The following is a 71553-nucleotide window of genomic DNA, read 5'->3' as shown; positions in this document are numbered from 1 at the left end:
TGGGTGTGTTAGCAGCTTCTGTCCAGAGGAAGGGACACATACGGTCTGGATTATGGACAATAGGGTTCTACAAAGGTAAATACTCAGCATGGTCACCGCCAGATCCATCCACTGTTCTCAGAGTAAAGAAGAAGCTCCAGAGGATCAGAGTGACTCTGGACTGGAACAGAGGAAAGCTGTTGTTCGCTGATCTTGATACGAACACACACATACACAGCTTCACACACACTTTCACTGAGAGGATGTTTCCATACATTCTCACCTCTGATAAACTGAAGATATTACCAGTGAAAGTCTGTGTGACAGTGGTCTGAAAATGGTGATTAGTAAACAACTCTTCACTTCTTAAAAGTGAATGTGTCCATCTATTTATGTTATGTGAGCAAATAAAATCATAAAATAAGTCTAAACTTAACTGATCTGTGTGCTGCAGCAAACAGTAACAGCTACCTGGAAATAAAGAAAAGACAATCAGAATAATCAGCTGATATGAATGATATAAAACGTTTTTGTTCCGAACATGGCATTTCCTTTTGTCAATGATCCCGTTGATGAAGAAGTTGTATGACTTCTCAGGGTGTTAAACATACGTCAGGAGATGCATTTTCATTTCCAGATACTAGCCTACCTATTTGAGCGGTATCGTTTTTCTTCCCAGTCTATTAGTTCTGTAGTCTACATAACCTTATCCTTCCCCATATCACTAACGTCACCCATCTTGGACATGCTCTTACATCCCAATATATTCTTTGTGTCAAATCAGCTGTTCTGGAACCGAAAACTCAGAGTTTCCCATCTCAGGGTAAATCAACTCAGAGTTCAGGGTTAGACTCAGAATTTGTAAAATCTCCTTTCTGAAACGGGCCCCTGATCCAGCCACATATCTCATTGTGCAGAAGAAGCTCCAGAGGATCAGCGTGACTCTGGACTGGAACAGAGGAAAGCTGTCGTTCTCTGATCTTGATACTAACACACACATATATATACCTTCACACACACTTTCACTGAGAGGATGTTTCCATTGAAAGCATGGAGTCCTGTTGGAGCCCACATGCTTTACTTTGATTATTCGTAAAGTGAAAAAAGGGTACAGAGCCAAGATCGCGACACTTCCTTGTGTTTCTTTATCTGATCACATCACAAGACTGAGATTGTGAGCTGTTCCTTAACACAAAAAGGACTTCAAGGATAATAATCAGAGGATTTGAGCACAACAAGGATTATCCACCTACCCAAGTGATAGACAATTACAATTTGGATTTTTAAGTCTTTTGCTCACACTGCTAATAATGGACTAGAGACTTTGAGATCATTTCGGGGACTTTGGACAGAGTCGAGAGCTCTCTCTCTTCCAAATCAGATAGTTATTGATTAAAGTCTCAGCTCTTTAGAAATTAATTTTGGAAAAGATTTCATCTGTGAAGATTTTATGAAATGATTTTATTGAATAATTTATATTTGAGTTAAGTTGTATGCTCTTGCTGAAGCATCTTGCAATAAATATTCAAACTATAGTTAAAGTATATGTGGTGGACATTCAATTAATGAATTCATTCATCATGGTAGGCAATTGTGTGTTTGATAACGGTTCTTAAAGGTTATATACAGGGTAGGGTAAGATCAGATATTTGGACACATTTTTAATGGGAAGGTCTTGCCATTATACACAAAGTCATCTCAATGACAATGAGATGGTCTCAGAAGGCCAGTGGTAATGCAAAGTTATTGCCTGAAATCCCCTAAGTGGCAATATTGTTACATGGAGCTGTCCAATTGGATACTGCTTTCCCTTATCTCGGTTGCATTGTCCAAAAGGAGGATTGTGTGCCCACTTTGCTCACTTTGTTTTGTTTTTTTTGTTGCTCAAAATGCATCAGAAATCTGCTAAATTCGATGCAGGAGCTAAAAAAATGTCCCTTAAAACAATTGTCCCAGAGACATAAGATTTTGCACACACATTCTTTTTGGACACATATTTTCAAACCATGTCATCTAGAAAAAAAGTGTGTCTAAAGATGATAAGGGGGTTGTCGCTGACATACAAGTTTATGCACATTCATTCCTTGTGGGTTGTAAAACAGACTCCAATCATCATTTTCATCCCTGTCATCTAGAAAAAAAGTGTATATTTTTAAAAAAAACCAAGAGGATAAGGGGGTTGTTTACTATTACTAAAGACACATTTATGCAAGACAATTTTCTGTCAATCGTGACAGACAATGATGTTTTTCTTATCTCATCTTATCTTAAGTAAGAATGGCTGTATTTGGCAGATATTTGTTGTGAATAATTTTTCTAAGCCCCATAAATAAATTTGTAAATGATCTATGATCATGAATTTTTTGTATGTTACACAATTGAAGCTGCTTTACAAGACTGTGCCCTTTTCAGCTACCTAGTATCAACTTTCTGCAAAACTATGCTTGTTTTGGAGAACCGAGGTAATGCTCCCGTTGGCCTAGACTGGCCACACACCCTGTTTAAATTTCGATTAGATTGGAGATGTTTGTTAAATTTACTGAGAGACATGGAAGAAAGTGTCCCCATCGCAGTTGTGCAGTTTTAAAATATTACACCAGATCAGAGTCGTTAGCTTTTCCAACATGGCTCAATTTTAAGGTCTCTGGGACCCTTGAATTTGAATTAAATTTCAAACCAAACAAAACTGCCATTTGTCACACTTTTGAATGACCAGATGCGGGTGCCAAATGTCCAAGACAGCGTGACAGAAGGTTTCCTGTTCGTCTTTCCATTTGTAAGGATCCTTCCTCCCCTTTTTCGGGGACATTTGGGACACTTTCTTCCACGTATTAGGGTCTATCCAAGTGTCAGAAAGCTCCCCAGGTGTCCTTTTACCAAATGTCACATAAGATCCCGAACATCCCCAGACATTTGCCCCCTGGTGGCCGAGAATCATACACTAGGGAAGCCTAAACAAAAGGCCAGTTTTTTCAGGCTTTTTCAGGCGGGGAAGGTGTTGCCATTGTACACAAAGTCGTCTCAATGGAAGTGAGACGTCTCGAAAGGCCTTTGGCAATGCAAAGTTCTTCCCATTGGACACTTGTGGTGCCGACTGGACAAATCCCATACTTGGCAATGATTTTGGACTCCACTTTTCCTTATCTCACTTACACTGTTCAAAGGGAAGATTTTGTGTCACAATAAGTTGTTTGTTCAAGCAGCAGTTATAACCTATATCTATGTATAAAGTGGTGCCGCCCTCTAGTGGCTGTAGTAGTTCTGATGAGAGCAAAGCAGGAAGTAAGGTGAGGAAGTATAAGAGTGCCAAATGTCCTGGTAAGGAGGCAGGTTGGGAGGGGGTCAAACAAACACAGGGCTTTCACCCAGGAGACCAGGGTTCATGTCCTGTTTGAAAGTCCCATGGCTGTCTGACGGTAAGGTAAGTCAGTGAAAATATTCTAGGGATGGCATACACTTAAAAGGGATACTGCTGATTTTAAACCAGCTCTGTCTCATGGCAGTGTGTGTAGATGAAAGGCTTCCCTCCGTGGCTCCAGCTATCAGTTTGTTACTCTAAAGTTTTTTTCTCAGACACAGTGTGATACTGATTGTGCAGATGAATTTAAATCATAGCCATTGTATGTGGTTATTATATTACGGCTATGAACCAATCAGATTGCTTGATTTGAGCTAACTGTTTTATAATACATATTACCCCACACAATCAATATTCCACTTAACCCCTTTACCACAATTCTAATAATATTTCCTATTCACAGAATATTCCAGAGATTTTATATATTTTACCTCCTTCAGTACATTCAACCTACATTCAATCTCCTTTTGACCATGAACATATCTGTTGCATCAGCCTGCTGCACACTATCAGTCTACATATCCAGCAATGAATCAACACTTAGGACTGAGTCACACCCGTGTTACATGTGAAGCAACATTTAGCAGAGGAGGTCTGACAGAGCTCCACCCCTCGCCTGACTCACACGAGGCAAACAAGGAAACAGTTTCTTCTTCCTCCTCACTAAAGAGCGACACAGACGGAAAAACAGAGGATCAGCTTCACCTTCAGACCAAACTACCAACTTCCTCTGAGTGAGTTCAGCTACAGGAGAGAAACCTGGAAAACTACAACACTGCTGCTTCAACCTGCTGACTCTCCACACACTGAAGGTGAGTTGGACTAAAAACTGTGAAGTTAGTAGAGGAGGGAGGGGAGCCTTGACACACAGTTTGCAGTTTGCAGTTCTTTAACCCTCTGGTGTCTGAGAGTGTTTTCAGACACACTGTTGTCAATTTGAACGAATCTAAGCAGTATCATGTATCTGTTTTGTATTCAGCACTAGTTCAGCTACAATAATATATAAGTGGCATGTATTTCATGATTTTACTTTAATTAAATAACAAATAAACAAGTTGTAAAAAGTATTTTTTTGAAGTGTGCTGGAATTTGTGAAAAAACATTACCTTACCCATTTTGACGAACTGTTTAGGTCACTAGAGGTTTGATAGATTGTGTGAAGTATTAGGTATGTATAAAGCACAACTTTCATCTGCTCCATTATTTAATACAACCAATTTCCAATCTAAACATATGTATGTCCTATTGTTTTGTGACAAATGGTTAGCAGTGAGTGGTAATGGCTCTTTCCACTGTATATGCAAAACGGATGTTCAAAGGTCACTTCCCCCCACCTCCACACACCCTTTTTTGAAGGAGAATGCAAAGTGTATAGATATGTACACATATACAAAGAGTGAAGTTATTTTGTTGCATTTATTTGAAGCACCACACAATTTACAGTATATACAGACTATGACTGGACCTCCAGAATTAAATAGAAGTATAAGAATAACAGTCCTTTTGTATAAGTTTAAGAATAAGTTTGTATACACAACAAGGTATGTCGCAACTATACAGCATGTTGTTATGGCTGAATAAATCAACCAATTATACAGCAGTGGAATATGTACACTTATATTTGTAGATTTATATTTCACGTCTATTGAACAGGAAGAGTTGCACATAAGAGATAAATATAATAATGCTACATTTTATTCTACACTGTCTGTTTCAACCCGTTCTCATTCCGAACTCGTAAAATACGGATGTTTGGACAGTGGCTGTCAGCGTCTGATGCGACGTAAAAGGTGTCTTTCAGCGTGTTTGTGTAACGCACCGGGGAGAGCAGCAGTTAGATAGGATTTAGCGAGTAGTAGCCTATGTAAGGGCGAATTTCCGCATAAGAAGGTTGGGTGGTTCAAACACAGTACTTTCACCCAGGAGAGCGGAGTTTGCGTCCCGTTTGCTATAGTTGCTTTTTTCTTTCCTCCCGCGTATCACAGAACCGTACACCCACCCACGACCCTTTCCTAAACCCAACCATCCCATTCTTCCCACGTGTCACAGAACCGTACGCCCACCCACGACCCTTTCCTAAACCCAACCGTCCCGTAGTTCCCGCGTGTCACGGAACCATAAGCCCACCCACGACCTTTTCCTTAACATAACTGCGTCAAAAGGGACAGCAATAGTCCCAACCAAGTGCGTTTACTTATAGCGCTAAAGGGACGGCAATAGTCCCGACCAAGCGCGTTTACTTATAGCGCTAAAGGGACGTCAATAGTCCCGACCAAGCGCGTTTACTTATAGCGCTAAAGGGACGGCAATAGTCCCGACCAAGCGCGTTTACTTATAGCGCTAAAGGGACGACAATAGTCCCGACCAAGCGCGTTTACTTATAGCGCTAAAGGGACGACAATAGTCCCGACCAAGCACGTTTACTTATAGCTCTAAAGGGACGGCAATAGTCCCGACCAAGCGCGTTTACTTATAGCTCTAAAGGGACGGCAATAGTCCCGACCAAGCGTGTTTACTTATAGCGCTAAAGGGACGGCAATAGTCCCAACCAAGTGCGTTTACTTATAGCGCTAAAGGGACGGCAATAGTCCCGACCAAGCGCGTTTACTTATAGCGCTAAAGGGACGTCAATAGTCCCGATCAAGCGAGTTTACTTAAAGCGCTAAAGGAGACTTTTAGCGTCAATAAGAACGACAAAAGCACCTGACCAAGCGTCCATATTTCACGAGATGAGTGTGAGAACGTGTTGTCTGTTTTTACTTAGCCCAGTTGGGTTTCCTGTAATCTATATCCACGACCTTCCACTTCCGGGATTGCCCTGGTGCTGCTGGAAATTCCGCCGTATGTCGGCCGGATGTCCGTCCCCTTCCTCTGTCTTTGTGTTGGCGTTGTAAACTCCGGTGGATTTGTGAGGACTATGGTTAACTGCTCCTCAAATCTCTGCAGGGTAAATCCAGACAGGTAGCTAGACTATCTGTCCAATCTGAGTTTTCTGAGGCACAACTAAAACTACTTTTGAACATGCACATGTTCCACCAAAACAAGTTCCTTCCTGAGGCTATTTAGCAGAGGTACCATGGTTCCGTCCGGAGCTTAGCACCTTCCAAGACGATTGTGATTGGTTTAAAGAAATGCCAATAAACCAGAGTACGTTTTTCTCCCATCTAGGAATGCTGTGTGGACTATCCAGACTCTCCTCCTGTGGCCGAGGATCAACACACATTAGGCTACGACATTTCCTTAAGAAGCATGCAAAACATTTCTACCAAATTATGGCCATAAGTAATATTTACACTTACTCTAGTTGGTCTTCAGCTGGATCAAGTCATTGTTCAAAATGAGACCGCTCATCATCAATGTCACAGTCCTCAGGTTTTGATGAGCTGCTGAAAGTTTTGTCGCTGTCCAGAATCATCTGAAGCACATCCTGTATGTTATACCGATGTGCCATCTTCTTTAGAGTTGGTTTCCCCCTCCGTGCGGTTCGTTGGCAATATCACTCCGATGTGCACCAAAAGCGGACCAAACTGTGTACTGCGCGGCTCCAACTCTGCTGTGACTAAATCATGTGGAAGGTTTTATGTAAATTTTTATCTAATTCACATAATAATAATAATTTAAAAAAAAAACATTATTTGACAGTTGACACATTAGAAAGTTTAACTTATGGTTTCTGTCAATATTTCTGTCAATATTTCTTTCAAGCTTGAGTGATCAATAATCGTTAATTATTAAGCTAATAATCTAAATAAATAAATGACGCATAAGCCACATAAACCTAAGCTCCGGACGCATTTCTTTAAACCAATCACAGTCGTCTTGGGCGGGGCTAAGCTCCGGACGCAGCGATGGTGGCTCTGCAAAATAGTCTCAGGAAGGAACTGGTTCTGGTGGAACATTTGCACCCCGCAAAAGAAAACTCCTCATATAATATTAAATGAAGTTAACTGTTTATACAAGTTAATGTTTTTAATTAGCTGATAAATGGTTAAACCTCATTGGCTCTTACCAGTGTATATCTGTGTGTACTTCATCCACTGCAATCCCACCAATTGGTCCCAATATGTCCCAGTTAGAGAGGAAATGCCGTAAACATATTCTTAGTAAATCTTTACAATCATTACCAGAAAGAACAAAGCAGGCCTGCCTTGTTGCACCATCCACATCTTCTATAGCTTGCTAGCTCGAGGTTTATTCTTGTTTCCTGAAAAGAAAGGAGTTTCAGAACGGCAACACAAAGGCGAAAGATGAGGGACATCCGGCGCATCAACCATGCACCATGTACCGGATGTCAGGCAATTATCCTGGAAATGTACTTCCATTGATTTAGACTATGACTGACTGTACTTTCTGTCTGCTGTGCTTTCAGCTTCACTCAGAGACAAATGGCTTCCAGATCAGAGGAGGATCTCTGCTGTCCGATCTGTCATGAAGTCTTTAGAGATCCTGTTGTTCTGTCATGTAGCCACAGCTTCTGTAAAGACTGTCTGCAGAGCTGGTGGACAGAGAAACCAACACAGGAGTGTCCGGTGTGTAAGAAAAGATCTTTGTATGAACCACCTTGTAACCTGGTGTTGAAGAATCTGTGTGAGAGTTTCTTAATGGAGAGAGATCAGAGAGTTTCAGAGACTCTCTGCAGTCTGCACTCTGAGAAACTCAAACTCTTCTGTCTGGACCATCAGCAGCCAGTTTGTGTCATCTGCAGAGATTCAGAAAAACACTCCAACCACAGATTCAGACCCATCGATGAAGCTGCACGACAACACAAGAAGAAACTTCAGGAAACTTTGGAGCCCTTAAAGGAGAAGTTAAAGGTTTTTGTACAAGTTAAAGTGAAGTTTGCTCAAACGGCAAAACACATGAAGGTCCAGGCCCGTCGCACAGAGACGCAGATTAAGGATCAGTTTAAGAAGCTTCACCAGTTTCTAGAAGAGGAAGAGGAGGTCAGGATGGCTGCACTGAGGGAAGAAGAGGAGCAGAAGAGTCAGAGGATGAAGGAGAAGATGAAGACTCTGAGCAGAGAGATAGCAGCTCTTTCAGACACAGTCAGAGCCACAGAGGAGCAGCTGAGAGCTGAAGACGTCTCATTCCTGATCAACTACAAGGCTGCAGTGGAAAGAGTCCAGCAGCGCCCCCTGCTGGATGATCCACAGCTGCTCTCAGGAGCTCTGATAGACGAGGCCAAACACCTGGGCAACCTGAGCTTCAACATCTGGAACGAGATGAAGGACATGGTCTCCTACACTCCTCTGGTTCTGGACCCAAACACTGCTCATCCAAATCTCATCCTGTCTGAAGATCTGACCAGTGTGAGACGAGGAGGAGAGAAACAGCAGCTTCCTGATAATCCAGAGAGGATTGATAAAAACTGCACTGTCCTGGGCTCTGAGGGCTTTAACTCAGGGACTCATAGCTGGGATGTCGAGGTTGGAGACAGTGCAGGCTGGGCACTGGGTGTATTAGCAGCTTCTGTCCAGAGGAAGGGATACATACTGTCTGGATTATGGAACATAATGTTCGATGAAGGTGAATACTCAGCATGGTCACCACCAGGTCCAATCACTGATCTTAAAGTAAAGAAGAAGCTCCAGAGGATCCGAGTGACTCTGGACTGGAACAGAGGAAAGCTGTCGTTCTATGATCTTGATACTAACACACATATACACACCTTCACACACATTTTCACTGAGAGAATGTTTCCATTAATTGACACTGATGACAAAGTGAATATATTACCAGTGAAGGTCTGATAGTCTTTAGTCGGAAGATGGTGATCCGTAAACAACTCTTTACTTCCCTTAGAGTGAACATGTATCCATCTATTTATTTAGATTTCTATTCTATTCTATTTATTTAGCAAAACTGTATTGGTCCGTGTGCAGCAGCAGTAAACATTAACCGCTACCTAAAGGTAAAGAAAATAGAAGCAGAATAATCAGTCTGGGTATTGTTGCTTAGGGTTCAATGAAGGAAAATAATCAGCAGGGTCATCATTAGATACAGAAACTGTTCTCAGAGTAAAGAAGCTCCAGAGGATCAGAGTGACTCTGGACTGGAATAGAGAAAAGCTGTTGTTCTCTGATCTTGATACTAACACACACATACACACCTTCACTGAGAGGATGTTTCCATACTTTGACAATGAGGATAAAGTCTCAATGAAGATATTATCATGGAACAAGTCCAATAGTGTTTAGTCTGAAGATGGTTAGGGGTGTCACGATTCTCCAAATCCACGATTCGATTTGACTTTCGATTTAATGGCAGTGGGTACTTTTAAACAACAATTTGAGTTTCTCTGAGTTTACAAGGCACACTTGAGTTAGTTTAACAAGGTGCACAGGAATGCACCATGTAGCCCTGTCGGTGCTCTCATGCCTTACTTTCATTGTTTGTAAAAAAAGATTGCTGGACTAAACTTTAACAGATGATATCCATATGTACAGTATACATGTATGAATGTCTATATGCAAGCCTGCAGAAGTGTTAAGCTTGATGTATGCTGCGGAGTTAAATCTATGTCGTTGCTACGTACATAGGTACGTGGAGATACCGACCCTACGCCGTAGCCTGACGTGCACCTCTCGAAAAATGTACCTACACGTCACGGCGACGCACAAGTCGCTCGGCCGTGGCTAGCATTGCATTTCCCCCCGACTCATTTCCTGGTTCTCCTTCTCCATAAACAACATGAAATCAAGGAGAGGGTTAACTTTTCCTGCTACAGATTTCCCACCGTGGTCAGAAAGAACAGTGGAGACACTTTGTGGGCCCTATTTTAATGATCTAAGCGCACGGCGTGAAGCACCTGGCGCAGGTGCGTTTAGGGCGTGTCCAAATCCACTTTTGCTAGTTTAATGGCGGTTTAAGGGTTGTATTTAGTATCTTCATTAATTCATAGGTGTGTTTTGGGCGTAACATGCAATAAACCAATCAGAGTGTCATCTCCCATTCCCTTTAAAAGCCAGGCGCATTTGGACCTTGGAGTATTGCTGTTATGATGGAGGATTTGCACCGTAATATTTTTATTTGTAATCTTTTGCATGTGTGTGTGCTGCTGTGCGTCCCTGTGTGTGTGTGTGTGTGTGTGTGTGTGTGTGTGTGTGTGTGTAACAAGCATAGTGTGCCTAGGAGCATTTTACTAAATTGCTGTTAAAATAACAATGAAATGCTGCGTTATTGACTTCAGACCAGGTTTTTGTTGATCACTTCCTGCTGCCTCAAGATAGCAATACGCCCAGAATGCACCTGAACACACCTCCCTGTAAGACCAGCACGCCCATGGGCCACAGATGGGTGCAGGTGCATTTGCTATTTAAACGATGTCGGCGCTGGACGGGAAACTGATGACTGCCTCTGTCTTAAACTAGCAAAGACACTTGCGTCTGGCTTTGCGCTGCACTGCGCTGGGTGCGAGATAGGGCCCTGTTTCTCTCACTATGACTCTAGAGTCGCTACTCACTCCGAAGATAATTGCCGTCTCTCTCTCACTTTCTCCTTCACTCTATCACCCACTCCCCCCACACACACACACATGCCAGCTCGACACACACACCAACGCACAAATATAAACTTCAGGCCCCTTACGTAGGCTACAGTGAAAGCTCTGCGTGGAGCCTCCGCAGAACCATAAATCAAGCTTTAGGCTTCTCTCTGTGTCAAAGTGTAAATAAGGACACAGAGCCGAGATCATTCTGCTTTCTGCCTCTTCATCGGATCACATCACAAGACGGAGATTGTAGTTGTTCATCATCACAAAAAGGACTTCAAGGATTTCTAATCATCAGTAGCCATTTCAAACAACTGGTGTTCATCCGTAGCCATCTTGCAATGTTTACTAATGACATGGACGTTTGCAGCACTGTTGTCATCTGTTTAGCTCGCCTCTGGCCCGCCTATATCAGATACACCGATATGATTGGTGCAGCTTGGCTACAAGGGCATAGTTGAATGCCAGAGTGACTCGCTGAGCAAATTACAATGGTGCTCTCGCCAGAACTCTGGATTTCCAGGGTAGATCATGGGAGGATTTGAGCACAAAAAGGATTAACCACTTACCCAGGTGATAGACGATCACAATTTGGATTTTGCTCACACTGCTAACAATGGACTGGACACTTTGAGACATATTGCTAACCTTGGATGGGTTGTGACTTTTCCCTCTTCCAAATCAGATAGTTATTGATTAAAGTCTCAGCTCTTTAGTGGTTGATTTTGGAATAGTTTAACAGATGAAGATTTTATTGAATGATTTAAATTTGAGTTAAGTTGTATGGTCTTGCTGAAGCATCTTGCAATAAATATTTAAACTATAGTTAAAGTATATCTGGTGGACATTCAATTAATGATTTCGTTGATGGTGGTAAATGTGTGTTTGCTATCTTAATGGTTCTTAAATTATTTTAGAAAAACGATGTAAAGACAACTATCACTGGATTACTTTGATTCTGAAGAAAACATGTCTCTGGTATTATCCTGCTGCATTTTCCTAAATAAAGTTGTATTTCAGAAACATCCCAGAAACCCTGGCCAGGTGGTCTCATGGCTGTATTAAGAGAACTGGATCTAGTGTTCAGCGGGAAGCCCCGTACGGTCCAATGAGAGTGCTCAAAAGCGCATAAAGCAAACATGGAGCTTGGATCTTACGCATTGTTGGCCCATAACGTCACGATGGACACGCGCACTAGCAACAATTTGTTTGTGTTGTCTTAGCAACCGGTAGCAACATGCTCGTTCATGAACTTCTCTCTCGTGTCTCTTACAAGTGGTGAACTCATGAACTTTCCGTTTTCATTGTCTAAAATATTCACTTACGTTAAACACTGTGTTTTTGTTGTTCCCGATCGTTTACATGCTTAGCTAAATAAACGATAGATGTATTTAGCTAGACAACCAAGGAGATTTAATCATTATGTCGTGCTACTAGCTAGCTAGCTACTAACTAGTGCTAGCAGTTAGCCTGCAGTTTCGTGAACAAAGCTCATCCATGGCTTAATCCTTCATCCACGTTACAAGCTTTACAGCATACGGCCCTCGGATGTATCATAAGAGAGAACCAAGGCAACGTAATCACTATGTCTGTAGTAACGTTATGTAGGCATATAGTTAGCTATGTATAGATCTTAATACAGCCATGCTAGCTACCCCTGATGTTAGCAACTAGCTAGCTAGCCGATAGCCCCGCCAGTTTGAGAAACACTAATGACGTTACATCCACGTAACAGGCTTTACAGCATCCATCCATCCCTCGGATGTATCATAACTTCATAAGATAATACCATGGACGTATTAATAGAACACATGGTGAATTACAACCATTAGCTATATCCATTATTACAGCTAGCTACATGACCTCGGGAGAACAGTCATGTGAGCAGGCAGGGCGCAGTCCCGCGGCTCTGTTCACGTCCATTATCCACGTTCATCATGCCAAATTTAATAATTCTGGATTCGCTTCTAGTGAATGTTAAAAATGTTAAAAACGTGACGTTTTAAACAAGGACCCTTTCAGTGTTCGGACTGGTAAGTTGATATACCCCGAAACAAATGATCCGCTGAAATATAGACGTTTCTTTCGCCATACAAAGTCTCTGTGAAAAGTCTTTCTGGGCCATGGGGTGCAGTCCCACCGTTATCCGCTAAGCCCATGGTGGCTTTTAGACACGGTGTCAGTACCTGATCCGTACCGCCTGTAAAATCCGTTCTGTGCATGCGCATAATTCAGCGCATGCGCAGAAACTCAACGTGTTTTACGACACTGCCTGATCAGTTCTACACTTGCGCGAACACCGGCAAACTTCACAACTCTATGCACGCATTGGCGTAAGGATGTTTGGACATTTCTGGTTATTTCTGGTTACCAGAAGAAAACATTAGACAGTGACAGTAGACCGTTATGATGGCAGAGATGAAGTTTACAAGGTGTTTGCTGGAGTTGCCTAAAGTATCTGTTAATGATATACGGAGGGTCGTCCGGCCATCCAGTACGACACCATGTAGCAAATTAAATAAAGGCTTCAAAGGCTTTCATCATTTCTTTGCAACTTTGAAGGTAATTTGCTAACGCTAGCTAGCCTGAGCTAGAAGCCTTGCTTTGGTGTTTTAAGTCATGACTCCGTCCTGCTTCAGGTTAATCATGCTTTAAATAAAGTTTAAGCATGTGTATACCTCTCACTTCATGTATTTGCACTTCTATGAAAGTATCAGGTAAAAACAGGGCTACAAATGAGATCTCTGTGAGAGACCAGCTAACTCCTAGCAAACTATTATGTAGCTCAATGCTGGACATTTCACCCCAAATTCCGGTCACTTTACTGTATTTGTATTTGTTTAGTATTTGGTTTAGAAGGCTTTATTGGTGATTTTTTACGGTACAAAGTCCTGCTACATACGTACATATATAGCTAGCTATATATGCTCCGCTATGTTGCGTTAGCATGCAGTTACAATAGTTAGCTATGAGTATGCTAACGTTAGATTGTAGTGGAACGAAGCAGCACTTTCTAACGTCAAGAATCGCAGATAAAGGCTTCTGAACCAAACACTACACAATCGGACATGTTTCAGCAGGAACGTGACCCGGATTGGGGAGAATTTAACAACATTGCCAGCTAAGATGACATGTTTACTGCCGTTAGCATGTAGCTACTATAGGGGTATACAGCAGTGTTGGCTGGAAGAGCTGTCATCCCGTCTTCAAAAGGACACTTATGTACGTTTACACTTCATCGCATTAATAATAGACAGTCTATGGTTATTAGTCAAGACGAAGTATTAAAAGTAAAAACATTAACATAAACAACACAACAACGACGTCGCTACACTGTTTTGGATCAGTGACAGGTCTCAATTGTTTGTAGCTATGACTATAAAGATTTAATAAAAAAGTTGTGATGTTTGGTCGTAGTGTTTCAACGCATTCGTGGTACAAATCGCACAGGGACATTGTTAGTTTTCTACTACGTAATTATGTGCATGCGCAGAACGGATCTTACAGGCGGTACGGATCGGGTACTGACACACGGCGCTCTTCCTGGGGGCTTGGGTGGTCTTCAGTGCAGCAACACTGGCTGGTTGTATGTCTTGTATGTCTTAATGTTATGCCTCCATCTAGTGGCCATTCTGTCATTACAGATAACACACAAAGTAAATAGAGGTATTAACAAGTAGAAAACACTGGGAACGTTTTGAAAAAAGGAAGTGGGATTTAATATTAAAGAAAAGCAGTCAGATGATGAATAGAAGCTTGCATTAAATGATAAATTAATGAATGAAATGACTGCTGAAAGCCGAGGAGAAGTGAACGAACATTCAAGAAGCTGCACAAAAATAGAACTTTCAAATGTGGCCCATGATTGGCTGAGGATATTTCCCTGCTCGCTGATTGGCCAGTCGCAGACCCGCCTGCGGAAGGTTCCATTTCACAGGCTGAGGGGGGAATTTTCTGGACAGATAGTGACGCTTTTTACAAAGAAAACGGCTTTTATTTCCTTCTGTTCAATCATATTGAATAATAACCATTACTAGTTGATAGTTAAACGGAACAGCCGTTGAGAATGAACGGGAATATGGAATTTAAATAGTAACCGCCCCCCCCCCCGGCGGTAGTTTGCGCTGCCCGGGTTGCACTGTGTCAAACGGCCGCTGGTAACCTGCATGTGATCCGGTTTTATTGATCCGTGATCAAGTGTAACAGGCTGTCTCCCTCCGTATTATCTTCTCCTTCTTCTCACCCACCTGTCGGGGAAACATGCTGCGCTTGCGGGCTGCAGTGAGCCAATCGTGGAGGGGGTAAGTTAGGCTCCAACACCACCAGACTCCTGCTCAGCGACGACTTCTGCAAGATGTCACGCAGCTAATGCTAAGCTAACTCACTGCAGCTGTTTTATCAAGTCAGAGAGTCTCACGAGGCGCTTTCACATCATTCGGCCCTAATGACATCATGTGTAACTGTAACTGGTGATGTAATGATCTCTAACCTATAAAGTGTGAGCTATATTCAGCCAGAGGTGGAGGAAGTACTCCGTTACTTTACTGCAGTAAAAGTACTAACACACACTGTGAAAAGACTACACTGCAAGTTAAAGTCCTGCATTCAAAACCTGACTGAAGAAGAAGTATTCACAGCTAAATGTAGTTATAGTAGTTAAAAATCAGAGTATTGTTTGCTGCCTTCAGTGCAACAACAGAAATATGTAATGAATGGAAAGTAGCCGATAGTCATGGTTAGGGATGGGCATCGAGAACCGATTCCTACTTGGAATCGTTTCAAAAATTACGATTCCAGTAGAATCGTTTCTGTATTGGAATCGTTTAGAGGATTTGGTTTCAAATCCGATCATCGCTTCCCAATTTAATATGTGCAAGTTTTGGTTTCCGAAGCGGCCAGGCTCTTGTTGTGATGCAGCCGTGGAGCTCTGTAAGCAGCGCTCTAGTCTGGCTTTATTTTACATTGAAAAAGCTGTAAAACTGCAAACCTCCATTGAATCAAAATAAAACGTTCCTCTTATTTGTGAAAATAGGCATGTGACCCGTTTCAACTCCACCCTCAAAGAATCAGAATCAAGAATCGTCAAGAACCGGAATCGAAAGGAAGAATCGGAATTGGAATCAGAATCGTTAAAATAAAAATAAATGATGCCCAACCCTAGTCATGGTCCATGTGCACATCACATCCTGAATACACCAGGGCACTACTGCACACTGAACATCAGAAAGTCAATATCTGAACATTTAGAAAGTCTAATATATATATATGCAGCCCTACAAAGTTATATATTATATAGCCTATATAATATAATAATATATATATGCAGCCCTACAAAGTTATATAGTATATAGCCTATATAATATAATAATATATATATATACCCTATACAAATAGTTATATATATATATAGCCTATATATATATAATAATATATATACAGTCCCTACATAGTATATATATTATATAGCCTATATAATATAATAATATATATATGCAGCTCATACATATAGTTATATATATATATAGCCTATATAATATAATAATATATATATATGCAGCTCATATATATATATATATATATATATATATACATATATATATATATATATATATATATATATAGCCCTATATATATATATATATATATATATATAGTATATATATATATATATATATATATATATGCAGTACATATATATATATATATATATATATAATATATATATATATATATATATATATATATATATATATATATATATATATATATATATATAGTATATATATATATATAGCCTATATAATATAATAATATATATATACAGCCCTACAAAGTTATATATTATATAGCCTATATAATATAATAATATATATATGCAGCCCTACATATATATATATAGTATATATATATATATATAGCACTATATATATATATATATATATATATATATATGTAACCCTACAAAGTTATATATTATATAGCCTATATATATATAATAATATATATATGCAGCCCTACAAAGTTATATATTATATAGCCTATATAATATAATAATATATATACAGCCCTACAAAGTTATATATTATATAGCCTATATAATATAATAATATATATATGCAGTCCCTACAAAGTTATATATTATATAGCCTATATAATATAATAATATATATATGCAGCCCTACAAAGTTATATATTATATAGCCTATATAATATAATAATATATATGCAGCCCTACAAAGTTATATAGTATATAGCCTATATAATATAATAATATATATGCAGTCCCTACAAAGTTATATATTATATAGCCTATATAATATAATAATATATATATGCAGCCCTACAAGTTATATATTATATAGCCTATATAATATAATAATATATATGCAGCCCTACAAAGTTATATATTATATAGCCTATATAATATAATAATATATATATGCAGCCCTACAAAGTTATATATTATATAGCCTATATAATATAATAATATATATATGCAGCCCTACAAAGTTATATATTATATAGCCTATATAATATAATAATATATATGCAGCCCTACAAAGTTATATAGTATATAGCCTATATAATATAATAATATATATGCAGCCCTACAAAGTTATATATATATATAGCCTATATAATATAATAATATATATGCAGCCCTACAAAGTTATATATTATATAGCCTATATAATATAATAATATATATGCAGCCCTACAAAGTTATATAGTATATAGCCTATATAATATAATAATATATATATGCAGCCCTACAGATGATTGCAGGGTTTAGGTTCTCTACAGTGTGTGACAGACTATCAGCTTCCTCATGACCTCGGCCCAAATACAACACTCAAAGTCAGATTCAGGGTTATGGGGTGGGGGGGGGGGCGAGGATTTAAAGGGACAGTTGAGATGTTTAGTAGGGGTATGAATCCCCAGAGGCCACTCGATATCACGGTACTTATGTCTTATATTGATATTATTGCGATTTAAACACATGTATTGCAACGTATTACCTTTGTTCTTACTTCAAATGATATGCCCAGCGGAAAACTTTGCTTGACTTGGCGTCCATGTATTGATACAGTATCGCCATACTATGCTGTATAGTACCCCCCAGGTGTTTGTTCAGTGTGTTAGCTACAGTAGATGACGGTCGCTGTTTACAAAGGCAAGAACAAACTCAGCTGAACTACCATGACTGGAAACAGAACACAGGAAAAGATAAGCGAGCCAACTCCAGCCAAACTTTAAATCAGCAGTAAGTCAACGTTCACTAACTCCTATTATCCACCAGGTGCGCCGCGAGCACAGGAACCACCATTCACACACTGTGGCCAAAGCTGTCGTACAGATAAACATTCACACTCCGATGGAGCAGCATCGGGAGAAATTCAGGGTTCAGTGTCTTGCCCAAGGACATGGAACTGCAGGGCCAGGAATCGTACCACCAACCTTCCGATTGGTAGGCGACTGCTCTACCACCTGATCCACAGCCGCCCTCAAGTCAGTGCTTGATATTAGGGCAGGGCGATATCGATATGGTGATATGAGACTAGATATCGTCTTAGATTTTGGATATCGTAATATCGTATTTTCCTGGTTTTAAAGGCTGCGTTACAGTAGAGTTATGTACTTTTCTTACCAGACTGTTCTAGCTGTTCTATTATTTGCCTTTTCCCCACTTAGACATTATGTCCACATTACTGATGATTATTTATCTAAAATCTAAGTGTGAAGATATTTTGTTAAAGCACCAATCGTCAACCCTAGAATATCGCCGCAGTATCGATATCGAGGTATTTGGTCAAGAATATCGTAATATCTGATTTGATTTTCCACCAGCCGCGCTGCGTCCCAGAGGCGTGCGTGAAGCGGCTCTCCGCTCCGCTAAAGATACGCGCCAGGTCTATTTTCACGCGAGCGGCGGGCCGTTCAGACAGCTGGGCAGGAAGTCAGACAGCGAGAGCATCCTGTCAGTTTACCAAACACACCCCCCAGTATCGTTTATGTCTCCTCTACAACACCATGGCAACAAGAGATTCATCTCGGATGAGGAGAAACATAATACGACATCACAGATCTTTATTATCAGGACAACGCCAGAGAAGAGAAGCATGGAGTTTAATCACAGGAGAGCTTGGAGGGAAGGTAGATACTAGCTAATGAACACCGGATCCTTCTGGAAAGTTCTGGTAGAGACAATATCATCTGAGATTAAAGGCCAAATATGTGTCAAACCATTCTGAATGAAGTATTGTGGTGCTGCAGAAGCTCAGTGGGTAGAGCAGGCGTCCATATATGGAGGTTTACTCCTCGACGCAGAGGGCCCGGGTTTGACTTGGCTGCATGTCATTCCCCCCCCTCTCCCCTTTCATGTCTTCTGCTGTCCTATCAAAATAAAGACTGAAAAATAATCTTAAAAAAACACTATGTAGCTCATCCAACTCCACCTTTATAAACTACTTTGTCCCTTTTATATCAAACTCTGGACTTTCCTTCTCTTCCGTCCCAGAAGCAGTGAACACAGCTGGAAAAATATCCTACTTAAGTAAAAGTACTTTTACTTTGATTAACTTTTACTTAAGTACAAGTGAACTTACCGGTATAAAATACAAATATAAAAGTTACTTTTTAACAGTGGGGAGGGGGCGATAATAACTTAATATCTTATTTATAGTTATTTAATGAAACTCCAGTCTTTAGGACACTAAGCTGCTTTCTATTTGAGTTTGTTGACGTGTACAAATCAATGTTGCAGAGCTTTTTAGTTCCTTTTTTTTACTCTAACGATGTGATTTATAATGCACCTCAAACAAGACATACTGAAGTCAAAGTTTAAAAGTACACAAAACAACTACTCAATTACAGTAACGTGAGTAATTGTAATTCATTACTTTCCACCTCTGGCAGCGACTGATTATTTTTCTGTGACATCTGTACAAACTGAACTCCTACAATGTCCAGGTGTGTGTGTGTATGTGTGTCTGTGTTATCTTTCTCTGTCGGAGGCGTTTGTGTGTGATGATGGACCCCCCCGACCTTCTGTTGGGACAGTTCAGACCAGAGAAGTTAATCATAAACACGTTTCTCTGTAATCCCCAAACTAAAAGACAGATCTGATGTTTGGAGTTTAATCCTCAGTGGACTTCTTTAGCTTTAAGAGTTATGTATTTATTATCTGCTCTAGCTTTTCCAACGTTTTAGACACAGGTATGGAGATATTAATGCTCCAAAATGATGTAAAATTACATAATCTTTTTATTAAAAAACGTCCCATTTTCTTAAAGGAAGGACCTCTAAACCTCACGCCACCCACGTCTTCTACAAACCAAGAGACAACACTTGCTGATGTTTTATTAATATAGATTACATTTGGCTCATTCTGTCACCAGATAACCCAGTTGTGCTGTCAGAGGGGGCGGGACTACAGTTGGGTTGATTTCCTGTTAGTCCGGTCTGGTGTTTCAGAAGATTCAAAAAACAAACATCCGTTCACGGCCAGTTTACTCCGGTCAAAGTTATATAATAACACAATCCTGTGTGTGTGTGTGTGTGTGTGTGTGTGTGTGTGTGTGTGTGTGTGTGTGTGTGTGTGTGTGTGTGTGTGTGTGTGTGTGTGTGTGTGTGTCTGTGTGTGTCTCTGTGTGTGTGTGTGTCTCTGTGTGTGTGTGTGTGTGTGTGTCTCTGTGTGTGTGTATGTGTGTGTGTCTGTGTGTGTGTGTGCAGGTTGAAAACATCGCCGTTGGCAGCCGTGGAGGTGAAGAATGAGCCGATCCTCGGCTTCACAGAGGGGAGTGCAGAAAGAAAAGATCTGCTGAAGGTTTGACCCCGTTTTCCCCAGCCATCCCATAATAATACAGACTTGAATTCAGCCTGAACTACTGTTGTTGTTCCAGGCACTGGCCGGTCTGAAGGGGCAGACGGAGGAGATCCCGTGTGTGGTCGGAGACGAACACGTCTGGACCAAAGACATCAAATATCAGCTATCAGTGAGTCAACAGGAGGCCATCACACACACTGGACATGAGAACCAGTCTCACTTGTCAAGTATTTGCATATTAAGTAGGGATGCACCGAATCCAGATTTTTGGGGTTCTGCTGAATCCTGAACCCCCTGGTTGAGGTTCTGCTGAGTCCTCGTCCCGTCCTCAGTCCATGAACACAGTCAACACATTAATGAAGTAAACAGTGACTGTCCTTCCTTTGCCGTACCTGAAGTTGCTGCATTCTGGCTGCTGTCTGTAGATTCCTTCATGCACAACTCGTATTCTGTTACCCCCCCTCCCCCCCTCCACCGTCTCCGTTATATATATTTCTTTACCTACTATAACCCCATAACTCTCTAACTCTCTCCACATGTTCACTGACTCTCTGTGTTTCTGTGTTTCTTTTTAAAGCCGTTCAATCACTCCCATAAAGTGGCAAAGTTCTGTTACGCTGACAAGGTAAGTTCTGGAAGAATCACACTCAACCTTTGGCCTTTGGTTTACTTTAAAAAATGGAAATGTTTGAGAAAGTGTCCTTTTATTTACTGTGTTCCATTCAAGCAGCAACTTCTGGTCTGCCTTTTATTTTCGCTTTTTTGTCACTTTTTGTTAGACGTTTCTGTCATTCTGGCATTTTTGTCGCTTTACATTCAATGTTTTTGTCGCTCTTTGTTCGATGTTTTTGATGTTTTTTTTCTGCGTTTTTGCCGCTTTGTTCGCTGATTTTGTGTCTTTTTCCAGATAATGTGAATGTGTGAGAAGGTGTTTTGTGCGTGAACCTAACAGGAGCTGATTAACAGAGCCATCGTGGCATCAGTGGCGGCGAGGAGAGAGTGGGACCTGAAGCCCGTCCAGGACAGAGCGCAGGTTCTGTTCAAGGCAGCCGACGTCATCAGTGGACCCAAGAGAGCCGAGATCCTCGCCAAGACCATGATCGGACAGGTACGGGACTGTTTGTTTAACTCAGCTTTCTAGAAAGACTCCAACGGAGTGAAGTACCGCTTTGAGAGCGACTGTAACAGGAGCAGCAGGACTCAGACTCACGCCTCGGCTACATTGCAGCGGACCGCTGGTGGAGCTGAACGTATGTTTTAACCGTCTCCACCTGCAGCGCCACACAGCGTAGGATTGTGTGAGTCACAGCGGGACGGAGAGCTTTTCTTTGGGATCGTTGTTGTCGCTTTCTTCAGTTTTTTGGAGCCGACACAGAGCTGTGAAACATCAATCTACTGGGTATCAGGGCCATATTTAGTTCAATGTGTTATATCTCACTATGTTTGGTAGCCTACTGTACTTAAATGGCCAGTATGTACTATACTAAGTACTATATTTCCTGTATTCATTGAAGCCTCTGTGTTTACAGGCTTGTGGTGATGCACAATGTGCTATAGGTGCCAAAACAAATCAGTTTGGTACTGCCAATTAGTTTTGTTTTGTCATGGTTCATGTGTGCAATAAATATTACACTTCATGAGAAAAAAATCGTGGCAGAGAATCGTGATATCAATTCTAAGCTAAAAAAATCGTAATTCATATTTTTCCCCGAATCGTGCAGACCTAGTGTCGGAGACGTTGCAGTGTGGCCCGTTCACACCTACCTCGTGGTCCAGACTTTTAGACTTTTTAGTTTGATCTGACTTGGATCATGGACCGGGGAAGCTCCTTTTAAGGACCAGCTCAGAGCTGAGTGTGAACATGAGAGAGAGAGAGATGCTGTCAGCTATCAGAGCTGAGAATAACTCAGCAGTTTACTTGTTACGTAGTAGTAAATGTACAGCGTAGGTTTCAGTTTGTCTCTGAATAAATGCTGCAGAAGTTTCTTCTCACCAAAGCCAATCAATGTCTGGTATCTTGAGACGCAGCTCACGTGTGTGATGATGACAGGACGGAGTTTTGTGTAGATCTTTAGTGCGCTTGCATGCCTGCAGTGTGAAACCAAAACTTACCGGATCAAATGTTACATCCATCGATCCATCTTCGTCCGCTTATCCGGCGTCGGGTCGCGGGGCTAGCAGCTCCAGCAGGGGACCCCAACCTTCCCTTTTCCGAGCCACATTAACCAGCTCCGACTGGAGGATCCCGAGGCGTTCCCAGGCCAGGTTAGAGATATAATCCCTCCACCTAGTCCTGGGTCTTCCCCGGGCCTCCCCCTAGCTGGACGTGCCTGGAACACCTCCCTAGGGAGTCGCCCAAATGTTACAGTGGAACAAAAACAAGAACCTGTTGTTCGTGTGTGTGTGTGTGTGTGTGTGTGTGTGTGTGTGTGTGTGTGTGTGTGTGTGCGCTGCAGGGGAAGACGGTGGTCCAGGCGGAGATCGATGCGGCTGCGGAGCTGATCGACTTCTTCAGATTTAATGCCAAACACGCCATAGAGCTGGAGAAACAGCAGCCGCTAAACTCTGAGGGAACCACCAACACCATGCTGTACCGGGGACTGGAGGTAAGAATACAGTTATTATAATATTATTATAACGTTAGTATAACGTTTAGCACCAACACCATGCTGTACCGGGACTCTGAGACTTGTACTTTACTTGAGTCTTTTCTTTTCATGCCACTTTCTACTTCTACTCCGCTACATTTCAGAGAGAAATATTGTACTTTTTACTCCACTACATTCATCTGTTACAGCTTTAGTTACTAGTTACTTTAGTTACTCCACTACATTCACCTGTTCCAGCTTTAGTTACTAGTTACTTTAGTTACTCCGCTACATTCATCTGTTCCAGCTTTAGTTACTAGTTACTTTAGTTACTCCGCTACATTCCTCTGTTCCAGCTTTAATTACTAGTTACTTTAGTTACTCCGCTACATTCATCTGTTCCAGCTTTAATTACTAGTTACTTTAGTTACTCCACTACATTCCTCTGTTCCAGCTTTAGTTACTTTAGTTACTCCACTACATTCATCTGTTCCAGCTTTAGTTACTAGTTACTTTAGTTACTCCGCTACATTCATCTGTTCCAGCTTTAGTTACTAGTTACTTTAGTTACTCCGCTACATACTAGTTACTTTAGTTACTCCGCTACATTCATCTGTTCCAGCTTTAGTTACTAGTTACTTTAGTTACTCCGCTACATTCATCTGTTCCAGTTTTAGTTACTAGTTACTTTAGTTACTCCACTACATTCATCTGACAGCTTTAGTTACTAGTTACTTTAGTTACTCCGCTACATTCATCTGTCAGCTTTAGTTACTAGTTACTTTAGTTACTAGTTACTTTAGTTACTCCACTACATTCATCTGTTCCTGCTTTAGTTACTAGTTACTTTAGTTACTAGTTACTTTAGTTACTCCGCTACATTCATCTGTTCCAGCTTTAGTTACTAGTTACTTTAGTTACTAGTTAGTTTAGTTACTCCGCTACATTCATCTGTCACCAGCTGTAGTTACTAGTTACTTTAGTTACTCCACTACATTCCTCTGTTCCAGCTTTAGTTACTTTAGTTGCTCCACTACATTCATCTGTTCCAGCTTTAGTTACTAGTTACTTTAGTTACTCCACTACATTCCTCTGTTCCAGCTTTAGTTACTTTAGTTTCTCCACTACATTCATCTGTTCCAGCTTTAGTTACTAGTTACTTTAGTTACTCCACTACATTCCTCTGTTCCAGCTTTAGTTACTTTAGTTACTCCACTACATTCATCTGTTCCAGCTTTAGTTACTAGTTACTTTAGTTACGCCGCTACATTCATCTGTCACCAGCTGTAGTTACTAGTTACTTTAGTTACTCCACTACATTCATCTGTTCCAGCTTTAGTTACTTTAGTTACTTTAGTTACTTTAGTTACTCCGCTACATTCATCTGTTCCAGCTTTAGTTACTAGTTACTTTAGTTACTAGTTACTTTAGTTACTCGGCTCCATTCATCTGTTCCAGCTGTAGTTACTAGTTACTTTAGTTACTCCACTACATTCATCTGTTCCAGCTTTAGTTACTAGTTACTCTAGTTACTCCACTACATTCATCTGTTCCAGCTTTAGTTACTAGTTACTTTAGTTACTCCGCTACATTAATCTGTTCCAGCTTTAGTTACTAGTTACTTTAGTTACTCCGCTACATTCATCTGTTCCAGCTTTAGTTACTAGTTACTTCAGTTACTCCACTACATTCATCTGTTCCAGCTTTAGTTACTAGTTACTTTAGTTACTCCGCTACATTCATCTGTTCCAGCTTTAGTTACTAGTTACTTTAGTTACTAGTTACTTTAGTTACTCCACTACGTTCATCTGTTACAGCTTTAGTTACTAGTTACTTTAGTTACTCCGCTACATTCATCTGTTCCAGCTTTAGTTACTAGTTACTTTAGTTACTCCGCTACATTCATCAGTTCCAGCTTTAGTTACTAGTTACTTTAGTTACTCCACTACATTCATCTGTTCCAGCTTTAGTTACTAGTTACTTTAGTTACTCCGTTCCATTCATCTGTTCCAGCTTTAGTTACTTTAGTTACTAGTTACTTTAGTTACTCCGCTCCATTCATCTGTTCCAGCTTTAGTTACCAGTTACTTTAGTTACTCCGCTACATTCATCAGTTCCAGCTTTAGTTACTAGTTACTTTAGTTACTCCGTTCCATTCATCTGTTCCAGCTTTAGTTACTTTAGTTACTAGTTACTCTAGTTACTCCACTACATTCATCTGTTCCAGCTTTAGTTACTAGTTACTTTAGTTACTAGTTACTTTACACATTAAGATTCCTGACCACTAAACACATGTAGTTTATAAATGTGATGTTTTATTCTAAAGTAAACTAGCCAACAATATAAGGACTACAAGTCAGCTGAGAGGATCAGACCATTAAACACACAGCTGGTTGATCCTTTACACACACTACAATGTTTTAATACTTTAACTACATTCTCCTGATGATACCTACAGACCTTTACTGTAACAGAGTATTTATAGTGGATTTGGTGTGGTATTAGTACTTTTACTACAGTATAAATAATCTTCAGACTGCTCAGTGAGCTCCGTGTACACATTTAAGTTTAGATCCACAGTTACATCTCTTTGTTTCTCTCAGGGCTTCGTAGCTGCTGTGGCTCCTTTTAACTTCACTGCTATTGGTGGAAACCTGGCAGGTACTCCAGCTGTCATGGTGAGTGGTAACACACACACACACTCACTCACTCACTCACTCACTCACTCACTCACTCACTCACACTCTCTCTCTCTCTCTCTCTCTCTCTCTCTCTCTCTCTCTCTCTCTCTCTCTCTCTCTCTCTCTCTCTCTCTCTCTCTCTCTCTCTCTCTCTCTCTCTCTCTCTCTCTCTCTCTCTGTCTCTCTCTCTCTCACTCACTCTCTCTCTCTCTCTCTCTCTCTGTCTCTCTCTCTGTCTCTCACTCACTCACTCACTCTCTCTGTCTCTCTCTCTCTCTGTCTCTCTCTCGCTCTCTCTCTCTCTCTCTCTCTCTCTCTCTCTCTCTCTCTCTCTCTCTCTCTCTCTCTCTCTCTCTCTCTCTCTCTCTCTCTCTCTCTCTCTCTCTGTCTCTCTCTCTCTCTCTCTCTCACTCACTCACTCACTCACACGTTGCTGTGTGTGTTTAACATGAAGATACATAAAATGTGTTTGGATAGAAGGGGTCTATATATAGGCTAATGTATTACTTTCTTTTTGTATGAATGATAATAATTAATGTTGGTATAATAAGCTACATATTTTCCCTCCTGTTTTGTTTCTTGTATATCCTTCTGATGCTGTTTAGTTTGTGCATTTCTGTGATGTTTATGTATTGTTTATTACCACTTTATCGTCGTACAGTAATCTGTATCTGTGCTGGTGTTTCCAGGGCAACGTGGTTCTGTGGAAGCCCAGCGACACGGCCGTGTCAGCCAGCTACGCCGTCTACAGAGTACTGAGGGAGTGTGGGCTCCCCCCCAACATCGTCCAGTTCCTGCCAGCGGACGGCCCCGTGTTCGGAGACACCGTCACCTCCTCCCAGCACCTGGCCGGCATCAACTTCACCGGCAGCGTCCCGTAAGGACTCGGCTTTCACTAAACTGTCACTTAACTAGGGCAAATATGAGATATAACGGTATAACTTGTGATAAATAACCACATATTAAAAGTGTGTGTGTGTGTGTGTAATTTGTGTGTGTGTGTGTGCATATGTTTGCATGTGCGTGTGCATGTGTATGTGCAAGTGCATGTGCGCTAGGGTTGCACAATATGAGGAAAATATGAGATAACGTTGAATATCTTGATAACAATATTACTTGCGATATAAATAAAAAAAAAATAATGATAATAATAATGTAGCTCCTGTTCGTCCGCGAAAATCACATTTAGCAGCTGTTTCCTAGATAGTGCCGAGTCACCGGCACAGCTGATCCAAAACCTGTCCGTGAAAGTTGTAACGGAGAAGTTGTTTAATCCGATGAATTACTTGATAAACCAGTTGGAGAGATGTTGTGTATTCCACTGTGGTTCCTGAGTTACTTACATGAATACAAATGTTTGGTTGTATGTGATGTAATGTTGACAGAGAAATGGCGGAGTGATATTTAAAGTGATGCGCCAGGTGTGCTGCGACGGCTCTGAGTGTGCTGTCATGCTGATTTGAGCACGTTCTAAATATCTAGTTGACCAATCAGATTGTCTGGTTGGATCTACTTGTTGTATATTTGATATTATCCTCAGCTGAAGTCTTGGTAGTAAGATCTTCTAGTCTGAGATAATAATCATAATAAGAACATGTGCATTTGAGAAACCAGCTGTGTATAATGTTATACACAGCTGGTGTATAACATTATACAGTTATTCCTGTGTTTCTTTATATTGTAATATTTGGGTTGAATGTGTTTTTTAGGACGTTTAAGCGTCTCTGGAAGCAGGTGTCCCAGAACCTGGACTCGTACCGGACGTTCCCTCGGCTGGCCGGAGGTGAGCCGCCGTTACCATGGATACCTCACTACTGTCGGAGTAAAGTGTTCTGAGCTTTCTGTCCACGCTTTCAGAGTGCGGTGGGAAGAACTTCCACTTCGTGCACAAGTCGGCGGATGTGGAGAGCGTGGTGAATGGGACGATCCGCTCGGCATTTGAGTACGGAGGCCAGAAATGTTCGGCGTGCTCCAGGATGTACGTACCGGACAGCATGTGGCCCGCGATCAGGGAGGGGCTACTGGCCGTGCACAGCCAGCTCACAGTGGGGGACGTGAGTACAGGGACTGCCTAAAGTACTGCTAAAGTCCTGCTAAAGTACTGCCTGAAGTACTGCTAAACTCCTGCCCAAAGTCCTTCCAAAAGTCCTGCTAAACTACTCCTAAAGTACTGCTAAACTACTCCCAAAATCCTGCCTAAAGTACTGCTAAACTACTCCCAAAGTCCTGCCTAAAGTACTGCTTATGTACTGCTTACGTACTGCCTAAAGTACTGCCAAAGTAACGCTAAAGTACTGCTAAAGTAAAACTGCTAAAGTACTGCTAAAGTTAAAAATTTGTTTTTTAAAAAAAAGCAGCGAAAACCTAAAAAAACTCTTTGAATAAAGCGGTATATACCTTATGAGACTTTTTTTGCTGTGCTTTGTGTCGGAAGTGTCCAGAATACAATGATTATTACTGCCAAAGTACTTTTAAAGTACTGCCAAAGGATTTTAGTTTTAGCTCCTTTTCACTAGAGACAGATTCTAAATGAAGGATGTTAACCAGGTTTGTAAAATGCTTGTTTCTGTTTTTGCGTCCTCCAGCCCGTCGAAGACTTCAGCACCTTCTTCTCGGCTGTGATCGACGACAAGGTGCAGCTTCCTTCAGCCGGAGTTTCAGAATAAAAGCATCTGTGTTTCAGAATAAAAGCCTCTGTCGGAGTGTGTGTGTGTGTGTGTTATTCATGGTGTTTTCCTCCTGCAGTCGTTTGCTCGGATAAAGAAGTGGATCGACCGTGCCAAGTCCTCCTCCAGCCTGAAGGTCATCGCCGGCGGTAACTATGACGATAGCAAGGGCTACTTTGTGGAGCCGACCATCATCGAGACCACGGACCCGCGGGACGCCATCATGAGCGAGGTACACAGAGAACATGATTACTATTCATCTCTCCAGGAACATCCTCAGCTGTTTAGGTCACTTTGTTATTAATAATAATCTTTATTCATAGAGCGCTAACGTTGTTTCTCGCTCCTATTCACACTCATCTAATGAGATATCTACAATAATATTTATTATTTGATAACTTGTGTATTCTTGCATATTGTGTGTGTGTGTGTGTTCTGCAGGAGATCTTCGGGCCGGTTCTGGCCGTCTATGTTTATCCAGAGAAGGATTACCGAGAGGTGCTGCAGCTGATAGACAACACGTCTCCCTACGCTCTGACTGGGGCCGTGTTCGCTCAGGACAGGTGAGAGACACACACACACACAAAGACACAGACACACACACACACACACACACACACAGGTACACACACACACACACACACACACACACACACAGAGACTCACAAACGCACAGAATTGACCTCGGTGATTGGTGCATAAATACACAAACACACATATTAAGCATAAACAATAAAAACCAATATATACGGTATATAGTAAACAGCAGTTTAGGTAGTGTAAGTGTGGAGTGGCAGATGAAGGGTTGTAAAGGAAATGTTTGCAGGACTGTGGTGGACGAGGCAGCTCGAGCTCTGAGAAACGCTGCAGGAAACTACTACGTCAACGACAAATCCACTGGCTCGGTGGTTGCTCAGCAACCGTTTGGTGGCGCCAGAGCGTCAGGTAAGAGTTGCTTCTACATGGAAAGATGTATAGATATGTATGTATGTATGTATGTATGTATGTGTGTATGTATATATATATATATATATATATATACAATATAATGGTTTTATTTTATTCCGTGTTGTACTTGTTTCTGTCACTAGTCCAAATATAACTCCCCGTATATATTTACCCACTGTTTGGCTTTTGTTGTATTTTAATAAATTGATTTACTTTAATGTGGTGATAAAGGCCTTACATTATATTCATAAATATGTTAAAAAGTCTTAAATGGCCTTTGTTGAACTGAACCTTTGTTCTTCTTTAAGGAACCAACGACAAACCGGGCGGTCCTCACTACGTCCTGCGCTGGACGTCTCCGCAGGTGGTGAAGGAGACACACGTCCCGCTGGCAGACTGGAGGTACACCTACATGGGCTGAGTCCCTTCCTGCTGGACCAATCAGAGCCCTCCCTTCCTCCGTCCCTCCTCCTTCCCTCCCTCCTCCACCAATCAGCTGGCTCTCAGAAACAACGATGTGAATGTATCGGGACAGCCGAGCGGTGAGAAGCTCCTCCGTCCTCTGAACACTTTATCTGTCCACGGATGTTAGTTATTGATGCTCAGATATCAATATTTGTATGTGTTTTAATCCAAATCTAATTGGTAGTTTCATCCATTCATAAATGGAGTCTTTTTATTTTAAGGTCAAAAGGAAAAAAATCCCAGATTCCAGCTTCTGAAGTCTGAGTATTTGCTGCTTTTCTTAACTCTTGTGTGACTCTAAAGTGAAATATCATATCATGATCATAGTCATCATAGTCAATCATATCATAGTGTTTTGGACTGTTGGGGAGACAAATCAAGACATCTGGAGACTTCAGCCTGAAGATGAATCCATTTAAATATTATTTTAGGTCAACATCAGAACATAAAAGTCTTCCTCTGCGTTACGTCTCTAAACAAAAAGCCATTTATAAGTTTAATAACTATGAAACATATTTCTAATCGTCTAAATCATTTTAAAGGTGTTTAACTGTTGTGGAACTGGTTGTTTCCTGTTTAGATGTCTGTGTCACAGTAAAATGTGTCCCCTGTTCAGTAAGAAACAAGCAGCAGTGAAAGTGTCTGGCAGATGTTTAACATGAACCAGATGCTGGTTTGTCTTTTCTCAAACACTGTGATTAACCTATATATTTTCTGAAGAGTATTTTGTATTTTAATCTTTTGCTGTCATCAAACAACTGCAGCTGATTGATGATATTTTCAGAACCTGCCTTAGTAGGAATTTTGTGAATCAGATGATCATTTTTGACAATAAATATTAAATTATTACAATTTAAATTTGTGCTTTTGTGTTTTGTTTCTTGCTGAGGGTTTCAAATAGAGCTGTAATCGGCCCGACAGAATTCAGCCCGAGCCCGACAAGTACATTTTGATTGACAGCTTTTTAAAAGCCAAACCCGTTTACAGCCCGACATTATTCAAATGTGCGCACGTACACACAAACCTCTTTTGCCTTTAGTCAAGAATGAGTCATTTATACATTTTTTAACATAATTTATTCATGACTAACGTAGGCTATAGGCCTCTTGGAAGTTGGAACAAAGAAATAAAAGAAGTCCTCCAGAGGCCAGCCTCCGTGTCACCTCCTCAGCATCCATTTTCGCACTAATCGGAACGCAGCGCAAGCCCGAGCCCGTGTAAAATGATAGAAATGAAGACCCGTTGGGTCCTGTTGGGTTCGGGCAAAGATCTTCAGCTCTACTTGGATCCAGCCAGTATGTCAAATACAGTATGCCGAAAATACCTGAATCTGGTCGGATTTTACAGTATGCAAGTCAGCCTGCTTTTCTGGCTATTCTAACCCACAATCCTTCACGCAGCATATATGAGTAAGATGGTCAAGTTTAAGTTATGAAGAATTAATTTGTCCCAAATGAATGCATATTTCATGCAACAGTACATACTTTGTAAGGGCAACTGCAGTACATACTGGAAATAAAATAAATAAGTATGACATTTTAAACTTGGTGGATTCATGTTCAGCCCTGACAAAACATAGCAACACAGGAACAGAAATCACCTCTGACCCACCAAATGAGAGAAAACATACCTCAAAGCCCGTTGCACACCGCGTGAAGCCACAGCACCGGAAGTGTCCCCTCGGTCTCAGACCGATGTCCAACACCGCTACAGGCAACGCTCCAAGACCGTGTACACAAACTATCACAGACTTCAATGGTAGAAGCTCCATCAAGCCGGTCGCGCTTTTGCCGGTACAATAAACGTTTCTATGGTAACAGCGAGTTGGACCAATCGGAGACGTTTTTCTCCATAAGATCGCTTTCTTAAAACAAGGTTGATTTCATACAGACTTCTAACTTCTACGCTGTCAGGACCTGGCTCAACAAAATGTGGAAAACACGTTTGCTCAGTTAAATCAAATGTATTTAAAATAAACAAAAGGTAAACGTGCTATCAGTTTATCAGTAATGTGTGTAGGTGTAGCAATGTTAGAACCCAACTCAACCCAAAGTCCAAACAAACCAAGCAACCTGAGGCCAGAGGGCTATTTCACAAAACCAAGATAAGGGATTAAGCCGGATTTCCCAGTTATCCTGGCTCAATTGTTTGACTCAGTTTCACAAAAGCAGAGGCACCTGAGTTACCATGGAGATTTATTCTGCTCCAGACCAGGCTAACAGCCAGGATTTATTTAATCTGTTTAATTCTGTTCACTCAGCAGTGGTTTTACTTAATTGTTATCAGCCTGGATTAAAATACAACACGTGTATATTGCTGTTCATTTAAGTACTGTTATTATTTAAAGTTGTGATAATAATTTTTTATAATTATTCATGTGACGAAAAGCGTGGCAGATAATAGCAGACCGACTGAATAATATATCTAAAAATATACATTTATGAACTACTGCTCTTAACTGAAACCATTCAATGAGTCACTGTCATTTGCAGAGAGAGAAACAGAGTGAAAGAGAGAGAGAGAGAAAGAGAAAGAGACAGAGAAAGAGAAAGAGAGACAGAGAGAGAGAGAGAGAGAGAGAGACAGAGTGAAAAAGATATTTATGCATTATATTCTAGTGTTGTAGAAAATTGACCTTCATGGTAAATTTCCTGAGTAACATTATCTTCTGCTTACTTTTAAGGCAAAGAGTACAACTGTTAATTTGTGCAAATGATTAGTATCCTAATCCTTGAATGGTCTGATTATGACTGTTTTAATTCAGAGCAGTGGTCAGTTAATGTCATACTTCTACAAGAAGCTGCTGCTCACTCTGTACAAAGTATGAACAATGCGTAGTCTCCATTTTAGCATCAGTAAATCTGTGATCGACCTCGAGGTCTGTTAAGGAAAGCCTTGAACGTGCATCTATCTGAATTACTTCAGCCTGGCTCAACCTAGTCTCTCCTCCTCAGCCTGGCTTGGCCTTCGTGAAACGCACCAAGCCAGGATGCACAGATTAGACTAGGTCAAGCCTCGCTTTATCAATTATCCTGGATTTATATATTCTGCTTTTGTGAAACAGGCCCCAGTACTACGAATCCAGATCAACATGGCCTGGATTTATTTCAGTTCCCCGTCTTCACCTAACCTAACACCCGCGGTCCCGTATAACCTGTGTCACGACGCTGGTTATCAACTAGTTCAATCAACCCAGGGTTTCCAAATCCAGCGAAGCCCACGTTCACATAAAATAAGCGGGGTTTGCACAGCACGACCAATCACAAGCATCTACCAGAGCCGCACATTTTACATAAGAAGAGCAAACTATAATTCTACATAAATATGAAGAACACAGACAAGGTTTTACAGACAAAACGCAATACAGTCGCTGCTTCCTAAAACAGGAGGAAAGCTGGCAAAAAAATAGCCGACGCTGTAAATGTGTAAATCACAACACTTATTAATATCACTTCCTCATCAGTCAGGCACTAGATCTTACCATAATTACACTTGTGCTTTCCATAAATTGTCGTTGCTTTAGCCTAGTATTTCAGTTACAACCCTGGCAGTGGTAAGCCATTGTGAGAGCAAATAAAATATATAAAAAAATTATTCAAACCGATGTGTCTCATTGGCAACACACGGCTCAAGAAGCCGACAAATAGCCTATACAAGCTCCACTGGATCTTCTAAGAACGGTGATGCTGTTATCAATCGAGTATTGATTGGTCAGTAGGCGGTGCTTTTACACCGGTTGAGCTCTGATCTCCAACTTAACCTGCTCCTGACCAGGTTAGGTGTTCAGCATAAGTTACCACAGCGATTTAACCCAGTGACAAGTGATCCGCCATTGTGATACACAAAACCCTGGGTTGAACCTGAAGTTACCTCGGTAACGCCAAATCTTGCTTTGTAGTACAGGCCTCAACCTGGAGGAGGGAGCGAGGAAGAGTGAGGTTCTCCTATTTATGGACATGTGAGCAATCAGTTCATCCACGTGTCAATAACCAGTCCTTTTTAGCCAATCCCCAGATCCCAGCAACCAAAGGGACTTAATGTCATGGTTGTGTATGTTTCAGTTTCCTGTTTTATTTTGTAGTCTGTTTTTCTCCCTTGTCATGTCTTGTTTTACTTCCTGCCTTGTGTTTTTCCACTTTTCTGATTGTCTGCCCTGCCCTCATGTGTTTCACCTGTTCCTGAGTCCTTGTGTCACCTGTCCCTTGTTTCACCCTCGTTACCTTGTGTATTTAGTCTCTGTGTTGTCTTTGTCTGTTGTCAGATCATTGTATTGTATTTTGAATGTGTGTAGTCTACCCCCTTTTGTCTCTGTGTTCCTGGTTTTTTGTGATTCCTGACTGGCTAGTAGTCCTTACCTAGGTACTGTCAGGGCACGCCCTCATACTCTGCTTCTGACTGGCTAGTAGTCCTTACCTAGGTACTGTCAGGGCACGCCCTCATACTCTGCTTCTGACTGGCTAGTAGTCCTTACCTAGGTACTGTCAGGGCATGCCCTCATACTCTGCTTCTGACTGGCTAGTAGTCCTTACCTAGGTACTGTCAGGGCACGCCCTCATACTCTGCTTCTGACTGGCTAGTAGTCCTTACCTAGGTACTGTCAGGGCACGCCCTCATACTCTGCTTCTGACTGGCTAGTAGTCCTTACCTAGGTACTGTCAGGGCACGCCCTCATACTCTGCTTCTGACTGGCTAGTAGTCCTTACCTAGGTACTGTCAGGGCACGCCCTCATACTCTGCTTCTGACTGGCTAGTAGTCCTTACCTAGGTACTGTCAGGGCACGCCCTCATACTCTGCTTCTGACTGGCTAGTAGTCCTTACCTAGGTACTGTCAGGGCACACCCTCATACTCTGCTTCTGACTGGCTAGTAGTCCTTACCTAGGTACTGTCAGGGCACGCCCTCATACTCTGCTTCTGACTGGCTAGTAGTCCTTACCTAGGTACTGTCAGGGCACGCCTCATACTCTGCTTCTGACTGGCTAGTAGTCCTTACCTAGGTACTGTCAGGGCACGCCCTCATACTCTGCTTCTGACTGGCTAGTAGTCCTTACCTAGGTACTGTCAGGGCACGCCCTCATACTCTGCTTCTGACTGGCTAGTAGTCCTTACCTAGGTACTGTCAGGGCACGCCCTCATACTCTGCTTCTGACTGGCTAGTAGTCCTTACCTAGGTACTATCAGAGCACGCCCTCATACTCTGCTTCTGACTGGCTAGTAGTCCTTACCTAGGTACTGTCAGGGCATGCCCTCATACTCTGCTTCTGACTGGCTAGTAGTCCTTACCTAGGTACTGTCAGGGCACGCCCTCATACTCTGCTTCTGACTGGCTAGTAGTCCTTACCTAGGTACTATCAGGGCACGCCCTCATACTCTGCTTCTGACTGGCTAGTAGTCCTTACCTAGGTACTGTCCGGGCACACCCTCATACTGTTCTTCTGACTGGCTAGTAGTCCTTACCTAGGTACTGTCCGGGCACGCCCTCATACTGTGCTTCTGACTGGCTAGTAGTCCTTACCTAGGTACTGTCCGGGCACGCCCTCATACTGTGCTTCTGACTGGCTAGTAGTCCTTACGTAGGTACTGTCAGGGCATGCCCTCATACTCTGCTTCTGACTGGCTAGTAGTCCTTACCTAGGTACTGTCAGGGCACGCCCTCATACTCTGCTTCTGACTGGCTAGTAGTCCTTACCTAGGTACTATCAGCGCACGCCCTCATACTCTGCTTCTGACTGGCTAGTAGTCCTTACCTAGGTACTGTCCGGGCACACCCTCATACTCTGCTTCTGACTGGCTAGTAGTCCTTACCTAGGTACTGTCAGGGCACGCCCTCATACTCTGCTTCTGACTGGCTAGTAGTTTTTACCTAGGTACTGTCAGGGCATGCCCTCATACTGTGCTTGTGACTGGCTAGTAGTCCTTACCTAGGTACTGTCAGGACACGCCCTCATACTCTGCTTCTGACTGGCTAGTAGTCCTTACCTAGGTACTGTCAGGACACGCCCTCATACTCTGCTTCTGACTGGCTAGTAGTCCTTTCCTAGCTACTGTCAGGACACGCCCTCATACTCTGCTTCTGACTGGCTATTAGTCCTTACCTAGCTCCTAGCAGGGCACACCCTCATACTCTGCTTCTGACTGGCTAGTAGTCCTTACCTAGGTACTGAGCATGTGCGACTCCCAACAAAGATGGAACAGAAGTGAGATGTCTCACTCTGTAGCTAAAACAGAGAGCTCAACAGCAGGGTGAAAAGAGGAGCTGCAGCAATGTGCAGTACAACAAACATATGGTGTTTTTTGAAAATTAAACCATGTAAACCTATTCTGATATAACCTCTAAATAAAATTATGAACCTGAAAATGAGCATAATATGAGCACTTTAAGAATCAAAGTCACACAGACAAACATGCAAATAGAGGCACACACACACACGCACACAAACACACACACACAGACACACACACCCCCTTCTCTTATCTCTGGATGTTTCCTCTCCTCTCTGAATAATGTGTGTTTGAAGACACGTCCGCCTCTGTGGTTTTAGAGTCATGTGAAGGACATTGATTACTGGATAGAGTTTCCTCTGATGATGAGATAAAGAAGTCATGTTTGTTAAAAAGAAAAAGAAAAAGAGCAGCTGCTGATGAGGGTTGGTGTAGAGCGTTTAAGCTGAGTTGTGTCAGTGTTTGTCGACCTCGGAGCAGAATGGCTGCAGTCACAGAGCTCTCCTTCCTGCTGTTTGCTCTCATCAACAACATCCATGCAGAAGAACGGATCATCATCCAAAAGAAAAGGACCTCTTACACCTTCAACCTCCCCAAGAACACCAACTCCTGCCTGATCTCCAGATCTGTTGGTGAGGAGAAGCTTGTCCTGTGGAACACCTCTGACCTCTGGTCCAACAACTCCTCAGTACCTGAACACCTGAAACAACGACTTGTCAGCACAGTGAATACTTCTTCTTACACCATCCTCAACCTGACCCATTCAGACTCCGGCCCGTACCAAGAGGAGTGTTGGACTGAGGGCAACGTGACGCATGAGAACAACATCACTATTATTGTTTGTACTACTTCAATAGATCGGAGAGGTTTTGGAGCGAGTCTTGGAGAAACAGTGAACCTGCCATGTAAGGGAGCAGCTGATAATCTGGATATCCATTGGCTCAAACAGAACTCTGGATATGAGCAAGAAACATGGAGCCGAGTTTTTGGGGACAATATGACATCAGTGATGGACAATGTTAGAGGAAGATACCAAGTGGTGACAAACACATCAGCTCTTCGTGTTTCCAACGTCACAACAACAGACTTTACACGCTACAGATGTCTGGTGATGAACCAACAGCAGTGTGTTAGCAGGTACACTGTACAGTTGGTACCGTATGAGATAATCTACCACTCAGTGGGAGAGACCGCTGTGTTGTCGTGCACTATCACTGACTCCACTGATTATCAGCCCCCACGTTGGATGGTTATTAACAAAACAAACTCCATCACTCACCTAGGACAACAAAACCAGACTGTTCCTTCAGTAGACCAAAACTACTCGCTGGTGTTTTCATCTCTAATGTTAAATCACTCAGGTCGTTACTACTGTAAAGTCTCTAAGAGAGAGCAACGGTATGATCTGGTGGTGTGCCCCAAATTTGGCCCCCCTGCTGTGGAGCTCTTCTCAAAGGGAGAAGAAGTCAATCTCAAATGCAGAGATTGGAGAGAGGATAAGGTGCATGGTTGGTTTATCAAGTCACACCAAAAAAAGGGAAGAATCTTTAGTGTAACATATCAGAGAATGAGCAGAGTGAGCTGGTCTAAATATGATAATGGGAACCTGGTTATCTCTAATATCTCAGTGGGAGACGCAGGGGAGTACTGGTGTGCAGTTTATGACCCAGATGATTATCAGTGTGAGTCAACAGAGAGAACTGTGTTAGTGTACAACGAGCCCTTTGGGATCTACTCCACCTTCTTCAAAGTGCGATGCTCAGTGCTCAGTGTCCTGCTGCTGATGCTCTGTGCTGCTGTAGTCGCTGTGAACCTGAGGACACGGAGAGGAGAGCAGCTTTCAGCTCACACACACACTTAATATGCATATATGATCATTTCATCATTGGCTTTAATACAGCCTGGTATACACTGGCTTTAAAACAAGGGATGGACACATTCATGCAAAGAAAATATTTAAACTAGAACACAAAAGACAGAGAGAGAGATTACAAAAACAACAAACAGAAATGATGGGAAATAACACATAAATACATATAATATAATAATATAATATAAAATAAGTTTTGAATGTTACAAGTGAACCTTAGATCCTGACAGGGTGCAGATGTTCCCTTATCATCTGGATTTGTGTGTATATATATATATATATATATATATCCCAATGATCGTCTGGATTAGTATGTTGTGTGTGTATATATAGATATTGTATATATGATATTATATTGTATATATATTGAGTTAGTTGATCTTTTCTTGATGTTGTTGTGGATGCTTGTGATTATAGGGATCACTGCTTCGGGCTGCACCCTGACCCACAAGAGGGGGGTGCTCTGTTAGGGGGACATTGGTTTAATAGTTTAACATGTTGGGAATTCACTTTTTAACATTACTATCACCTAAGAGTTTTATTACAAATCATTTTACCTTCATGTTAACTATCACTCTGTGTGTGTGTGTGTGTGTGTGTGTGTGTGTGTGTGTGTGTGTGTGTGTGTGTGTGTTCCAGATGTTATTTTAAATCTAAAGATTATGTGATGTTTTATATTATATATGAAGGAATATGAATTGTCTTTAATGCAGTTATAATAGTTGTATATTGCGGTGTTGTCAGTGTTATAAACTTGTTATTATATCTTGGTCTATATCTATAATCTATCATCTGTATAATAAACATTATTAATGAACAATGAAACTGTTTTGATTGTGATTTCTGATTAATTATTATAAGCAACATATCTCTGGGTCTGTAAAATGTTTCTTATGTTAACTTTCAGTAAGTAAAGTTGATTTCTAGAGCACATTTAAACACACATTAATCTGACCAAAGTGCTGAATAAAAGAACATTAAAATGTAAATATCAAAACCCAAAAAGAAGATCCCAACACCAACAACAAGCAGCAGTTCCCAAACCCAGAATGATGACATGATGAGACCAGATAGAGAGATTAGACAGTTCTAATGGGTCTCTATCTGAGATATAAAAACAGAAATGGAGGGAGCACATCTGATATGTGAAGGCAGCAGCTTCCACCGTCGTGGAGCAGCAGCTGGAAAGGCTCTGTCCCATATTTGGCAGTTTGCAGATGATCTGTATCTGTGTAAAGTTAATGAAATAAAAGGTGTTTGTCTCAGCTACAGCTCTGAGTCTCTCCCTCTGCTCCCGTTTCACTCACCACTGAGCCTCACTTCATGTCCCGCCCACAACACTATCTGGTTGGTAGATGTTAGACGAGTATCAGCCAATCAACACTCACCACTGAGCCTCACTTCATGTCCCGCCCACAACACTATCTGGTTGGTAGATGTTAGACGTGTATCAGCCAATCAACACTCACCATGACATGCAGCAGCCTCAAGCAGAAGCGTCTCCAGCTCCGGGCGAGTCCCCCCCCCCTTTAATGATTAAATCTAGAGCCCTCCTTTAATGAGTCATTTAGGAAACTCTAAAGTGACTATTCAGAGGAGCGCAGCTTTCAGCTCAAAGACACACTTAATATGCATATAGTCAAAATACTACTACTGAGAAAAATAAGTTTTGAATGTTAGAAGTGAACCTTTGATCCTGACAGGGTGCAGATGTTCCCTTATCATCTGGATTTGTGTGTATATATATATATATATATATATATATATATATCCCAATGATCGTCTGGATTAGTATGTTGTGTGTGTATATATAGATATTGTATATATGATATTATATTGTATATATATTGAGTTAGTTGATCTTTTCTTGATGTTGTTGTGGATGCTTGTGATTATAGGGATCACTGCTTCGGGCTGCACCCTGACCCACAAGAGGGGTGCTCTGTTAGGGGACATTGGTTTAATAGTTTAACATGTTGGGAATTCACTTTTTTAACATTACTATCACCTAAGAGTTTTATTACAAATCATTTTACCTTCATGTTAACTATCACTCTGTGTGTGTGTGTGTGTGTGTGTGTGTGTGTGTGTGTGTGTGTGTGTGTGTGTGTGTTCCAGATGTTATTTTAAATCTAAAGATTATGTGATGTTTTATATTATATATGAAGGAATATGAATTGTCTTTAATGCAGTTATAATAGTTGTATATTGCGGTGTTGTCAGTGTTATAAACTTGTTATTATATCTTGGTCTATATCTATAATCTATCATCTGTATAATAAACATTATTAATGAACAATGAAACTGTTTTGATTGTGATTTCTGATTAATTATTGTAAGCAACATATCTCTGGGTCTGTAAAATGTTTCTTATGTTAACTTTCAGTAAGTAAAGTTGATTTCTAGAGAACATTTAAACACACATTAATCTGACCAAAGTGCTGAATAAAAGAACATTAAAATGTAAATATCAAAACCCAAAAAGAAGATCCCAACACCAACAACAAGCAGCAGTTCCCAAACCCAGAATGATGACATGATGAGACCAGATAGAGAGATTAGACAGTTCTAATGGGTCTCTATCTGAGATATAAAAACAGAAATGGAGGGAGCACATCTGATATGTGAAGGCAGCAGCTTCCCCTGTCGTGGAGCAGCAACTGGAAAGGCTCTGTCCCATATTTGGCAGTTTGCAGATTATCTTTTTCTGTTTTATTATAAAGTTAATGAAATAAAAGGTGTTGTACTTTGTCTCAGCTACAGCTCTGAGTCTCTCCCTCTGCTCCCGTTTCACTCACCACTGAGCCTCACTTCATGTCCCGCCCACAACACTATCTGGTTGGTAGATGTTAGACGTGTATCAGCCAATCAACACTCACCACTGAGCCTCACTTCATGTCCCGCCCACAACACTATCTGGTTGGTAGATGTTAGACGTGTATCAGCCAATCAACACTCACCATGACATGCAGCAGCCTCAAGCAGAAGCGTCTCCAGCTCCGGGCGAGTCCCCCCCCCTTTAATGATTAAATCTAGAGCCCTCCTTTAATGAGTCATTTAGGAAACTCTAAAGTGACTATTCAGAGGAGCGCAGCTTTCAGCTCAAAGACACACTTAATATGCATATAGTCAAAATACTACTACTGAGAAAAATAAGTTTTGAATGTTAGAAGTGAACCTTTGATCCTGACAGGGTGCAGATGTTCCCTTATCGTCTGGATTAGTGTGTTGTCTGTATATATATACAGTTGTGTTCAAAATAATAGTAGTCCAACATCACTAACCTCATGAATCCATTTTTTTTTGGTAGAAGTGATATTTCTACATGGCAAATAATTTCCTAGTAAGTGTTGTAGTCATAGAAAACCAACAGACCCAACAGTCATGACATGATGCTGCTCATTCTGTGTGATTGAATCTGTCATTGAAAGGGGCATGTTCAAAATAATAGCAGTGTTGTGTTCAGTTAGTGAGGTGATTGATTCTGTGAAGAAACAGGTGTCAGTTATGGCCCATATTTAAGGAAGGAAGGAAGCAAATGTTGTGTATGCTGGTTATAGTGCATTTCACACTGAAATACTCAGCGAAATGGGTGGTTCCAGACATTGCTCTGAGGAACAGCAGACTTTGATTAAAAAGGCATTGGTTTAATAGTTTAACATGTTAGGAATTCACTTTTTAATATTACTGTCACCTAAGAGTTTTATTATATATAATTTTACCTTTATGTTAACTATCACTTTATGTGTGTGTGTGTGTGTGTGTGTGTGTGTGTGTGTGTGTGTGTGTGTGTGTGTGTGTGTGTGCTCTCTCTCTGTCTCTCTCTCTCTCTCTCTCTCTGTCTCTCTCTCTCTGTCTCTCTGTCTCTCTCTCTCTCTCTCTCTGTCTCTCTCTCTCTCTCTCTCTCTCTCTCTGTCTCTCTCTCTGTCTCTGTCTCTCTCTCTCTCTCTCTCTCTCTCTCTGTCTCTCTCTCTCTCTCGTCTCTCTCTCTGCTCTCTCTCTCTCTGTCTCTCTCTCTCTCTCTGTCTCTCTCTCTCTCTCTCTCTCTCTGTCTCTCTCTCTCTGTCTCTCTCTCTCTCTCTCTCTCTCTCTCTCCTGGCTCCATCTAGTGGACTGATAGTAGAACTACAGCAGCTGATAATGTACTCAGTGATGTGAAAGAGACAAGAAGAGCCAATGACATATAATGTTATGTTTCCTCTGCAGATAAAAGGCTGAGTTCATCAGCATGGATCAGTGTGAGGACAGAGGAACCACTCTGAGTGAAGAACAGGACAGAGGAACCACTCTGAGTGAAGAACAGGACAGAGGAACCACTCTGAGTGGAGAACAGGACAAAGGAACCACTCTGAGTGGAGAACAGGACAGAGGAACCACTCTGAGTGGAGAACAGGACAGAGGAACCACTCTGAGTGGAGAACAGGACAGAGGAACCACTCTGAGTGAGGAACAGGACAGAGGAACCACTCTGAGTGAGGAACAGGACAGAGGAACCACTCTGAGTGGAGAACAGGACAGAGGAACCACTCTGAGTGGGGAATCTTTCAGTCAGTAACGGAGCATCGACAGCAGTCCAAAAGTCATTTGGTTGTGAAAATCTGCTCCTGTTGCAGCCCTTCCTGCCTGCTTCCTGCCAGGTGGAGCTGGGACTCATTCCAGGGAACAGCTCACCAGTGTCAGAGATTTTTCTCCAGGCGGAGAGTGACCCTCTTCTTCATCAACTCTTTGGACTGTTTGAAGAAACTGTAAGTTGCTGTTTGATACTTTAACAACACGTTAGTCTTTGGTCTCTTCAGGGTTAGTTTCTGGCTCTGTGATGTTAAATATGTTTCTACTTCACTTCTTATTTCCTGAGAAAGTGTGGACGACTCTTGTATTATAGATAAATCTACATGTTAGTGATTGTCTGTCACAACCGTGAGGCTGCAGTCAGAAAACTTTACAGCTGTGTAGTTGAGCTCTAAATGAAGGCTGAGTTTGAAGATGGGTGGGGTCCGAGCCTTTCTCCTGCTGTTAGAAAACAAACCGTTGTCTCCACCAGAGTAAAGTCAGACACAACAGGACTCTACTGTTTCCTCTGGAACCTTTCAGAATAAAATGTAGTTACCTAAATGCCTCTGTTACTGTTGTAGTAATGTATGGAGGAGGAAGAGAAGTGTCTTCATGTCATTATTTTTAACATCTATACACAGGCAGGGTTTCTCTACCATTGTAATGTTTAGGCGTAGCACCCAAGCCGTTTTAGGTACCATCTAACTGAATTAATGTGAAGTCAATGTGATAATCAAAACCAACTTAATAACTTTTCTCAGATCTAATGATTGTAGTCGGACTTCTTTAGGTTCATGATTCGGCTTTATTGTCATTATGTGTACATAGTTTTCTCTCCACGTTAGTTATCTGGGCATTAGGGCTCAACAATGTGGGAAAAAAAATCAAATAGTGATTTTTCTGCCAAGTTTGTCTTTTGTCTCTTCAGGGTTTGTTTCTGTCTCTGTAATGTTAAGAGAAACTTGAGAAAGCGTTAAGGACTCTTGTGTTGAAGATCAGAAAGCTGTCTGCAGCAGTTAGTGTCGAGTCGTTCTATTCACTGACCGGACTCATGTGGAGACAACAAACTCAGCTCATTTATTCTCTAACTAAATCAACAAATATGGAGCTGCATCACTATGAGCTGGCACTCCTCCAACAGGAACTACTGTAGTTTCTTTATGATGCAACTTTGTGTTCAAATTGAACAACATGTTATTTGTAGTGTCCAATCCTAATCAGGACACTCTACAAATAGAGTAGGTGTAGACTACACTCTCAGCAATCATTTGGTGTGACAGTGGCGAGAAAAAACTTCTGACGTCTAAATTCCTGCATTCAGATATACTATTATGCACAAATTTAAGTTACAAAATGTTGTAGGTTTCCACAGAATTAATCCACATTAAAAAATCCACAGGACCACACAGTAAAAGTTTAACTATTTACTTTTACACAAGAAAAAATACAACAGTGCAAAATCTACTTCCAAAAAATGATGCAGAGAGCCAGAGAGAGAAGTTGAGAATGGTAAAGGAAATTGTTGTATGCCAATTATCAAAACATAAATGACTGCATTTAGGCTCCTACAAACATCCAGTAAGAAGGCTTTTACATCAAGGACCTGAGCACCAGATCTGCTCTTTTTTAATTAAAGAAATTCTTAGTCGACTAACACTCAAACGATTTTGTCGACTAATGGATAGTTGATTTAATGGACAGGTCTGTAAAACTGAGTTTCTTCTCAAATGGCGTTTTTCCATTACATGGTACCTGCTCGACTCGCCTCGACTCTACTCGCCTCGACTCGACGCGACACACTGTGCGTCCGTTTTCCATTGCAGATGTTGGTACCGCCTCAGCGTGGCTGGTCGTTATATGCCGGCTTGACGCAAACACCAGCGCACAAGTATAAACATCAGGCCACTTGAGCTTGTTTTCCAGTTCTGTGGAGGCTCCACGCAGAGCTTTCTCCATAGCCGATGTAAGTGGCCTGATGTAGAGCTTTCTCCATAGCCTATGTAAGTGGCCTGATGTTTATACTTGTGCGTCGAGCCGGCCGTGTGTGTGTACGTGGCTACGGAGAAAGCTCTGCCTGGAGCCTCCACAGAACTGTAAAACAAGCGGCGCCGAAGTAAACTGCCGTGACCTAACGCGACACCCAGAACGTGGAAGGTGTGTGTTGTTGCCAGAAGACACATTTAGTTTCAAATGAAGCTGGAGGCAGCAGAAATAAACACAGCTGGCTAAACTATTTAAAAATAGCGGGTTTGTTCAGAGTATGCCCAACCAGTCTACATGTGTTTTGTGGATCTGGAGAAGGCGTATGACCGGGTGCCCCGGGAGATACTGTGGGAGGTGCTGCGGGAGTACGGGGTGAGGGGGTCCCTTCTCAGGGCCATCCAATCTCTGTACGACCAAAGCGAGAGCTGTGTCCGGGTTCTCGGCAGTAAGTTGGACTCGTTTCAGGTGAGGGTTGGCCTCCGCCAGGGCTGCGCTTTGTCACCAATCCTGTTTGTAGTATTTATGGACAGGATATCGAGGCGTAGTCGGGGTGGAGAGGGGTTGCAGTTCGGTGGGCTGGGGATCTCATCGCTGCTTTTTGCAGATGATGTCGTCCTGATGGCATCATCGGCCTGTGACCTTCAGCACTCACTGGATCGGTGTGAAGCGGCTGGGATGAGGATCAGCACCTCTAAATCGGAGGCCATGGTTCTCAGCAGGAAACCGATGGAGTGCCTTCTCCAGGTAGGGAATGAGTCCTTACCCCAAGTGAAGGAGTTCAAGTACCTTGGGGTCTTGTTCGCGAGTGAGGGGACAATGGAGCGGGAGATTGGTCAGAGAATCGGCACAGCAGGTGCGGTATTACATTCAATTTATCACACCGTTGTGACGAAAAGAAAGCTGAGCCAGAAGGCAAAGCTCTCAATCTACCGGTCAGTTTTTGTTCCTACCCTCACCTATGGTCATGAAGGCTGGGTCATGACCGAAAGAACAAGATCCAGGGTACAAGCGGCCGAAATGGGTTTCCTCAGGAGGGTAGCTGGCGTCTCCCTTAGAGATAGGGTGAGAAGCTCAGTTATCCGTGAGGAGCTCGGAGTAGAGCCGCTGCTCCTGTGCGTCGAAAGGAGCCAGTTGAGGTGGTTCGGGCATCTGGTAAGGATGCCCCCTGGGCGCCTCCCTAGGGAGGTGTTCCAGGCACGTCCAGCTGGGAGGAGGCCTCGGGGGAGACCCAGGACTAGGTGGAGGGATTATATCTCTAACCTGGCCTGGGAACGCCTCGGGATCCCCCAGTCGGAGCTGGTTAATGTGGCCCGGGAAAGGGAAGACCTGGAGCTGATCATTGGTTGAGCCTTTGCCATTTTGGCTATTCTTCAATACATTTGAATGGTAGTTGACTGTTTTTTCCCACGTCGTTCAGGCTTTGGATGCCATTTCAAGGCATTTGAAATCATTTTGGCTGAGCAGCCTATCATTTTCTGCACTTCTTTATATGTTTTCCCCTCTCCAATCAACTTTTTAATCAAAGTCTGCTGTTCCTCAGAGCAATGTCTAGAACGACCCATTTTGCTGAGTATTTCAGTATGAAATGCACTATAACCAGCATGCACAACATTTGCTTCCTTCCTTCCTTAAATATGGGCCATAACTGACACCTGTTTCTTCACAGAATCAATCACCTCACTAATTGAACACAACACTGCTATTATTTTGAACATGCCCCTTTCAATTACAGATTCAATCACACAGAATGAGCAGCATGCATGTCATGACTGTTGGGTCTGTTGGTTTTCTATGACTCTACAACACTTACTAGTAAATTATTTGCCATGTAGAAATATCACTTCTACCAAAAAATTTGATTCATGAGGTTAGTGATGTTTGGACTGCTATTATTTTGAACACAACTGTAAATAATGGATCTGGTTTGGTCCAATATATTCTCTGGTGTTTTAGCTTTTTAACCCAGTTTTTTGTATCGTTTATTTAACTTATTTGTGTTAATCTTGTTTAAGTTGCTGCTTGTATCTCCAGCAGTTTTTGTGTCTGAATACTAAAAAGTGAATTTCCATCCCTGTTGGTCTGTATAACAGGATCCATCAAAGACCAGACTCTGCTGAACCTGAACCTGAACCCAGCTGTATGTCCTTTAAGAGTGACCACTCACATCAAGGCCTCATTGACTTTAAAAGAGAGCAACCCTCTACTGAAAAGAGGTAAGCTGTTAATAATATTATAATATTGCTGATTCATGTATCAACTTTTATATATCCAGAGAAATTTTGAAATTTATTTTTAGCATCTTTCTTCTTCACATATATTTATTTTCTCAGATCTGAAAGCTGTCCAGTAATACCAGTCTTCAACTTTAGATCTCAATTTAATGTTGGACCTGGTTTGGTCCAATATTATATTATTATATTAATGTTCTTTTCCAACTGGGAAAACCAGGGGGATGGTTGGGATGTATGCGCCTCAGAGTGCCCCTTCCAGGGTAACTTCATCTCCACACCCCCCCCCCCTCGGAGAACCAGCGACCCTTAGTAAGTGTTTGTGTCACCAGGGTCAGGACACTATTTGCCATGAGAAGACTTCTGCCATTTGAGTCTAGATACTTAAGGCCAAGTTTCAGTGAGTGGGTCATGACCAGATTTTTCCCCCCAAGTCTCCTGACCCAAATTGGTCAAAATGCAAAATTCTTCCTAAATGTTGGATCTGGGTTTGCCAGTTGGATGTCGGATCAGAAGTCAATTAGGGGAAGCAAAAAAAAAGGGAACCACCATCCAACAGAATCCTCAGTCCAGGTCAGCAGTTCTCCCCGACTACAAACAGGCCATCTACGTAAGCTCTGCTTTCCTCCTGAGTCAGCTGATGGTTTCTGGGTGTGTAGTGGAAAGTTGTTATCTGTCATACTGATGTGTGAACTTTCTTTCTTATATTATCCATTACTGCATGGTGTTTATATTTTTATGAATGTATATGTATTTACTTTTATACTATATGATATTTACTTATATATTTACTGTTTTCTATATTATATTATAATATATCAGTTATAGGGATCCATTATAGTACTCTATTATTTGCAAAGGAAACTATAGCTTATTCTGCACCCATTGCACTGAGGCTGCACTGCCCCCTCCCTCTCGTGTAGCCGACACACTAGGCAGTACCTGGCAAAGGTCCAATACCCTGAAGCAGTACAAACTAAACAGAAAATGAGCAGAATCAGCAAGTGTACAGGGTGTAGAGTCAGCAAAAAGGAACCACAGAGAAGGAGGTGTCTGTACGCCCCTCAGAAGACATCTAAAGTAGCCATTGGACCAGGATTACTGAGTCGACAAGAATACAGTCCCTCCCTCTGCACGATCACCCATAAAAACCCTGAGTTTTCTTTGTTCGTTGATGCACTTTTACAGACTGCTTGACTGTTAAACTGCCTCCTTCTACTTGTAAGAGAATAAAGAAAATAAAATAGATAGGAGAATGAAGCAGGACGAGCTGGCTGACTGTCTGCAGAGCAGTAAGAGGATTTCTCTAAAGATTTAACGTGCAACGTTTACTAATGTCTCCAGAGAAGGGTCAAAGTATGTTCCTGTTTCCTTTACAAAATTACTTAATGAGCTTTTTTGTTCTGTATTCATTCAGGAAGTTCTGCTGGAGTTTGTAAATGTAAACTGAAATCTAACCTAAACAAGAAGTTCCAGTGTGTGTTTGAGGGGATTGCTAAAGCAGGAAACCAAACCATTCTGAATCAGATGTTCACAGAGATCTACATCACAAAGGTAGGGACTGCAGGGATCAATGATGAACATGAGGTCAGGCAGATTGAAACAGCATCCAGGAAACCAGACAGACCAGAAACAACAATCAGACAAGAAGACATCTTTAAAGCCCCACCTGGAAGAGATGAACCAATCAGAACAGTGATGACAAAGGGAGTGGCTGGCATCGGGAAAACAGTCTTAACACAGAAGTTCACTCTGGACTGGGCTGAAAACAAAGCCAACCAGGACATCCAGGTCACATTTCCATTCACATTCAGAGAGCTGAATGTGCTGAAAGAGAAAAAGTACAGCTTGGTGGAACTTGTTCATTACTTCTTTAGTGAAACCAAAGAAGCAGGAATCTGCAGGTTTGAAGAGTTCCCGGTTGTGTTCATCTTTGACCGTCTGGATGAGTGTCGACTTCCTCTGGACTTCCTCAACACAAAAATCCTGACTAATGTTACAAAGTCCACCTCAGTGGATGTGCTACTGACAAACCTTATCAGGGGGAATCTGCTTCCCTCTGCTCGCCTCTGGATAACCACACGACCTGCAGCAGCCAATCAGATCCCCCCTGAGTGTGACAGAGGTCAGAGGGTTCACTGACCCACAGACGGAGGAGTACTTCAGGAAGAGACTCAGAGATGAGGAGCAGGCCAGTAGAATCATCTCCCACATCAAGACATTCGGAAGACATCATGTTCTGGAGGACGTGTTGAAGACCAGAGAGGGAGGAGAGCTGCCCAAGACCCTGACTGAGATGTACATCCACTTCCTGGTGGTTCAGTCCAAAGTGAAGAACATTAAGTATGACGGAGGAGCTGAGACAGATCCACACTGGAGTCCTGAGAGCAGGAAGATGATGGAGTCTCTGGGAAAACTGGCTTTTGAGCAGCTGCAGAAAGGCAAGCTGATCTTCTATGAATCAGACCTGACAGAGTGTGGCATCGATATCAGAGCAGTCTCAGTGTACTCAGCGGAGTGTTCACGCAGATCTTTAAAGAGGAGAGAGGACTGTACCAGGACAAGGTGTTCTGCTTCATCCATCTGAGTGTTCAGGAGATTCTGGCTGCTCTTCATGTCCATCTGACATTCACCAACTCTGGAGTGAACCTACTGTCAGGAAAACAAACAACATCAGCACAGTTCTACCAGAGGGCTGTGGACAAGGCCTTACATAGTCCAAATGGACACCTGGACTTGTTCCTTCACTTCCTCCTGGGTCTTTCACTGCTGACCAATCAGAATCTCCTGCGAGGCCTGCTGACACAGACAAGAAGTAGCTCAGAGACCAATCAGAGAACAGTCAAGTACATCAAGAAGAAGATCAACAGGGATCTGTCTGCAGAGAGAAGCATCAATCTGTTCCACTGTCTGAATGAACTGAATGATCATTCTCTAGTGGAGCAGATCCAACAGGCCCTGAGTTCAGGACATCTCTCCACAGATGAACTGTCTCCTGCTCAGTGGTCAGCTCTGGTCTTCATCTTACTGTCATCAGAAGAAGATCTAAACGAGTTTGACCAGAAGAAATACTCTGCTTCAGAGGAGGCGCTTCTGAGGCTGCTGCCAGTGGTCAAAGCCTCCAACAAAGCTCTATAAGTGGCATTTATTCATCATTAAATACTCTGCTATCTTTCAACAGGAGTTAAATATAAATACCTAGTTTCCCTCCTGTTGTCTCTCCAGACTGAGTGGCTGTAGTCTGTCAGAGAGAAGCTGTGAAGCTCTGTCCTCAGTTCTCAGCTCTCAGTCCTCTAGTCTGAGAGAGCTGGACCTGAGTAACAACAACCTGCAGGATTCAGGAGGGAAGCTGATCTCTGTTGGACTGAAGAGTCCACACTGCACACTGGAGACTCTCAGGTCAGGATTCATTAACCCATTCAACTGATGACCATTTCAAATCTGATTAACTTTAGTTGATAAAACAGCTGATATGTAGTTATTAGACTCAGATAATTACTTTGCATGAGGATATTTCATCATTTGCTTTTGTTGTTGAATAATTAAATACCACAGATGATTTTAAAGATGTATTCTAAATCTGGACCAAAATGTACCTGGAAAACAAACAAACATAAAAGAAACACATGGCTCCACGTGTTGACAGAGGGTTCCTGTGTGTTGTTCTGTGTGTTTGCAGTCTGTCAGGTTGTCTGATCTCAGAGGAAGGCTGTTCTTCTCTGGTCTCAGCTCTGAGCTCCAACCACTCCCTTCTGAGAGAGCTTGACCTGAGCTACAATCATCCAGGAGACTCAGGAGTGAAGCTACTGTCAGCGGGACTGGAGGATCCTTTCTGGAGACTGGACACTCTTAGGTAAAACTGATAAACAAAAAGGATATATTTGTGTAGGAAGTTTTAAAGGAGAACATCTCCAGGAACTAAAATGATAACTCCCTTTTGTTAATAATTGATGTAGTTTGGACACATCTCTGTATGTTAAAGGCACTGTCCGTGGTTTTAAGAAACATCCTTTTCTTTCCGCTTTCCCAGGATCAAATCAGTTTCAACTCGACAGGTTCAGGACAGGTTTAGCCTAGCTTAGCACAAAGCAATCTGCTTTCTACGCTGTGAGAAGAGTGTGTGGATGAAGCATTAATCTACTCTTTCGGCAGACTAGTTAGTTAGCTGTTTAAAATGTCAGTTGCCGGTGCTGCATGGCTCATGTGATCGATCAGAGACGTACACTTACGTCTGGACCAATTATTTCTTTAGAATTCTCTTGTACTGGGAGAGTACCGACTCTAAGTTCATAAAGTCCCTCAAAACACTCTTTCCTAGTTCCTGCGGTGCAAAACACAATATATGTGTACGTGTGACAGTGATATAATGTTGATGTTTCTCTACAGAGACACCATTGCACCAAATGCTTGCTCTTGGGGGAATTGTTGGGTCTCTGTAAATGCTAGTGTGGCAGTGGCGCGGGCAGCCGTAATCCTGTACCCACTGCGTACATTTCTTTTGAGACACTCATCTAATGATGAGGATGTGAAAATGCGCACATAATCTGTTCTGCTCTCTGCTATGTTCAGTTATATTTTCCTCATTATTTATCAGTTATTTCACCCACAAGCCATCCGCTATTAATCCGAATATTCATGGTTATGACTTGATCTATAGATCAGAGGTGGGCCTTCAGGGCCAGCAAGGCCTTCTCTGCTGGCCAAGAGATTGTCAGAATCAGAAAATTATATTTTTGTAATTAAAGGCCTATATATTCATTTCTAAAATAAATATGTATATTTATGAATTTCATATGTATTTTATATATTGTGTACGCTGCAAGTTTGTTTACATTTTTAGATGTAAAGTTAATGAAAGAAAGGTGGATGTACGTTTTCTTCACATGATGAGCAGCTTTTGGTTGTCCAGGTTGAGCTCTCTCTCTCTCTTTCTCTCCCTCTCTATCTCTCTTGCCAAATTCTTTTTATATTGCAAGCACAAATTAGTGTCATACTGTCTGTTTCAGCTGATGTCATCATTATGTAACTTTTATTCTATGATAAAGACATAATTTTATGGACGGTAAACACGTCAAATGTAACGATAGCCTAAACAGTAAAAGGTTAGATCCCAGGGAAGAAGTTCCCAGACTCCCTTTAAAGTCCAGCTGGTTCTCCAGTTGTTAAGTTAGGGCGACATCATAAACTTTGTAAAACGTTGTCTAATTCATGAATTCATAGATGTCCAAACATAATAGGCAGACGCTATTATTTCTACTCTATAACATATCTCATTCATTTCTCTTTGTAGGGCTTTTATTTTCATTATTTTCATTGGTTGAATACCACAGCGTTCATATAGCCTATAGATCAGTTTATCAAGAACTAGAAACGGACATCTCCATCCTATAATACAACAACCTGTAGTTTCAGTAATATTCTCATGACCTGGTCATTATGATATCATAAAGTACGCTAGGAACACATTCTCATACACATCAAATAGCCTATTATAAGAACAGCTGATTTCTGGAGCAGTAAACAGCTTTAGAGGAGGACTGTTGTTGTGCGTACTATGAAATAAAATCCTGACTGAGACCTCCTCTATCTGGAAAGTGTCCTGAGATAACTTCTCTTATGATTAGACACGTTAAATGAAATTAAATGAATTAAATAGTTCAATTGATTGACAGCCCATATATGAATGAGTAAATTCCAACCCTACATTTGATCAGAACGAAGCTGTGTGTGTGAGAGTGATGCAATGTCCCCCTCCTCCTTTCAGGGTGGAGCCTGCTGGAGTCAGATGGTTGACACCAGGTTTGAGGAAGTGTAAGTGTGTTTTTAATTTCATTCATCAAACTGTGACATCACTCATTCAACCCTCTGATGTCATCATCAAAGTGCTGATTGGTTAATAACTGCAGCTGTGTTGTGTCTCGTTCTCTCCGTCAGATTCCTGTGAACTCACATTCGACACAAACACAGTGAACAGAAAACTCAAACTGTCTGACAACAACAGGAAGGTGTCACGTGTGGAGGAGCGGTCATATCCTGATCATCCAGAGAGGTTTGACCACTTTCCTCAGCTGCTGTGTAGAGATGGTCTGACTGGTCGCTGTTACTGGGAGGTCGAGAGGAGAGGACATGTTGAGATATCAGTGTGTTATGGAGGAATCAGGAGAGGAGACAGTGCTGACTGTTGGTTTGGATACAATCATCAGTCCTGGAGTCTGAACTGCTCTGATGATGGTTACTTTGTCTGGCACAATAACAGAAAAACATCCATCTCCTCCTCCTCTATCTCTGGTAGAGTAGCAGTGTATGTGGACTGTCCTGCTGGCTCTCTGTCCTTCTACAGAGTCTCCTCTGACTCACTGATCCACCTCTACACCTTCAACACCACATTCACTCAGCCTCTCTATCCTGGGTTCAGGATCTGGTCTCCTGGTTCCTCAGTGTCTCTGTGTTGTGTGTAGGACGGAGAGTCTCCTCCTGTTTCTCACTGCTGATCAGTTGAGTCTGTACAGGATCACACTTACAGAAATATGTCAGGTTATTGTTATGAACTAATGAACTTTGTATGAAATAATTCTGAATGATTGAACAGATTCCTCGTGAACATTGTAAACTTCTTCCACTTCCAGTCCTTTAAAGATGGAAGCTGTGATCATGAAATGCCGTTGACTTGTGTCATGTTTTGTCGAGTTCTGTCTCTTTTCACAATAAAAGCATAAAGTTACTGTGATGTGTTTGTGGTCTTTCTTTTTAACTTTTAAAGTTAGTGAACTCCAGGATGGGGGGGGGGGTTAGATTCATCGAATACTCAGTTTAGTTTAAAGAACATGTATATCGTTGGTTAAAAAGTTAAACTTGTGGAATAGTTAGCCAGAAAAAACGGAACATGTAGAACTAAACTAAAACATGAACAAATGTTTTGCTGGTCAAATTTGAAATTCAAATTGAGCTGAAGTTTTGACGGACTATGATCATAAACAAGTTGTTGAACCCTCGTACACATCCATTGATCATAGACATTCCTGTGTGGCGTACCTGAGGCGGGGATCGAACCTGCGTCTCCTGTTTACCGCTCAGTGTCCTTGCAGACAAACAAAGTTTCCACCCAGTTTGTCTGTTCCTTTGTGTGTTTGAAGAGAAAGGGAAATATTAGCTGTAGCTAAAGTTTCAAACACATCATGACTTTGTCACTTCCCTGTATTCTGTTATCAGATCTTTAACTAGGATGTGTGGTTGTTATTCCTACAGAGCACAGAATGCATACTATATCATCATATCTATACTATAGCATCATATCTATACTATAGCATCATATCTATACTATATCATCATATCTATACTATAGCATCATATCTATACTATAGCATCATATCTATACTATAGCATCATATCTATACTATAGCATCACATCTATACTATAGCATCATATCTATACTATAGCATCACATCTATACTATAGCATCATATCTATACTATAGCATCATATATATACTATAGCATCATATATACTATAGCATCATATCTATACTATAGCATCATATCTATACTATAGCATCATATCTATACTATAGCATCATATATATACTATAGCATCATATCTATACTATAGCATCATATCTATACTATAGCATCACATCTATACTACAGCATCATATCTATACTATAGCATCATATCTATACTATAGCATCATATCTATAGCATTAGTAGCTAACAGCAGCAGAGTCCAGTAGAAGAGGCATCACTACAGGATGATAAGTGAAACATTTAATGCCACAACAGAGAGTTTTCTGACTGTATTTATATTCCCTGCAACAGGTAAACTAACTGGAAACAGAACCCTGCTAATAGATAATAGTAGTTAAGTCAAACTTTAGTTCATAGCTGTAACAAGCAGAGACATTTCATTTGATCATAGCTGAAAATGCCGTTTAGCTTTTGTGATTAAAATAGAGTAACGCATAAACATGTTTTAATGTGTGAATGTTTGGTGGCACTCTGCTTGTAGTTGCGGCTGATGTCCACTAGAGGACGCCATGATATCACTCACCAGCTCAGAGATGAAAACAAACTGGAAAATTGTAATACTTTTTTTGTATCCAATGATCTAAGTAGAGATTTAAATTCTATGAGAAAAGGTACAAAATTAGGAGATTAATTAGAAAATGTCTGCTTGTGAATATAAAATTTGGCATACAGAATGATGAAATTAATTAGATACTCAAAAAAGGTGAGATATTGTTTTAGTATTCTGTTCACAAAATGTACAGGTAGAGTCAATGTGGGAAAATTTAGCACCAAGGTGATTAGTAGGGTATATGTTATTTAAAATGTTGAGGTGTACTTCCTTAGCTTTGTTAGAAACACAGTACTTAAACGGTAGAAGCCAAGCCCTTCTCCGATTTATCTTCTCAATTTGAGATCTCCACAAAAACTGTATTCTTTCTCTGAAAAATTGGGGCGAATATGCTTATTGTTACACTTCATGTGCGTTAGTTCAATACCATCCAATGATAGTAAAGGCTGTGATATATATTGTGTGCACAATAATTTAAGTAATTTTGTATAAGTAGAATTAAACCATTTGGGATTGCACAAATTTAATTCTTTAATTAAATTCTCTGAAAGGAATTGGAAAACAGTGTACATTCATAAACTGTTCATAGGATAGCATATCACCAGATTCATTGAAAAGATTAAGAATGTGATTTAAATCTCTTTGGAGCCATTTAGGAAAAAATAAGGATTTGTTCCTAATAAGTATCACAATTGTTCCAGAGGAAAGTCTTGTGCGGTGAAAAATTGTGGACAAAAGCTTCCAAGCTAGAAGGGCTTGCTGATGGAATTTAGATAAATTAATTGGCAATTTATTTGGAGGAAAATTACATTTTAAAATAAAAGGAAGACCTCCAATTTTGGGATAAAATACCAAATTGACTCAGGGTTTTTAAGACATCTTTTTAACCAATTAACTTTAACAGTGTTCACAGTGTCAATGAAATCTAGGACTTCAAGACCTCCTTCTGCTTTACTAGTTAGTTATGTTAGTTACTCATGCCAAACATTTTGGCCCATCCCACATGGGATTACAAGACACCACAAACTTACTTATTTAACAAACATTTTCCTGTCGCATATACAAATCATTCAGAGAAATACATGAATACAAATATATACATATACACACATATACGTATATACACGTACACACAAACAACAAATCCTCATCTACAGTTCATCTCGATAAAGAGCTTTTTTCCTCTTCTCCCAAGCTTTATCTAGATAACTGGCTAATTTATATGTTAATATGTGAACAGCCATCTCAGTCTTTGAGCATCATCCATATTTACCAAATCAATCTCTGCTTTTATCCTACGAAACAAAAAAATCACGCTGTTCACAATAAAAAGGACAGTAGAAAACAAAATGGAACTCATTTTCTATATCATTCAAACAACACATGGGACAGATGTGTTTTTCCTCTTCTACATTAACATATCGTCCTGTTCCAACAGTCAAAGGTAAAACCCCAGATCTCAGCTGAGCACATAAAGATCTTTGCCTTTTTGACAAATGATATACAACATAATTCTCAGTACCATATTCTGGTTTTATCATTACAAAAGTACGCAATTTTGGCTTAGCCCATATATCATCGGCCCACTGCTTTTTGTCTTTAGCAAACACAGATTCTTTAAACAAACCAATATTCAGCTTTTCATTATTAAGAAACAACTCACCAAAACCATAATTACAAAACAATTTGCATATGTCGTTAGACCAAGGACCAAGAGTGTGTTGATCCCAGAGAAATATTTTCCTCGTCAACCTATTTGCGTCCATATCTAATAGACGATTCCATAACTGGGCCATACATATCTTCCAGCGAGCCTCACATGATTCCCATCCCATGTCTCCCACTATCACCAATGTCGAGGTATATTTATGCACGCCCAGAAAATATCTTATGGCACTATTTTACACTAATTCACAATTAGATATATTCCTAAGTCCTCCAACACCCACAATATAATCAAGTATAGGACACACACACAGATTAGAATAAGTTTGAAGACTTATGTCTTTGAGATTCTTACTTTTACCAATGATTCCTCCCAAAGCTCTACGTGCTGAATCAGCAAGAACCTTAACACCATTTCTGAAATTCATATGTTCTATTGATAAACAATCTCCATTTATTACACCAATCATCAATATAGGAGAGCATCCACTGCAAATTATCTTCAGATGGAGACAGTAGTACTATGTCATCTGCGTACAAAAAAATACTTATCATTTCATTTCCACATCTTATCCCACAATTCAATGCTTTAATTTCCTTTGCCAAATCATTTATATAAATTGCAAATAATGTGGGAGACAAAGCATCACCCTGTTTCACCCCTGATGATGTTGGGAACCAGTTTGTATGGAGTTCATTCAATCTTACACATGCTATGGGCTTGTGATAAACAGACTTCAGTGCCATAAACATTTCCATTTACCCCATACTCTATAAGCTTATATGCTAACAGATCCCTATTGATCATATCAAAAGCTTTGTGAAAATCAATAAAGCACGAATATGTTGGCTTATTGTCACTTATTCTTTTAGTTATAATTGTAGACAATACAAAAATGTGATCTAGGCATGATCTTGATTTACGGAACCCATTTTGTTCTTCCACAAGGAGCTCTTCTTTCTCTAAATACAACATGAGCCTCTCATTAAGTATTGTAGAATATAGCTTATAAACTGTGCTCATTAGACTAATCCCTCTATAATTTAAAGGCACCCTTGGATTGTCATTTTGGGATTTTGGTATCGGATTAATAATTAATTTAAGCCACATAGATGGTATTTTGCTGGATTCAAAACATTCTTTAAATAAATCACACAAAATATCAAATAGTTTGGGTGATTTCAGTATTTCATTTGGGATATTTTCAACCCCTGTCGCTTTTCCCAATTTAGCTTTATTAATAGCCATTTGAATTTCTTTTGTAAGACTATTATTTAGATCCTTATTAATCCAATATTCCCCTTTTAAAATGTGGCCCTCTATTACATTTTTCCTCTGACATAAATCCTCATAGTACCCTCCATCAAAATCAAACGTCTCACAAGAGAAAAGATCTTTGACATCTTTCTCCCACCTATTGATGACATCAGACAGCCCAGTCACTAAACTACCATCATCCCCAGCACCTCCATGGGTATTTTACAACTACGCCTTGGCCCTAGTTTATTCATTTCTGACCAAAATCTCTTCGGGTCAGACGTTTGGATTCTCTTCAGGTTTAATACCAATCCTCTTTGATAACGTCTTTTATAGAATCTGTATCTTTTATCAAACCTATTCTGGCTATTCTTAAAGGTTTCTAATAGTTTCTTCCTTTCTATTTTATTATTTAAACACTTCAGAAACATATTTTCTGTTTTACACATAGATTGCCACAATTCTTTTAACTCTTTGTTCCAATAAGGTTTCGTATTGAATGGCTTTTTTGTAACCTTATAGTTATCTCCATCTTTAATATCAGACTCTATATCTTCTTTAATCAATTTACAAAGGCTGACATACCAGTTATCTAGATGTTCTTGTTCTCTAAAACGTAATTGTATATCATTCTTCATTTTCAAAAGGGTTGATTGCTGTAAACTCAAGGATCAGAAGTTAACTGGTAAAGTCCTGCTGACTTTCCTTTTTGTGGATGCATTTTGTAAACTCTCCTGATAAGCTACATGACAGTGAGCCTCAGTCTTTATAAGACATTTTAACCACAGTAAAGAATGATCTGGGACTTCTTTCTCCAATCAAATCCATACAATTTGCCATTTTAATTAATTGATTTGAAACTAAAACTTCAAAATAGTCACATATTTGTAAGCAGTCATGTGATACAAGTATATAATCAACCACCGCTTTACCCTTGATAGATACCGATGTATAGTTATCACTTAGAGGACATATCCTCCCATTAACAATACATAACTTAGATTCTTTTAAGAATGCAATCATTGATTCTCCATGCTTATTTACTGAACCATCACATCCACTTCGTTTAGGTAGTCATCAAAAGCACCCATCCTACTGTTGAAATCTCCACACACTAAAATTGCTTCAACTTCTGAACATAAATAAATCTGACTCACAACATGATTAAAGAAAAAAGAAGCGTCCTTTCCCCATACTGACGTTTCAGTGGCAGGTAACAGGTAAAAACAACAAAACTATAACCTGATTTCAAATGCACACATTTTAAACCTAGAATACCATCCACCTGTTTGTCTACAACATCAATTCCACCAAGTTATTTTTAACAAAAAACCCAACCCCACCGGAGCCTTTAGGTGCTTTAACATGTTTTGTTCTGTTATAACCAAACCATATATAACCTTCCAAGTCGATTACTTTGTCATCAAATAAATGCGTCTCATTCAGCGAAATAATATCCGGATTTAAAGTATTCAAAATAACACTTCTTAATTTACAGTTACCTACAGTCCATCCGTTAACGTTCCAATGTACTAAAGAAATGGAGTCTTGAGCATGGTGGGTCCGAGAAACAGTATCTGACGTGCGTCGCTGTTGCTCCTCATCACGTTTCACAATGCGTCCATTCCCTGTTACAAAAAAATCATTCCCCGATGGGCTCTCCTTCAAAATGGTACAAAAGTTCAAATCCAACAGGCTCTCCGCGTGTGATTTTGCCGATCGGATATATACCTTGTTGTATCGATCATCATCCCTTAGCTTGTATTTCCTTCTCAGGAACGCAACATTGTCCCCGACTGAAGCCAACTGGATCCTGACCGGGCCTGGTCTGCGACCTCTAGGCTTCAGCCTCTCCACTGCCACCAAGCTGGGCACGGAATCGCACCGCAGCCCCTCCAACATTAGCCTGGACACTGTCTGCGTCACCTGTTCACCTTCCTCGAAGTGCAGGCCAAAAACCATTATTCCGGTTTCTGGGTTGAAATCTGTTGCAGCTGTTTTCTTGATATTTTGCTCAATCTGTTCCAGAGCTGCCATGATTCCAATCTCCATATCTAGGCTATGCTGCACTTCTCTGGCTTTTTTTTTCAATTTCTTTTACAATTTTTATCATCAAATCACGAAAACTGTCAAATTTACTATTAAAGTTCTTGTCCAGGGATACGTGTAGACTTCTGATTTTTTCATCAAGCATCTTCTCCAAGTTATCATTCCTTCCTGCAATCACTCCGTTTTCGTAGCTCTTGTGTGATAGCCTGATTCTCGCTTGTTTCCGTGTTTTTGACAGCGTTGCTTCTCAGCGTCTTTCCCCTGTCTCCTCATTGTTGTTTATGGTTTCCTCAACACCTTAACCAAGCTGGATACAAAATTATCCTTCCGTGTACTTTTTTGTCTTGAAGTTTGTTCTTTGTCATTTTTTATTGAAAAACCTCCGACGTATACACAACTCCACATGCAACATGCGGACTGGAAGTCACCGTTACTTTTACTACTGGAAAGTACATTTTTCTTTAGCTTATGTGACTTATTTTTCCAAATAAAATCCAGAAAAATTAGATTTACGTAAGTGGCTGTTCAATCAATTACAAATAAGGATAAAGATGGATACATGAAACAAGATAGGCCCTCTGTCATGATTGTGGGTTTTCTGTTGTAGTTTTTTCCTGTTTTATTTTGTAGTTTCTCTGCTCTTCCATGTTATGTCTTGTTTTACTTCCTGTCTTCTGCTTTCCCGCCTGTGTGATTACCTGTCCCCGCCCCTATGTGTTGCACCTGTGTCTCATTGTCTCCCGTCTTGTGTTTTTAAGTTCAGTCTTTCCTTTACTCCTGTGCGAGATCCTACATATCATTCATATCTTTCAGATTTACTGTCTTTATGCAAAAAAATTAAATAAAAAAGGATTATAATAAAATATAATATAAATATATAAAATAAATATAAAATATATGTATAATAAAAACGATTAAAATAAAGGGATATAGTATTACCAAATAAATACATAAAATGTAATAAAATGTAATTTAAAAAGTGGGGTGAGTGTGTAAGATAAAAAGATAGAAATGAAACTAATAACATCTGTAAACATGTTTTAATGTGTGAATATGTTTTGTGGCGCTCTGCTAGTAGTTTCTTCTGATGTCCACCAGAGGACGACATGATGTCACTCACCAGCACAGAGATGAAAACAAACTAGGGACTTTGGGTTAGTGACATCGTCGGGGCGAAGGCTATTGCCCTTCTGTTTTTTCTTCCTTCTTTTTTTCTCCTTATTCATTTTATTGTTTGCGTGATTTGAGGTGCTTGGGCTACTCGAAAACTTACGAAAATTGGTATGTCTGTCAGACTTAGTGAAAATTGCGATCTGACATGGGTCTCGGGCTTGGGCAAGGCAAGGCATGCCTTGCCCTTGCATGAAATTTGGTAGGAATATGTATCTTATCCAGACATACAAAAAAAGTTTCCTGAAGTTTCCTCTGATGATGGGATAAAGAAGTCATTAGAACAAGTTGATTAGAACAAAAAAAAGAGCAGCTGCTGATGAGGGTTGGCATGGCAATCTGACAGCCTTGAAGGAGCTGATGGGATAACATTTCACTGGAACTATACAATAAATAAATCACATAACTTGTTTGATTACATTGGTAATTTTGGCAATTGGCAAAGCAGAACATGTCCGTTGCTCAAACAAAGATGAAAAGATTGTTTGATTCGGATGCTAAATGTAGATCTTTCAGTCCAGATGATAAGGTTTTGGTATTATTGCCCATTCCTGGTTCTGCCTTGCAGGCTCGCTACGACGGCCCATATGTAGCCCAATGAAAAGTGAGCGACCGGGACGACATAGTTGCCACTCCAGAGCATCGACGGTGAAGTAGGTTGTGTCACATAAATATGTTGAAGCCATACCAGGACAGGGAAGCTATCCCTCAGTCCTCGGTCAGAGTGGTCAGAGTGGTCAAAGTGGTCAGAGTGGTCGTGGCGCTGTCCAGTGCTGAAATGATTGATGAGGGCCAGGCAACTGTGGCCCTGTCCGGTGCTGATTCCACTGTGGCCCTGAAGGCTTTGACGATGTCTGATGTTGAGGATGTTGTTGGTCCGTCCAGTGCCCTTGTCCAAGGACGGTTGAAAAATTCAGAAATTTTGTCCCAACTTGATGAGTGTTTTCCGCATTTGACTCAGATTCAGCATGAGGATGTGGTCAGTCTAATAAGTTCTCACATCACTCTGTTTTCAGAAGTGTGCCGACTATAACCCGTGTGCTGCAGCATGACATTGATGTGGGCGATTCGCCGCCAATAAAGCAGCATCTCTACCGAGTCAATACCATCAAATGCTTCCGTTTGCAAAAGCAGGTTAATTATATGTTGGAGTACGGCATTGCGGAGCCTAACTCATGGAGTTCGCCGTGTCTCCTAGCTGATAAATCCAATGGCTCTGACCGATTCTGCACAGATTTTCGAAAGGTGAATGGGGTCACGAAGCCAGATTGTTCTCCTTTTCCCCGCGTTGATAATGTTGGCAGTGCCAATTTTGTATATATATATATATATATATATATATATATATATATATTATTATAACTTTATTTATAGACTCAAGGTCCAGATATAAAAGTACACATAACATATTACAGGAAGGGTACACACAAACATACAGACATACTGTCTACCACATATTACATAAAGGGAACAACATATGACATTTGCGTGCCAACATATTTGCTTGTCCAGATAATTTACAGCACTGGCGCTGTATGTCATCATCGTCACAAAAATCGAACCCAAACACTAGCCTGTAGCCTGAATGAGACAGCAACTAGTCTTGGAGCGAGCTGAGGAGCTATGATTTCTCCTGTTGGTAAGCAAAACGATTTCATCTCGTAAGTGACTTGTTGTTCTTGCACATAACCGTGTTACTTTTGTTCCTCACACTGATAATGAAATCAAGTTTGTAAATGTCTGGTCTAGATGTGTTTAGAAACTTAATCATATCTAAGCAAACTCATCGAAGCAGAAGCGAATAACCAAATGTCAGTATCCTTGCTAGGTCTACACAATGGGCATGTGATGAAAGTGAGGGCTCTGACACAGAGAGGAAAATTCCAGAGGGTGAGGAGCAGGGTGAGAATTACGTGGGAGCTGAGCTCCCATAGAGAGAGGATGAGCTCCCATGAAAGCAGTAAAATCATACACCTGTGGGGGTCTCTAAAAATCATCAGCACCATTATTTAAATCACAAATAAAGCACTTTTCCCAAACACATTGTCATATGCACATTTAAGGAGGTTACTTCCTCAACAAAAAGACATAAAAGAGGAGGGAGGAGTAACTGATGCTAGGCTACATGTATGCTGACTCAGATACAATTAGAAAAGTCAATCTACGGGAGAATAAATAGCAATACATTCTGTATTGCCAGAGAGCCTTATTGTAATATATTCCATTATGTTTTTATATTTGGATTGTAATCTATGTTTCCTTTTACATAAAGATACAGTCAGGTCCATAAATATTGGGACATCGACACAATTCTAATCTTTTTGGCTCTATACACCACCACAATGGAGTTGGAATGAAATGAACAAGATGTGCTTTAACTGCAGACTTTCAGCTTTAATTTGAGGGTATTTACATCCAAATCAGGTGAACGGTGTAGGAATTACAACAGTTTGTATATGTGCCTCCCACTTTCTAAGGGACCAAAAGTAATGGGACAATTGGCTGCTCAGCTGTTCCATGGCCAGGTGTGTGTTATTCCCTCATTATCCCATTTACAAGGAGCAGATAAAAGGTCCAGAGTTCATTTCAAGTGTGCTATTTGCATTTGGAATCTGTTGCTGTCAACTCTCAATATGAGATCCAAAGAGCTGTCACTATCAGTGAAGCAAGCCATCATTAGGCTGAAAAATCTAAACAAACCCATCAGAGAGATAGCAAAAAACATTAGGTGTGGCCAAATCAACTGTTTGGAACATTCTTAAAAAAGAAAGAATGCGCCGGTGAGCTCAGCAACACCAAAAGACCCGGAAGACCACGGAAAACAACTGTGGTGGATGACCGAAGAATACTTTCCCTGGTGAAGAAAACACCCTTCACAACAGTTGGCCAGATCAAGAACACTCTCCAGGAGGTAGGTGTATGTGTGTCAAAGTCAACAATCAAGAGAAGACTTCACCAGAGTGAATACAGAGGGTTCACTACAAGATGTAAACCATTGGTGAGCCTCAAAAAACAGGAAGGCCAGATTAGAGTTTGCCAAACAACATCTAAAAAAAGCCTTCACATTTCTGGAACAACATCCTATGGACAGATGAGACAAAGATCAACTTGTACCAGAGTGATGGGAAGAGAAGAGTATGGAGAAGGAAAGGAACTGCTCATGATCCAAAGCATACCACCTCATCAGTGAAGTATGGTGGTGGTAGTGTCATGGCGTGGGCATGTATGGCTGCCAATGGAACTGCTTCTCTTGTATTTATTGATGATGTGACTGCTGACAAAAGCAGCAGGATGAATTCTGAAGTGTTTCGGGCAATATTATCTGCTCATATTCAGCCAAATGCTTCAGAACTCATTGGACGGCGCTTCACAGTGCAGATGGACAATGACCCGAAGCATACTACGAAAGCAACCAAAGAGTTTTTTAAGGGAAAGAAGTGGAATGTTATGCAATGGCCAAGTCAATCACCTGACCTGAATCCGATTGAGCATGCATTTCACTTGCTGAAGACAAAACTGAAGGGAAAATGCCCCAAGAACAAGCAGGAACTGAAGACAGTTGCAGTAGAGGCCTGGCAGAGCATCAGCAGGGATGAAACCCAGCGTCTGGTGATGTCTATGCCTTCCAGACTTCAGGCTGGAATTGATTGCAAAGGATTTGCAACCAAGTATTAAAAAGTGAAAGTTTGATTTATGATTGTTAATCTGTCCAATTACTTTTGGTCCCTTAAAAAGTGGGAGGCACATATACAAACTGTTGTAATTCCTACACCGTTCACCTGATTTGGATGTAAATACCCTCAAATTAAAGCTGAAAGTCTGCAGTTAAAGCACATCTTGTTCGTTTCATTTCAACTCCATTATGGTGGTGTATAGAGCCAAAAAGATTAGAATTGTGTCGATGTCCCAATATTTATGGACCTGACTGTATTTGCAACATACATTGATTCAGAAAAAGGTAAATAGGTGCATACAAATTCACCAGAATGCAGGAAATGAAGTGTTTAATGCTCAAAATTTGCTGATCATAGACTACCTTTTTAAAGAAACCCCCACAAAGATGAAATCATAATTCGAACCCTGGTGAGGAGGAAGAAACCATACAGGGACAGAGAGAGGAACAGCCAGAGGGACAGCAAGTGGATCCATGTGGATCAAGTATGCACCATCAGGTTTGTGATGAAGAAGGTTCTTACTATTTGCAAAGCAGTGCAATTACAATTGTATTGTAGGCCTACTGTGTGTCCTTAAAATGATGCTTTCTGCTGTAAATTCTTTTTTGTGTCAATATGGCTCTAATGTTTCTTTATTTTTTTTAAGTAAATACTTGGCCTACATTTTGAAATACATGCAAATATACATGCATGAGTATATAAATGTTATAGTTGTGCTCAAGTTTACTGTACATATTTCTACAGATATCAGCAAGTCCAAGAATGATGTACCAGGACAGCCCAACTTGAATATATTCCCAACCATTGTGATGGGGGACAGAAGACGGAGCTTCAGGCCAAACTGCTATATTCTTCATCCATGGCTTGAGTATTCTGTCATCATGGACTCTACATACTAATATGCATGTAGACGTATTTCATTTTTCATTTTTTATTGCCCTACCTCTCTTGCACCTGCACTCACGCTTGTACAAAATAAATGTTTATATGATTTTAAAGTAAAATAAAGTTTATAATCTTTAAATATCATTTGTTGCTATTTTTTAATGTGCCCCTCTGGTTAAACACTGGCCCCTCCTTGGCCCCCCTAGTAAAATTTGTCTACAACCGCCACTGCTACTCCCTCAGAGCTGCAGCAAGTTAATCAGAATCAGATTTATTGGCCAAGTATACTTACATACACAAGGAATTTGACTTTGGTGTGTGTTAACTCTCTATACATTCAATAAATAGACATGTAGTAGTAAACATTCAGTAGACAAATAGTAATATAGACACATACTGTACAATAGAGACAACAATATACATATAGGCACACATACCAACATAATATACAAAAATACAAATATACTAATAAGACGTAATATCAAGACAAGTACAGTGGGGAAAGGACACATCCCTGTGGTGCACCAGTGCTGAATGTCCGTGTTCCAGATGTGACATCTCTAAGCTGCACAACAAGACGTTGTTTTCTGTTATTTACCATCAACAGTCATATCAGCAGTGTGAGCGTTTATCAGTGTTTTAAGCCCCCAACGTCTCCTTCCAGGCAGCGCTGAACAGTGTGAGCAGGAACATGTGATCAATCTGCTGCTGTCAAGGCTCAGTAACTTCACAATAAAAGCTCAACATTCAACACGTGAAGCTGTCTGATGTGGCAGCGTCTTGGTTCCAAAAAGCAGCCCAGAGTGTCTTTTGCAACAGCTGCGTGTGTGTGTGTGTGTGTGTGTGTGTGTGTGTGTGTGTGTGTGTGTGTGTGTGTGTGTGTGTCTCTGTGTGTCTGTGTGGTTTTAGACTTATGTAAAGGACATTGATTACTGGATAGAGAGCTAATGCTGCAAAGTTTCCTCTGATGAGATAAAGAAGTCGTGTGATAAAAAAAGAAAAAGAGCAGCTGCTGATGAGGGTTGGTGTAGAGCTTATGAGCTGAGTTGTGTCAGTATCTGTCGACCTCGGAGCAGAATGGCTGCAGTCACAGAACTCTCCTTCCTGCTGTTTGCTCTCATCAACAACATCCATGCAGAAGAACGGATCATCATCCAAAAGAAAAGGACCTCTTACACCTTCAACCTCCCCAAGAACACCAACTCCTGCCTGATCTCCAGATCTGTTGGTGAGGAGAAGCTTGTCCCTGTGGAACACCTCTGACCTCTGGTCCAACAACTCCTCAGTACCTGAACACCTGAAACAACGACTTGTCAGCACGGTGAATACTTCTTCTTACACCATCCTCAACCTGACCCATTCAGATTCCGGCCCGTACCAAGATCATCACTATTACTGTTTATACTACTTCAATAGATCGGAGAGGTTTTGGAGCGAGTCTTGGAGAAACAGTGAACCTGCCATGTAAGGGAGCAGCTGATAATCTGAATATCCAGTGGCTCAAACAGAACTCTGGATATGAGCAAAAAACATGGAGCAGAGTTTTTGGGGACAATATGACATCAGTGATGGACAATGTTAGAGGAAGATACCAAGTGGTGACAAACACATCAGCTCTTCGTGTATTCAACGTCACAACAACAGACTTTACAGACTACAACTGTCTGGTGATGAACCAACAGCAGTGTGTTAGCAGTCACACTGTACGGTTGAGACTACCGTTTGAGACAATCTACCACTCAGTGGGAGAGACCGCTGTGTTGCCGTGCACTATCACTGACTCCACTGATGACCAGCTCCCACGTTGGATCTCCACTGACCTAGGACAACAAAACCAGACTGTTCCTTCAGTAGACCAAAACTACTCGCTGGTGTTTTCATCTCTAATGTTAAATCACTCAGGTCGGTACATCTGTGAAGCCTCTATCAGATTGCAACACTATGTGCTATTGGTGTGCCCCAAATTTGCCCCCCCCCTGCGGTAGATCTCTTCTCAGAGGGAGAATAAGTCACTCTCAGATGTAGAGATTGGAGAAAGGGTAAGGGGCATGATTGGTTTATCAAGTCGAACCGAACAGAGGGAAGAATCTTTAGTGTAACGTCTGATCTGATAATGAGCAGAGTGAGCAGGTACTATAGTAAAGGTATCCTGGTTATCTCTAATATCTCAGTGGGAGACGCAGGGGAGTACTGGTGTGCAGTTATTGACCCAGATGATGATTATCAGTGTGTGTCTACAGAGAGAACTGTGCTAGTGTACATGGAGCCCTTTGGGATCTACTCCACCTTCTTCAAAGTGCGATGCTCAGTGCTCAGTGTCCTGCTGCTGATGCTCTGTGCTGCTGTAGTCGCTGTGAACCTGAGGACACGGAGAGGAGAGCAGCTTTCAGCTCACACACACACTTAATATGCATATATGATCATTTCATCATTGGCTTTAATACAGCCTGGTATACACTGGCTTTAAAACAAGGGATGGACACATTCATGCAAAGAAAATATTTAAACTAGACCACAAAAGACAGAGAGAGAGATTACAAAAACAATAAACAGAAATGATGGGAAATAACACATAAATATATATAATATAATAATATAATATAAAAATAAGTTTTGAATGTTACAAGTGGACATTGATCCTGACAGGGTGCAGATGTTCCCTTATCATCTGGATTGGGGCGGGGGGGCTGCTCTGTTAGGGGATGTTGGTTTAATAGTTTAACATGTTGGGAATTCACTTTTTAACATTACTATCACCTAAGAGTTTTATTACAAATCATTTTACCTTCATGTTAACTATCACTCTGTGTGTGTGTGTGTGTGTGTGTGTGTGTGTGTGTGTGTGTGTGTGTGTGTGTGTGTGTGTGTTCCAGATGTTATTTTAAATCTAAAGATTATGTGATGTTTTATATTATATATGAAGGAATATGAATTGTCTTTAATGCAGTTATAATAGTTGTATATTGCGGTGTTGTCAGTGTTATAAACTTGTTATTATATCTATCATCTGTATAATAAACATTATTAATGAACAATGAAACTGTTTTGATTGTGATTTCTGATTAATTATTGTAAGCAACATATCTCTGGGTCTGTGAAATGTTTCTCATGTTAACTTTCAGTAAGTAAAGTTGATTTCTAGAGCACATTTAAACACACATTAATCTGACCAAAGTGCTGAATAAAAGAACATTAAAATGTAAATATCAAAACCCAAAAAGAAGATCCCAACACCAACAACAAGCAGCAGTTCCCAAACCCAGAATGATGACATGATGAGACCAGATAGAGAGATTAGACAGTTCTAATGGGTCTCTATCTGAGATATAAAAACAGAAATGGAGGGAGCACATCTGATATGTGAAGGCAGCAGCTTCCACAGAAGTGAACCTTTGATCTTGACAGGGTGCAGATGTTCCCTTATCATCTGTATTAGTATGTTGTGTATGTATATATATATATATATATATATATATATATATATATATATATATATATATATATATATATATATATATATATATATATATATGGGTGGTTGATGTTTTAGGCTGAAAAAGAGTTTTTGAAAAACAAATCTGATATTAGGCATGGAAATCACTTAGTCCTGTTGTACTGACTCTCCCATTCCCATAAATATGTATGGTCTTTTAGATTTTGTATTGGAATTCATATTTATTCACTAATTTGTTGTGTTAGTGACTAAAATGGTCATATGGTGTGATATGAAAGTTATTGTGTGTAAAATTATAATCGGGTATATTTCTTTTATGTGAGTTAATGTAACATAATCTTCTATCATTACTTCATCAAGATCTAGCATTTCCTTGTGCAAATGTATTACATTTTACAGTATATTTCTTCATCAATACACAAAGTAAGGCATTTGTCCTCAATCTTTCAATAAGCTTCATATTCATTTTGACATACCTTGATATAAAAGAGAGAAAATGCTTGTGACTTTTGCTGACCCTATTTCATATCTGTTTTTTACCATTGAGATTTGTATGATTTAGACCCCAAAACCTTTTTATTTTCATAATTTCTTGATATCACACCAAATTATATGGTGTCACGCCATATGATAAACCACACCACATAACAATCTGTTAATGTAAAAATATGTATTATATGTATTTCACAAACAACAAAAGACAGTTTAAGTTTAATCACGTAAAGGTTCACTGTTAAAAATCACAACTGTGTAAAACAGAATGTTATAATATTGTGTAATAATATTGTATAATACGTTGGTTCCCTGAGTTTTTCTCTTCTCGATGGTGGGCTTCAATCTGAATGTTTGTAGTTCCCCTATGACTTTATTCTCTTCATATCTGTTAAAAGACAAATTCAACAATGTATTCAGATATTTAAAAACATATCCTGCATTATAATCAGATTAAATTGCAATTGCATTGTTGTCTCTTTACTGTAGGCCGTGTTGTCTCTACTGTAGGCCGTGTTGTCCTCGTCTCTTTACTGTAGGCCGTGTTGTCCTCTCTTTACTGTAGGCCGTGTTGTCTCTTTACTGTAGGCCGTGTTGTCTCTTTACTGTAGGCCGTGTTGTCGTCTCTTTACTGTAGGCCGTGTTGTCTCTTTACTGTAGGCCGTGTTGTCGTCGTCTCTTTACTGTAGGCCGTGTTGTCCTCTCTTTACTGTAGGCCGTGTTGTCTCTTTACTGTAGGCCGTGTTGTCCTCTCTTTACTGTAGGCCGTGTTGTCTCTTTATTGTAGGCCGTGTTGTCTCTTTACTGTAGGCCGTGTTGTCCTCTCTTTATTGTAGGCCGTGTTGTCCTCTCTTTACTGTAGGCCGTGTTGTCTCTTTACTGTAGGCCGTGTTGTCCTCTCTTTACTGTAGGCCGTGTTGTCTCTCTTTACTGTAGGCCGTGTTGTCCTCTCTTTACTGTAGGCCGTGTTGTCGTCGTCTCTTTACTGTAGGCCGTGTTGTCCTCTCTTTACTGTAGGCCGTGTTGTCTCTCTTTACTGTAGGCCGTGTTGTCCTCTCTTTACTGTAGGCCGTGTTGTCCTCTCTTTACTGTAGGCCGTGTTGTCTCTTTACTGTAGGCCGTGTTGTCTCTTTACTGTAAGCCGTGTTGTCCTCTCTTTACTGTAGGCCGTGTTGTCCTCTCTTTACTGTAGGCCGTGTTGTCTCTTTACTGTAGGCCGTGTTGTCTCTTTACTGTAGGCCGTGTTGTCCTCTCTTTACTGTAGGCCGTGTTGTCCTCTTTACTGTAGGCCGTGTTGTCCTCTCTTTACTGTAGGCCGTGTTGTCGTCGTCTCTTTACTGTAGGCCGTGTTGTCCTCTCTTTACTGTAGGCCGTGTTGTCTCTTTACTGTAGGCCGTGTTGTCCTCTCTTTACTGTAGGCCGTGTTGTCCTCTCTTTACTGTAGGCCGTGTTGTCTCTACTGTAGACCGTGTTGTCCTCTCTTTACTGTAGGCTGTGTTGTCCTCTCTTTACTGTAGGCCGTGTTGTCCTCTTTACTGTAGGCCGTGTTGTCCTCTCTTTACTGTAGGCCGTGTTGTCCTCTCTTTACTGTAGGCCGTGTTGTCCTCTCTTTACTGTAGGCCGTGTTGTCTCTTTACTGTAGGCCGTGTTGTCCTCTCTTTACGTGTTGTCCTCTCTTTACTGTAGGCCGTGTTGTCCTCTCTTTACTGTAGGCCGTGTTGTCTCTACTGTAGGCCGTGTTGTCCTCTCTTTACTGTAGGCCGTGTTGTCTCTTTACTGTAGGCCGTGTTGTCCTCTCTTTACTGTAGGCCGTGTTGTCCTCTCTTTACTGTAGGCCGTGTTGTCTCTTTATTGTAGGCTGTGTTATCCTCTCTTTACTGTAGGCCGTGTTGTCCTCTCTTTACTGTAGGCCGTGTTGTCCTCTCTTTACTGTAGGCCGTGTTGTCCTCTCTCTGCCGTGCAGTTGCTGAATCTGTCTTCA

General features: G+C 40.9%; 6 protein-coding genes across 10 annotated transcripts in view; all 6 read left to right on the top strand.

The window, feature by feature from the left end:
* Positions 1 to 1648, top strand: part of LOC144517404 (nuclear factor 7, brain-like) — a 3503-nt gene extending 1855 nt beyond the window's left edge. The window contains exon 2 of the mRNA XM_078249499.1: positions 1 to 1648. This exon is cut by the window's left edge and continues 1076 nt beyond it. Within this exon, the coding sequence (XP_078105625.1) occupies positions 1 to 314 (314 nt within the window). The 3' untranslated portion in view covers positions 315 to 1648.
* Positions 1649 to 3285: 1637 nt separating this feature from the next.
* LOC144517405 (nuclear factor 7, brain-like) lies at positions 3286 to 11651 on the top strand. Of its 4 annotated transcripts, none has more exons than XM_078249504.1 (3): positions 3286 to 3395; positions 4007 to 4149; positions 7707 to 11651. In XM_078249504.1, the coding sequence occupies exon 3, from the start codon at positions 7723 to 7725 to the stop codon at positions 9085 to 9087; it is 1365 nt and encodes a 454-aa protein (XP_078105630.1). In that variant the 5' UTR covers positions 3286 to 3395; positions 4007 to 4149; positions 7707 to 7722; the 3' UTR covers positions 9088 to 11651. The 4 variants fall into 4 exon arrangements, with proteins under 4 accessions (XP_078105630.1, XP_078105628.1, XP_078105627.1 ...); XM_078249502.1 differs by having other exon boundaries at positions 3286 to 3400; XM_078249501.1 differs by having other exon boundaries at positions 3286 to 3400; positions 3833 to 4149.
* A 3290-nt stretch (positions 11652 to 14941) lies between these two features.
* On the top strand, positions 14942 to 30858 carry aldh4a1 (aldehyde dehydrogenase 4 family, member A1). 2 transcript variants are annotated; one of them, XM_078249494.1, is made up of 15 exons: positions 14942 to 15127; positions 20559 to 20652; positions 20729 to 20821; positions 21230 to 21277; positions 21605 to 21760; positions 23109 to 23258; positions 25844 to 25918; positions 26611 to 26798; positions 27631 to 27704; positions 27779 to 27975; positions 28507 to 28554; positions 28667 to 28819; positions 29029 to 29150; positions 29414 to 29532; positions 29844 to 30858. In XM_078249494.1, the coding sequence occupies exons 1-15, from the start codon at positions 15087 to 15089 to the stop codon at positions 29954 to 29956; spliced, it is 1671 nt and encodes a 556-aa protein (XP_078105620.1). In that variant the 5' UTR covers positions 14942 to 15086; the 3' UTR covers positions 29957 to 30858. The 2 variants fall into 2 exon arrangements, with proteins under 2 accessions (XP_078105620.1, XP_078105619.1); XM_078249493.1 differs by lacking the exon at positions 14942 to 15127 and adding an exon at positions 18233 to 18294.
* A 5798-nt stretch (positions 30859 to 36656) lies between these two features.
* On the top strand, positions 36657 to 38388 carry LOC144517402 (uncharacterized). Its single transcript, XM_078249498.1, has one exon. It carries the CDS (start codon positions 36703 to 36705, stop codon positions 38080 to 38082), a length of 1380 nt encoding a protein of 459 aa, XP_078105624.1. The 5' UTR covers positions 36657 to 36702; the 3' UTR covers positions 38083 to 38388.
* Positions 38389 to 42319: 3931 nt separating this feature from the next.
* Positions 42320 to 53575, top strand: LOC144516151 (butyrophilin subfamily 2 member A2-like). Its single transcript, XM_078247345.1, has 7 exons — positions 42320 to 42327; positions 42729 to 42836; positions 46716 to 46838; positions 50079 to 50252; positions 50533 to 50706; positions 52618 to 52664; positions 52788 to 53575. Exons 1-7 carry the CDS (start codon positions 42320 to 42322, stop codon positions 53309 to 53311), a joined length of 1158 nt encoding a protein of 385 aa, XP_078103471.1. The 3' UTR covers positions 53312 to 53575.
* LOC144517406 (NLR family CARD domain-containing protein 3-like) lies at positions 48094 to 49010 on the top strand. The gene is made up of 2 exons (XM_078249505.1): positions 48094 to 48145; positions 48271 to 49010. The coding sequence occupies exons 1-2, from the start codon at positions 48109 to 48111 to the stop codon at positions 48993 to 48995; spliced, it is 762 nt and encodes a 253-aa protein (XP_078105631.1). The 5' UTR covers positions 48094 to 48108; the 3' UTR covers positions 48996 to 49010.
* Positions 53576 to 71553: the final 17978 nt, after the last annotated feature.

The sequence above is a fragment of the Sander vitreus genome, chromosome 4 (genome assembly GCF_031162955.1).
Source record: "Sander vitreus isolate 19-12246 chromosome 4, sanVit1, whole genome shotgun sequence".
Taxonomy (NCBI): Eukaryota; Metazoa; Chordata; class Actinopteri; order Perciformes; family Percidae; genus Sander; species Sander vitreus.
The sequence above is the reverse complement of the archived record's forward strand: the minus strand, read 5'-3'. Positions and strand labels throughout refer to the sequence as shown.

Excerpts from the sequence above, each read along its gene's own strand:
- LOC144517405 (XM_078249504.1), top strand. The coding sequence starts at position 7,723 with ATGGCTTCCAGATCAGAGGAGGATCTCTGCTGTCCGATCTGTCATGAA.
- LOC144516151 (XM_078247345.1), top strand. Across the intron at positions 50,253-50,532 it reads TGCACACTGGAGACTCTCAG|TCTGTCAGGTTGTCTGATCT; the intron begins GTCAGGATTCAT and ends GTGTGTTTGCAG. Across the intron at positions 52,665-52,787 it reads GACACCAGGTTTGAGGAAGT|ATTCCTGTGAACTCACATTC; the intron begins GTAAGTGTGTTT and ends TCTCTCCGTCAG.
- LOC144517402 (XM_078249498.1), top strand. The coding sequence starts at position 36,703 with ATGGCTGCAGTCACAGAGCTCTCCTTCCTGCTGTTTGCTCTCATCAAC.
- LOC144517406 (XM_078249505.1), top strand. The coding sequence starts at position 48,109 with ATGAAGCAGGACGAGCTGGCTGACTGTCTGCAGAGCA. Across the intron at positions 48,146-48,270 it reads GGCTGACTGTCTGCAGAGCA|GAAGTTCTGCTGGAGTTTGT; the intron begins GTAAGAGGATTT and ends GTATTCATTCAG.
- aldh4a1 (XM_078249493.1), top strand. The coding sequence starts at position 18,251 with ATGGAACTGCAGGGCCAGGAATCGTACCACCAACCTTCCGATTG. Across the intron at positions 21,761-23,108 it reads CCAAGACCATGATCGGACAG|GGGAAGACGGTGGTCCAGGC; the intron begins GTACGGGACTGT and ends TGTGCGCTGCAG. Across the intron at positions 23,259-25,843 it reads TGCTGTACCGGGGACTGGAG|GGCTTCGTAGCTGCTGTGGC; the intron begins GTAAGAATACAG and ends TGTTTCTCTCAG.